The sequence below is a fragment of the Pinus tabuliformis genome, chromosome J (genome assembly GCF_031772625.1).
Source record: "Pinus tabuliformis cultivar Carrire ecotype Pingquan chromosome J, CPIR1, whole genome shotgun sequence".
In the NCBI taxonomy this organism is placed as follows: Eukaryota; Viridiplantae; Streptophyta; class Pinopsida; order Pinales; family Pinaceae; genus Pinus; species Pinus tabuliformis.
Genome location: NC_142295.1, coordinates 1066118747 through 1066190835, shown reverse-complemented (window position 1 = coordinate 1066190835; position 72089 = coordinate 1066118747). Strand labels below are relative to the sequence as shown.

Sequence of the window (72089 nt, the reverse complement as noted above, 5' to 3'; positions counted from 1 at the left end):
CCTTGCTTGGTTGTCCCTAGTACATGCCTGGTAATGAGAGCTTGCCTTAGCTCTTTCTCTACAGTGTGCACTATCCTGGGAATATTTTGATTTGTTCCCAACATTCTCTTTCCTTAATGATTTTGGCAATGGCTTGGATTCATTTCCTAAGGAACCCCTTGCTTCTACTACCTTTGATCATTCTCCTTCAATCTACCCCAATCTTAAAATGGGTACCTCAAGGCTTCCAACAGAAATAACATCATGTGAAAATGAAACTGAAAAAATACCAAAATTGTTTACCTCAGTCGTCGATTCTGAAGCAAGTGATGATGGCTTCGCAAAGCCTTCGTTGCACTTCAACTTTTCCAAGGCCTCTTTCGTGGATCATAATTGAAGCTGCAATGTTTTCTTCTCCTGTTCAACTTCTTGTAGAAGTCTCCTCAATTCAACATTATCTTCTTGAAGGATCTCATTTATCTCTTCATTTGAATGATGAGAAGAAAATGAAGAAGTATATTCACTCAAAGATGGAGATGGAGCATCATCCTCTGCTCTCCCTTTCTCTAGTTCCTCTTTTGCCATTTTCTCCTCATAATATGCATACATTATATCTATCGTACGTGCCATCTTGTAGAAATCCTCATAGAGATATATGTGATTCTCCATTTCCCTTCTTGTTGCATGCTCAATTCACAATCTCTAGGATAAATGTCAGATCGCTCTGATACCACTTGATTCGGGAAATTTTCATGAATGCTTTCAAGAAAAAATCCCTATTATACAAGACCTTTTACTGACGCATATTTTCATGTGAAATCATGAGCAATGAAAAATTCTTAAACAATACTTTAGCAATCCATCAACATGAAACAAGAAGCAATAATCATGAAGCACACATAACTCATTGATATGATACATAGTACATCGAGTGTGTACTACGTCTATGGGCCAAGTGTTAAGAGTGGTGAGGCCACTTCATTAATTGTTGCAAGATGATGATGAATATATGATGTGCTATTTGTTAGTACAAGGAATAACTCCCTTAATAGAGTGACATGTCTCTCCATGAGATGTTCTCCTATAAGAATTCTCACTCATAAAATCTCTCCTCTAGCATGACAAAGGAACAATATCTCACATAAAGTGGCATATAAAAATCCTCTCACAAAGTGGCATACATGGATTTCAAATGAAAATCATCATCTCAACAAAAATCAAATGAAGACATGGCAACAATGCATCTTATAAGACCTCAAAACCGTTCCATCGCATTCCTTGCTAAAAACCGTGAAATATGATTGTAAACTCGACCCCTTTCTGACTCGATCAAATCTGCTCTCCCCAGGAATCTCAAAGATTCCTCAAAGATTCTCTTTTGCAGGTGACTAAAATTTGGTTGCTCTTGCAAAAACTAGTTCAAATGAGTATACACTTGACATATTTCTGACACCTTCAAAATTCTACCAGAGGGAATCTTAAAGATTCGTCATAGAGAATATTCTTTGAAATATTCTCTAACGTATTCTCTAAAAATATTCCTAGAATATTCTTGTGATTCATGTCTTCATTCAAGCTTGCTTGTGCCCTCATCTCTCATGTATTCTCCATGGTCACTTTCAACCATTTGAATGACATTTTATAACAAAGTGTGAGGGTGAATAAGACAAAGTGTGTGGTTGGCATAATGGTCAACATAGTCATATTAAGTTATTGTTGGAGAGGTTTTGAGTTCAAAACCAATGGACTCCAATTGTTTCTTTAATATGGTTTTAAAGCCCAATTTTTGTTTTAATATAGTTTTCAAACCATATAATATATGGTATAAGTATGACCACATTGTAACTACTCCCCAAACCATGAGAATAAGACAAAAATAAAGGTTGCACCATGACAAGGCCACTTGGGCCTAATTTGAGGTACCATGTGGCACCATGTGATTGGGCCATATGGCAGGATCTCATTGGTCCACATGATATGCCACTTTTATCACCTACATGCCATGTCTTGACTTGTGGTGCTGCCACATCATCTGCTTGTGGGTCCACTTGGTTTGATGATTGCGATGCCACATTAGCTCTGTGGATCCCACTAGGTCTGCTGAATTTGATGACACATGTAATCTGTACGACCTGCCACATGGCAAAATGTTGACTTTGACTTTGACTTTTTCTGAGTTTCACTGAAACTTTAACTGAGCATAACGTTCGCACACAAACTCAAATTGAGGCATCGTTTACACCATTGGAATCAGGAAGACAAGCTCTATGCTCTGGTATTATTTTCAAATAAATCCAAAGGATTTTTATTTTTGAGCCTTTCTGGAGCCACCTGGATCATATGGGATGTTCAGATGGGAGCTCTACTCTGCAACAAAGGGTTATGGATGTAGTTGAAGAAGCTACTTTTAGTTGCAACTAATGAAAACTATGATCATGTATGTCTGAAGAAGGATGAAGCTCTTAGATGGATCTCTCCTTTTAACCCTACAATCCTAGGAAGCATTTTTGTGCAACCGATTTTTGTATCATAAAGGTCATAAAGAGTATTACAATGAAAACATTATGGAATTATATATTAAAAAAAATGTCTTTATCGACAATTCCCATGTTGATTTGGAATACTTAAACTACAAGTGATAAACACATGAAGTCATGTTAATTTTGCATCATGGGTTGACCTACAAATGAGTATGGTTCAAATGCTTGAGGATGAAATCATTGTAGGAGCAATACTATATGTGTCCCTCATAAAAGTTGAGCTTCAATAAGTTATCTATTTACTGCATCCCGCCTCTTGGATAAGATGGTTCTAGATATGAAGCATAATATCTAAAAAATATGTATGTCTTCTCCTGGAAAGAATTCTTATTATTTGATCTATTTCCTGTTTGCAGTGTGAAACTCTAGGTTAGGTTTTTATTTGGTTGCATTAGTAATGTTGGATGAGCAATTGAAAATATAGTAAGCAATACCCCATTATGTCATGTAGGTCTTAGATATATATATATATATATATATATATATATATATATATAGATAGATATATATATATATACACATATCAAAATGATTTTATGTAAAATGATATTAGACCTTTGATTATTGAGGTTAATAATAGGGTGTGTACAACCTACATATGTTTTCGTAATTGTTGCAACACTAGACATGCCACAACTAACCTTGTAGGCCAATGGTAGCAAAGGAATCCATGAATTGAGAGTTTTGGTAATAGCGCGGATACTCAATACTATTAAATAACATAACAAATAAAAGAATTATTTGATGGTTCAAAGTTTGCATCAGTTGGTGTCCATATTTTCATTTATTTGATGTGAATTTTGATTCTAGATATAATATTGTGAAAGAGAAAATTAAAATTGTAAGAGATCATTTATTTGGATTGTAGCAATTCCATTTGCTTGCATAGTAGAAAAGATCCAACTTTGTGAATCCAAGAAAATATGGGATATTCTCTATTTTGTCTATTATTTTCATAATATATGGACAAATATTGTTGTATTAGGTTTCAATCAATGCACAATCATCATTGGTAAATATGTTTTAGAAATCTAGATTGCACAGTGTGTTTGTTATGGCTCATTATCTTTTTGCGGAACATTTAGTTGTATGTGGCAAGGTTCTATTCACCGTTTTGGTTTAATCATAGCAATACTACAAATCTAAGAAGAAACACAATTTATTTTCATCAAAACCTAGATTTAAGAGTTGTGAGTATTTCACTCCACCTTCTAAGTCAATAATCAAGAAAAATTACGGATAAATCTTGGAATGGAATGAGGGTCAAATAACAATAAGCATGCCCAAATTTCCATCATTTGTGAGGATGTTGAAAAATGTCCACAAGGTGTTATCCCATCATTTTAAGGCTTTCATGAAGTGGTTGGCACTAAAATATAACACAAAGGATCTTGATTGTGAGTAGTGATCTTAGCATCCAACACAAGGTTATACCTCTCCCATGAAACAAAACGGTGGAACATAAGTTGTTCCATTTTAGGAATATATTTTTTTCTACTCAATGCACATAGTGGTTTGAAAACTCAATTTATCTTTAACCTAAAGATAATATCCATTATAGGCATATGTATGTTACTAGGTTAGATTTGTCTTTTCTTTCACATGATTGAGAGATACATCCTTTGAGGTAGAGTCTGAGTGTTGAGATCATATATTTAGAGGCATTGCTACACTTGTGGTAATAACTCACCCTTTAGGGATATCTTCTACATATTTATATGAAAAAATTTCATTAATAATACCTTTGGGACATTTTCACACTCGTCAAGCCAACAATTTCCTATTTGAAGCACAAAGAAGACATCACAACACATGAGCACATCCTTTTTTTGATTGGGAAACACAGATGGGATGGAGATTGTTTGTTTCTTCATGGATACCCCAACACAAATAGTGAAATCTTGATGGAAGATATTGGATAGCCAAAAGATATCAAGCCCTAAATCATGAGCTGATTTATTTTCCAATATATAAGTTTTTGATGGAGAGAAGCACAAAAAGGGCATCAAACTTATTGTAAGTTGTATAAAAATTTGTTGATAGAAGTTATGATAGGCCATTTTCATGGCAGCTAAAGAGGATAAATGTGGGAGGAAGTATATCAGACTTTGGAAGGGCATGTTGGTGTGAAGGTCATTTGAATATTGAGGATAGTCTACCCTATTCATGTGTCAAAAGTGATGACTACATCAGCCCTATCCAACACTAGATGGAGCAAGCATGTAGTGGAATACGTTTACCTTTGGATGTGTCTTCATCCTTGTTGTGCTAGAGCCCATTAGGCCCAAGTATTGAAACTAGGATATATAATACCACTTGTAACACACCCCCTTGTCTAATTGGAGGTGATCACTAGGTTACTTGACTCTTAGGTTAGAGTAATAAGAATGGGTACGCATTTTCTCTTTTTTTTCTTTTTTCTTTTAGTAGTCATAGGCTTTCCATTGATCTGAATTTGAAACTACTTGTAAATTGTTTGCAAGGTATTCAATTCAGAAATATACATGTTTAAAAGATGTCCATGTCTTGCAAAAAGAAAACAAATGAAATTTTCAGCTTTTCATGACCCATTTAAGCATAGCAGATTTATTTCCTTTTATTGTTTAACACACTAAAACGAATTTGTTCTGCAAAATAAATCAACCACAGATGCAAAAGAAGTTGATAAAGCAGTTCACCCCTCCTGGGCTACGTCTGCTGGGTCCAAAGCTCCCAAATGGGCTTGTCCTTGTTTTAATTAAATGCTCAAATTGAATATACAGCTGAATAGAAGCATCTACAGGTGAAATAGATGGTAAAAATGGATTCATAACACTTGAATCCTTCAGGATTGACTATTGGTTCACCTCCAATGGATACCTGCAACCCTATACAGTCTTCACAATACTGGGCCCTGGTGGCTCCTAGAACTTTCACAGCTCCAAAACCTCTGCAAATGACCTCAGATGGCTGTAAGACCTCCACCAATGGCTTCAGAAGGTCGAAAATACCCAAAATCAAAAAACAATTCATCCAAAACCGCCTTTCCTAGCCAAAGTTATGGCCAATTAAAGTTTTCCTCCAGTTATGCCTAGAAACACTCCAGCTAACTTTAGTTGGAGTCCAGTTAGGCCCGCCAATTTTGGAGCGGCCGCCAAATTTGGCGCTCCGCCATTAATCCCGCCAACTTGACTGCAGTTACATTAAATGCGCATGTGACCGTTTACCTCGGATTGCGCGCTGGTGGTTAGTGTGCTGGCGGTTGGGGCTTAAGCCCTAGGTTCTGGGCCCGCGGTCATATGGAATGGGGGCTGGCCGCTTAGGGGCTGGCCCCCTTCATTTCCCGCCCAACAAACAGTTTAAAATTTAAATCAACTTTTTTTTCGCCCATATGATAAGAGCTGCTCCCATGGCCTAACGGTAAGGCGTTGTATTATGGTTGATGAGGTCATGGGTTCAAAACTTTGAACTCCCAAAAATTTTGAATATGCGCCCATATAATGCTTGCTGACATCATCTGGGGCCACGTGGCGGCCTCCAGGCCTGCCATGTGGCAGATTTCTATTGGCTATGTAAATGGAATATTCCCTAGAATATCACAAGGAATATTCTACAGAATATTCCTTTTTTAATTTTTTTTTGAAAAATTAAAATTTTGAGTGTTATTGACAAATTCTTCTTTTTGCCATAACTTCCTCATACGGCGACCGTTTTTCGAAACCGTTTGCGGCGCCGGAATCAGGAAGACAAGAAATTTCCAGTCATCCAACTTTGAACTAGTTCTAAGCATTTTAAGTTTTGAGAATTTTACGACACTTAAGACATGAGCACCTGATCACGCCTCCCCATTGGGAAGCTTTTGGACCCCAAAAGCCTTTAACTACCTGTTAAATAGGTGAGGGTACATCTCCCTCACTCTGTCCACCTCCATCCACTTTGCCTTGTTCGGTTTGCTGCCTTTGAAACCAACCCGAACATAATCTACACTGCCCCTCCTTGAAGTGCATGTCCTTCTGTCAAGGATTGTATCTTCTTTCAGCTCATCTAAGAATTCTGGCGAGAAATCTTCTATAGATGGCAACTGAACAGCACTTTCATGATCAGCAATCAAAGGAGGTTCATACAAACGTAAGTTCTCCACATTGACAGCATAATACATTTGCATGTAGGAAGGCAAATTTAATTGAAAAGCATTATTTCCAACCTTCTTGAGGATTTTGAATGGACCATAACGAATAGGCTTCAGCTTTTTACCTTCTCCTTGCATCCTTTCCTTACTAATGTACAGCCATACCTCATCCCCTTCTTGAAACTTGTGATCGACTCTATGCTTGTCGTGTCTTTCCTTGTACTTGCCTTGACTCTTCTCAAGCTGTTCTTGAATTTGCTGATGTATTTGCTGAATTCTTTCAATGAATGAACGAGCTTTGTCAATATCACTATGTCCCTCAATGGCAACATCTTTCTCAAGAATGAAATCAAGAGGTGATTTTGGCAAGTAACCAAAACAAGCTTCAAACGGTGAGATGTTTGTGGAAGAGTGCTTGGCACGGTTGTAAGCATGCTGTATGTAGTGCAAATGTTCATCCCAAAGCTTGGGATGCTTGCTGCAATATCCTCTCAAGAGGTGCACAATGGTTCTGTTCACAACTTCGGTTTGTCCATCTGTTTGCGGATGGAAAGCAGTACTTTTCTTCAACTTTGTGTCCATCATCTCCCATAGGTTGGACCAAAAATTCCCCACAAATCTGGAATCCCTGTCACTAATAATGGAAGTAGGCAAACCAAAGTGAATCCATACATGATGAAAAAATAATTCAGCAGTTTGTTCAGCAGTTATAGTTTTCTTACAAGGCATAAGTATACACATTTTGCTGAAACGATCAACTACTACATATAAATAATCATGCTGCTTTCTAGATTTTGGCAAACCTCCTACAAAATCCATAGAGATGCTCTCCCATGGTCTAGAAGGTACCGGCAAAGGAGTATACAAACCAAGCTTCCTATTGCTAGGCTTGCTTGTAGCACATAATAAACATCCTCTTATGAACCTTGAAACAGAATCTACCATGCGAGGCCAATAGCAATACCTCTGTAGATGTGCAACTGTTTTGCTCACACCAAAATGGCCAGCAATAAGAGAAGAATGAGCTTCTCTTATGACATTTATCCTCTCCCCCTATGGTATACACAACTTGCCCAAATGAAACAGCAAATTGTTATGCATGTGATAGTCATTTTCCTCTACATGATTCCTTTTACTCAAGTTAGCATACACATCTTTAAAGTCATCATCAGATGCATATTGTTCTATGTAACTATCATGTACAATGGAACCATTCTTAAGTAAAGTAACAGCACCAATAATAGGCCTTGAAAGCATATCAGCAACCTTATTCAAAGTACCTTTCTTGTACCTTATTACCAAATGGAACTGTTGCAAGAAGCCCATCCATCTGAAGTGTCGTGACTGTTGTAACTTGCTTTGTGATTGCAAGTACTGTAAGGGCTGATGGTCGGTATGTATAACAGTTTCTTTGCCCATCAAATAGTGTTTCCACTTTTTGACGCTTTGTACCAATGCATACAACTCCTTATCATATGTAGGATAATTTACAACAGCACCATTAAAAGTTTCAGAATGAAAAGCAATAGGCTTACCATGCTGTAGAAGAACTGCACCCATGGCATAATCACTAGCATCGGTTTGTATCCAAATGGCTGTCTCAAATCCGGTAATGCAAGGACTGGAGCTGAACTAATCTTCTCTTTCAAAGATTCGAAAGCTTTTTGCTGCTTGCCTCCCCATTGGAAAGCATGCTTCACACTTGTCACTGCATGCATAGGAGCTGCTATAGAAGAGAAGTTAGAAATGAACTTCCTCCAATATTGAGCTGCACCCAAAAAACTTCTTACCTCTGTTATGGATTTGGGAGTAGGCCAATTCACAATAGCCTCTATTTTAGCAGGATCTATTCTCAAAGCACCTCCTCCTACTATGTGTCCCAAATAAGCCAAAGAAGTCTTTCCAAAATCACACTTTAACATTTTAAGAAATAACTGATTCTTCTTCAAAACATCAAGTACTTTCTTAACATGCATGACATGATCTTCTCTAGACTTGCTGAAAATTAAGATGTCATCTAAGTAGACAATAACGAAATCATCAAGAAAAGGACGCAACACATCATCCATTACCCGCATGAAAGTTGCAGGTGCATTGCACAAACCAAACGGCATCACAAGCCACTCAAAGAGTCCTTGTTTGGTTTTAAAGGCTGTCTTCCAAATGTCACTTTCTTCAATTCTTACTTGATGATATCCACTGCGCAAGTCTAACTTAGTGAAATATCGAGCATCTTTCAGCTAGTCTAGCAAATCATCTATCCTTGGGAGTGGGTAACGATTCTTTACTGTTATCTTGTTCAAGGCCCTGAAATCAACACACATACACCAAGTGCCATCTTTCTTTGGAATCAATACAATCGGTGACCCACATGGCGAAGTACTTGGCTTTATGAAACCCTTGTCCAACAAGTCCTTGATTTGCTTCTTTATTTCAGCATTCTCCATAATAGACATGCGGTACATGCCTATGTTTGGAAGAGGACAATCTGGATGCAAATGGATTTCATGCTGAATCTCCCTCTTAGGAGGCAAACCTGTTGGCTCATGAAACATCTCATGATATGCATCAACTACATCATACAGTTCTAACTTGAGTTTTGGATCACAATTGTCAAATGACTCATGATTCACATCAACCTTGGGCTTAATCATAAGAAGAACAAAATTCTTACTTGAATTGACCAGCCTTTTTGCCTGTCCTGCATTCACCATCGCTATATTTGTCTTCTTGCGATGAGCTCTAACAATGAACTCCTTGCCATCTTTGAAAAGATGATATTTGTTTTCATGGCGATGAAAGATAGCTTTCCTGTCAAACAAGTAAGGACTTCCCAAAACAATTCCTGCTATATCAAAAGGTACCACATCAAGTTCAACTATGTCAATAAAATGTGCAGTAATTGCAAAGCGCAATGTGCACTTTCTTGAAACTTGTAAATTTGCATCCTTGCAAATCCATCCAAGTGGATATGGCTTCGAATGTGGAACGGTCTCAAGTTTAAGCTGCTTGACCAAGTCCTCTGATATAAGGTTTGCTTGTGACCCACTATCAAAAAGTGTGTCAATTTTAGTATGTTTTGAAATCACCCTCACATGAAACAGTTCAATTCTTTCTTCCTCATTAGGAGCTTGTACATGGCAGTTTGAGGTACTAGTGCTGGCTTGAGTTTCAATTTCTTTTCCCTTCAAGTTTTTCAAACCCATGGCTGCAATTTTGGTTTCATCACCTGAATCATCCCCTAAATCTTGTGGTGTAGATGTAGTAGCAGCAGTTTTCTGTTTCCCTTTGGATTTGTTAGATTGAGGTCTTTTTTCAGGATGTAATTTCCAACAGTTTTTCTCCTCATGGCCTGGTTTAGAACAGTGTTTACAGATCACTTTCTCACTCTCTTGTTTGACAGATGCATTCTTTTTGCCCTTTCCCTTGGAGGTTTTCTCTTTGTTTTTCCCCTTGGGAGGCTTGTTTCTACCCTCTTCAAATGTGTTTTTTCCCCTTGCCTCTAAATGGGTAGCTTGGACACAAACCTCGTCCAGGCTAGTAGGGTTAAACATCAAGATGGTGTGTCTAAGGTAGCTATGCAAGCCACCAATGTATTTTAGCAAGGTTTCCTGGGTCTGTAAATCTACCCCTAACAAGAGAGCTCTTCTCCTGAATTCTTGGGTGTAGTCTTGGACACTCTGACCCTTAAGTTGTCTGAAATTTTGCCAATTCATAATGGCTTTCTGCATGTGAGCAAGAGGATAAAACTGTTTTTTAATGGCTAACAGAAATTCAGGCCATGTTAAGGTAACCTTACCAAATTTCTTGATCTCCTCTTTAGTCTTGGCCTCCCACCAGACCAATGCTGCTCCATCCATTCTCAAAGAAGCCAACTGAATCTTTGTGGCATCATCATGCATATTCTAGATCCTCAAGTAAACTTCCAACTGCCTAATCCAGTTGTCAAGCTTTTCTGCATTCACTTCACCATTAAACATAGGTAATTCGAATTTTACATCAAGCTTCAGAAAATGACTTTTTCCAGAGGATCTATGCTTATGCACAGAAGAAGAAGACGAGGATGAAGAGGAAGAAGGTGACGATGGGGGTGGTGGATCACCATTTCCTCCATGTCCTTTCTTGGAATGATCATAATCCTTCTTACCTCCTGAAGAGCCCTCTCCTTCCTGTGGATGTTTGGACCCTTCTCCAACCAATTTCTCATTTCTTTCTTGATACAATATCCTCACCATTTCAGTTAGGTCCAAGAAAGCCTTTCTGAAGACTCTTTCTTCTTCTTTTGGATCCATGTCTGCAGGAATTTCTCCTTCATGTGCAGACATTCTTGAAGCTTCTGCTGAGACTCTTGAGGGTGAAATTGAAGGTGGAGGTGATGGCTCTCTGGCCTTCCTTGACTGAGGATTCTCTCGTTCTCTAGTCAACTGTCCTTCCCCTCTTTTAAGTTTCAACCTGGTAAGCATCAATACTTGCAAGACAGTTAGAAGATCTTTGCACAAAACCCTGAGCTCTGATACCAACTTGATCTGAATTTGAAACTACTTGTAAATTGTTTGCAAGGTATTCAATTCAGAAATATACATGTTTAAAAGATGTCCATGTCTTGCAAAAAGAAAACAAATGAAATTTTCAGTTGTTCATGACCCATTTAAGCATAGCAGATTTATTTCCTTTTACTGTTTAACACACTAAAACGAATTTGTTCTGTAAAATAAATCAACCACAGATGCAAAAGAAGTTGATAAAGCAGTTCACCCCTCCTGGGCTACGTCTGCTGGGTCCAAAGCTCCCAAATGGGCTTGTCCTTGTTTTAATTAAATGCTCAAATTGAATATACAGCTGAATAGAAGCATCTAAAGGTGAAATAAATGGTAAAAATGGATTCAGAACACTTGAATCCTTCAGGATTGACTATTGGTTCATCTCCAATGGATACCTGCAACCCTATACAGTCTTCACAATACTGGGCCCTAGTGGCTCCTAGAACTTTCACGGCTCCAAAACCTCTACAAATGACCTCAGATGGCTGTAATACCTCCGCCAATGGCTTCAGAAGGTCGAAAATACCCAAAATCAAAAAAAAATCGTCCAAAACCGCCTTTCCTAGCCAAAGTTATGGCCAATTAAAGTTTTCCTCCAGTTATGCCTAGAAACACTCCAGCTAACTTTAGTTGGAGTCCAGTTAGGCCCGCCAATTTTGGAGCGGCCGCCAAATTTGGCGCTCCGCCATTAATCCCGCCAACTTGACTGCAGTTACATTAAATGCGCATGTGACCGTTTACCTCGGATTGCGCGCTGATGGTTAGTGTGCTGGCGGTTGGGGCTTAAGCCCTTGGTTCTGGGCCCGCAGTCATATGGAATGGGGGCTGGCCGCTTAGGGGCTAGCCCCCTTCATTTCCCGCCCAACAAACAGTTTAAAATTTAAATAAATTTTTTTTTCGCCCATATGATAAGCGCTGCTCCCATGGCCTAACGGTAAGGCGTTGTATTATGGTTAATGAGTTCGTGGGTTCAAAACTTTGAACTCCCAAAAATTTTGAATATGCGCCCATATAATGCTTGCTGACATCATCTGGGGCCATGTGGTGGCCTCCAGGCCTGACACGTGGCAGCTTTCTATTGGCTGTGTAAAGGGAATATTCCGGAATATTCCTTTAATTTTTTTTTTGGAAAATTAAAATTTTCAATGTTATTGACAAATTCTTCTTTTTGCCATAACTTCCTCATACGGCGACCGTTTTTCGAACCGTTTGCGGCACCGGAATCAGGAAGACGAGCACTTTCCAGTCATTCAACTTTGAACCAGTTCTGAGAATTTTAAATTTTGAGCATTTTACGACACTTAAGACATGAGCACCTGATCATCCATGCCAGCTGTATGGTTCCATATTGAACTATACAAGTTTTGAATTTATTATAGTTTGACAAGGAACCAACCATTACCATTTCAAATCCTTCAACTAGGAAGGTACAACCCAAAACTGGTTGGACCATCCAGTTTTGCTGAAATCATTCTAGTTCTAATAACATTGGATGCAACTCACAATAAGAAATAAAAACCACATATATTCACACCAAATATGAAATTTTCTAAAACGAGTAGGAACAACCAATACGAAGAACATTAGAAGTCCAACCACATCATAAGCTAACTACTTTGTACATAAAAGGCACCAATACCATCCTAAGTGATTCTAGAATCCAAACAGAAAACACAGAGGGCTACAATCTTGATGTCAACATTTATTATTATAAATATTGAAGCATGATCTTATAGGAAAACATTAGATTCTTGGGAGAAAACTATCATAGTATGGAACCTTAGTCTTATATTGGCTTGTGACATTAAATTCCCTATGGATGGATGGTGGTAAAGGAGGAAGATAATATCTTCAACATTGTCTAGTTTTGAGACACTTATAAACCTGTTTTTGTTGTAGTGTTGGGCTACACTAAAATTTTCTTATTTAATGGCCACAACTAGACTGTGTATTTCAAACATTTAATATATTGTGATTACTACATTTTGTTGAAGAATGCTATGTTGTTCAAATGAAAGACTTGTGAAAACCTCTGTTAAGCATCCAAACTCAATGGATTTGCATTGAGTTTGATAATTGGTTGAAGAATTTAGAGTAGGGTGATGATGATTATGACACTCCATGTTGTAAGACAAAGGTGAGGTATAAACTTTCTTCTATTAAGAGTCCAAGAATATGATAGATTCATATTATTCTTCCTACAATGCCAACCACCACTTCTAACATGTATTGAAAAGGGGAGGTAAAGTTCTCATTACTGACATAACTGAAAGGAAATTCAAACAATGTTAAGAAATTAGACAAAGAAGCTTCAAAATTGAAATGAGAGCCAAATATATGGGAGGAGAGTGATGCATAGATTAAAATGGAGAAGAATATCAACAACATACTTAAATGTATGCTACACATAACAATAAGCATAATGAGCATACCTATATGTATCATGCAGACACTTATATGAATATTTATCGGTTGAGACTTAACAATAGGTAAGGGGTACAGAGGGATTAGAAGACCTTAGACCATACACATGCCTACACATCTGAGGCTTACGCTGGTTGATAATCAACCAAAGCCTAGTTGTCAAAGCTAGACTTCATAAACCAAGGATATCAATGATATGTGATGTGTACATTATTTGCAAGGATAAAATAATCAAACACGTGTTTGTGAAGAATCAAAATGGATTCATCAATATGAAACCCCCTTGATCAAGGCTTTAATCTATAAGTGATAAATATTTGGAAAATTATCGATGGTTAGACAATAGGGTCTACGTTTCCTTGGAGGAAACTGTGCAATCTAACCCTGATGAATCAGTAGTTGCAAAACACTCTAGATCATCAAGCTTAATTCAATCAATATGTGTCGAATAGAAGCTTCGGCAAGATAAACTCATTTGTTTGGAATTTCCTTACAAGTCTATTGGATTTTCATGTATCCAAACAACTGACTTTCCTACCAAACACAACTCAGTTTGAAATTTCACCTTAAGCTTTTGCACAAGCAAGATGCAACTTGCACATTCCAGTGATCACAAACAACATGCATCTCTACAAAACCTGAGTCCAAATATTATGATTGGCACAACCAAGATGCAACTTTCACATTCCATTGAACCCAAACAACATGCATATTTACAAGATCTGAAAGAATATTATTATTATTGTCATGTGCCAATTTAATGTTAGATAATTGAGAAATTTCAGTTTTGGAAGTTATTAATAGCACCAAAAAACCAATGTGTCAAATTTCGAGGGAATTCTCTGTCCATATTTATAACACCCAAGTGATACATGAGATTTATGTGGAAAGTCCATATTTGTTGTGGCCAATTTCCACTGTGATTCAAATCATACCTCTAGATCTAATTTTTCCTCAGATGGTCTCGGGTTCGAGACTTGTGGAGGAGAATGAGGGGATGAAATTCTAGTGAATTGGCTATGGACTATACATCTAGAAATATTTTAAAGGGTAGATCAAATTATGAATAATTAGCAGTGAGGTATGTATTCTGGGAAGTGGAAGACGTGCCTATGTGGATGTCCGAAAGGGTGGTTGGGGTCAACTAAAGGAATCTAAGTGAATGAGAGTGGAGAAATCCATGGAGTAGAATGGGAGGCAAGAAAAACAAGCAAAGGTTACCCTACTAACATCATGAAAAATAGAATCATATCATGATCTGAGGGTTATTACCTCTGATTCAAGTTCTAGTAAAAGGCAAGGTTCCATATAATGCAAATTGGGTTCAATATCTAAGAGAGTTTGTAGATAAGATAGCTTGCCCATGATGCTTACTCTAGGATTACATACACACCAATATGCATTCATGCACAGTATACACAACCCTACAACCACAACACATCATACATATGCAACCACAATTAATAATATGACCAACCATCTCAGTTAAACCAGAATAGGCAAGAAGGTCACAATATAAATTATTGTTCTAGGTACTTATCTCAAATGAGAAAGGGAAACTAAGTCAAAGACAAAATATCTCCACCCAACCTTAGGCAGACTATCAATAAACCTCTCATGCAGCTTCCACCCCTGATCTAGACTTTAAAGCGTAAGGGGACCGTTTTTAGAAGAAAGTCCAAGCTATACAATGTTGCAAGATGGCTACCAGAAAATACTCTGTGTGTGCACTCATACAATTTTTTTGACGACATAACCTTCACAACTGTGTTTGGCTATCTTCCCTACCAATGAACATTTCATTCCAAAATTTTTTATCTAGACCAGTCTTCCCTCCCCAATCTATTTCTCGGTGGTTGTTTTCCAATTTGGCCTTATTTCCATTGACTAATCAACATAACTCCAGTTGTCCTTCTTCCTTTGATTTTTGTGGTGGTTGGCTTAGTCATCATTGTTCAGTCTTGTAGGCCAATGATCCCCATGCCATTTGGCATTTTTCCCCTTACTTTCCATCTGTCTAAGGCAACATGTCCATGTTAGCCCTGGAATCAATTATCTCTTTTACTTGACCCAAATTTAATTTATTTAATTTATAATAAACAAAAAATATAATTTTGGTTGTCACAACTATTACTATGAGAGAAGATAAGAAATGTGGCTTTGGCCCTATAAAGCTAAAAAATAATTTGAATTTATAACAAAAAATATTGTTTATTTTTTAAATTTCTGGTATTGTTATTATTTAAGTATATTTTAATGTTTATAAATTTTAGATTAACTACAGAAATTAAGAATTTTTCATTTTTCATGATATACTTTACTTGGCATGAGTGTTCATTTACCCATAATATAGACAATGTGTTTATCAACCTCCATTTCAAGGACAAAAAAAATAAAATAACACTTAATTATATAAAAATGTCGTTTTATTTTTTTTAAATAATTATATTATATTAATATGTTTATCAACATTCATTTTCGAGGATAAATAAAAAATTAAAATAAATAATTTAATTATATAAATAATTTTTTGCTATGGTTTCCTCCAACAAACCCTGAAAATCTTCTAATCATTCTCTGAGCACGGCAGAATGGATTTTGTCCTTGCAGGCTCTGGCAGCAGGGATGGGCATTGACATGGGGGCAGGGGGGGGTGGGTATCCCCTCCTACAAAAAACTACAGCAGGAGAATCTTGTGCACAAGGAGAAACTACAGCACACAATGGCACAAGTGGTGGAGCCAACGGAACCCTGGTGTTGGGGGCTCAATGGCAGAACCGATTCAGGGGACAATGTATGCCTAGAGCTGTTAAGAAACCCAAATTTGTAATCCCAAACAACAAACTGGAAACATACCAGAAGTTTATGAAAGATCACGCCTTGATCTACAAGTTCATTGGGATATGACCTTTTGAACGGGATCTGGTGAAATGGATACAATTAAAATGGCAGCCGAAAGGACACATAGATCTGAAGTTGGGTGCTCAAGGGTTCTTTACAGTGATCTTCACCAGTCTAGAAGACAATAGTGGATCTTTGAGAATGGCCCATATTTCTACTACAATGTCGGACTCTTCATGTGACATTGGGAGGAATGTTATAATCCAGACCAAGAGAAACTGATGGTTGCCCAGGTCTAGGTTAGATTGTTTGGACTCCTGGTAGATTTTTGGGATCTAGAGATACTGGAAGGTATAGGAAATTCTATTGGGAGCTTTGTGAAAGTGGCGGATTCAACCAGGAGAGGAAGGTATACCTCCTACACACGAATATGCATATACATGAACATTACAGAACCCCTGCCGGAGTTCATAGAGCTGGAGTATCATGATGAGGTATGGCAGCAAGCCCTGGACTATGAATATATTCCCCTTCATTATAGATGGTGTCATGAATATGGACACCTGTATAAGTTATTCCCTCTAAATCAAAGTGATGTGGTGGACTCCCTAGAAGCCAAAGATAATGTGAAAGGGAAGGAGGACAACGACGAATTTCAAGAGGTCCAAAAGAAGAAACAGAGCGCGAAAACCCCAGTAACAACGATGCATCAGCATCTAAAGAAAGGATCGAATCAAAGCAACCACTTTGAAGTCCTGACAGAGGAGGAGGAGAGAATTAATGAATCTAGGAGCCTGATCCATTTGGATAACTCTCAGAAACAACCAAAGGGCTGACAAAAACCTAAAATAAAAGTGGAAGAGGAACCCCAAGAGAAAGAAATCCAAGCAATGCAAGCAGACTATGAAAATATGGAAATAGATGGCTCAAAAGAAGAACTTAGCATAGAGGAACAAGTGATGATAATACTATTGAATAAATGGAAGCACCTAGATGAGAGATTCATTCCCGAAGAGCAGAAACAACTATATCGTGAAACATTTTAGCGATTCAAAGCCAACAGGACCCCTAACACAAAATCCACTAAATCATCTGGTATCCCAGCAAGGACAGGGGATGGAACTAATTACAGTAGGGAAAGGAGGAAAGAAATGAGGTCGCAATAATTTATAAGAATCCATACAGATGGTGGGGGATATGTTAGTTAACTCAGGAAGGGTGGTACCGCTATCAATAGTTTTCCACCATCTTAACAAACCTTCTCAATGATCATTACATCCTGGAATGTTCGAGGCCTCAACAATCGAGGCAAGCAAAGGTATTTGAAATATAGGATCCACAAAGATCATCCGAGTATAATGATTATTCAAGAAACAAAAATCTCTAAAAGTAGACTGAAAGAGATTGTAAAAAGTTTGAAACTTCAATACGAAGTGGTGGCTCAGGATTCCATTGGGAGTGTGTACAGGCTTGCTATCCTATGGAACCCGATGGAGGTGATATTTGATGAGTGGGTCACCTTGCCTAGGATTTGTTAAGTTATGGTATGTTCTATGCTTATAACAGTTTACTTCTTTTTCTTATTATATTCCACAGATTAGCAATCACATGTACATAAAGTAAAGTGCAGATAGAACATTAAACGATCGATAGAAAACAAGCCAAGACAAGAGACACAAGATGTGGCGGCTAGCCAGGGACAAACCCCACAATGTGTGGGGAAACCCTTTGATCAAATCTTCTTTTATCTTCAATAATTCAGCAGAGAGAAATAGTACAATAAATCTGATTCATATCAGCAGTAGCAAACCCTAGATCAGCAGCATTAGCATTAGTGGCTTCATTATCAAACTAGGGCAGACCATATCTCACAAACCGACTGTCGGATTGACTTCATTCCACCACCAAAAGTTTTGGCTTCCAGAGGAGGTTCAGATGAACCTACAGTGTAGTTCAGATGAGGAGATCTTCTAGGCCACGCAAGTCAATCTTTACTTCTGCAGTTGCAGCTTTAGTTTCAGCAGTTTCCGGCTTCAAACTAGGGCAGTCGATATCTTGCAAACCGTTCGTCGGATTGACTTCATTCCACCACCAAAAGTTGCGGCTTTTAGAGGAGGTTTAGATGAACCTACAGCGCAGTTCAGATGAGGAGATCTTCTAGGCCACGCAAGTCAATCTTTACTTCTGCAGTTACAGCTTCAAATTCAACAGCTTCCGGCTTCACATGTGTGAGAGAGAGACCCATTTCAGCGCAGTAGAGAAGAGACTCATTTCTGTGCAGTAGAGAGAGAGAGAGAGATGTGATGAGATGAGTGAATCCAAATGAGGAAATGTCCTCTTATATTTATACACAACGTTGGTGGGTGAATAGATGTGACTGTTGGGCTTTTGAGCCTACATGAGTTGTAGGTCGGCTTGATAATAATTCCATAATCAAAATAAATTCATATCTCCATGAATACATATCGGAATCGGATGATCTTTATATCAATCCTACACCTCTCGACGAGAGGAATCTAATAAAAATATTATCATCCATGAATAAGATGAACCACATGAAGTTTTGCCCTGGTTTCCAATTTTAACACTCCCTCTCAACCATGGAGAACTTCATCTGCAATCTGCCTATCGGTCATTACTATTCATCCATCAAATGCACTGCCCTATATAGCCTGACCCTTGCCCTACTCTGCTCTATTCTGCCTATTCTGCTTTGTCTTGTTCTGCCCTGCACTGATCTGTACTGTTTTGCTCTGTTCTGCTCTGCTCTTGCATTGTTCTGTTCTGCTCTGCTTTTGTCTGAATTATGAAGAAGAAGAAATGATCGAGGATGTATCATACTAACTCAAAGTCAGTCTCAGAGTATGTACCACTGGTCCCAGACCAGTCTCAACCAACCCGAAGTCAGCATCATAGTGAGTACAACTCCATTGGTCCTAGACCAGTATCATCCTCCACTGACTCAAAGTCAGTCTCAGAGTGCGTACCACTAGTCCCAGACCAGTCTCAGCCGACCCGAAGTCAGCTTCATAGTAAGTACCACTCCTACCACTGGTCCCAGACTAGTATCGCAGTCTCAAAGAGTGTACCACTGGTCCCAAACCAGTCTCAACCGACCCGAAGTCAGCGTCATAGTATGTACCACTCTCACTGGTCCTAGACCAGTGTTGCACTGACACGAAGTGAGTCTCGGAGTATGTACCACTGGTCCCAGACTAGTCTCAACCGACCCGAAGTCAGCATCATAGTATGGTACAACTCCTACCACTGGTCCCAGACCAGTATCATTGATCCCAGATCAATGGAGGTCATCCTAGCGTAGGGAGTACGGTAGATACAACGATGCGTCCATCGGTACTACTATGGTCCCTAACTTCATTTCCCTGTTCATTGATCATATGAGAGGTACTTCCCATGAGTCCCAGACTGCATGGGTAGGATGCCTCGACAGGAGAACTAATCAATCATGTCCTCACAAGAGAACACATCAATCCTGCTACAATCGCCATGGAGAACACATCAATCCAGGCTGCCATGGAGAACACATCAATCCAGGCCTCACAGGAGAACTAATCATCCTGCTACATAGGAGAGCGAGTCATCCTATTCCACAAGAGAGCGAATCATCTTGTCCCACAAGAGAGCGAATCATCTTGTTCCAGTGCGCACCCCCAGGGGAGGGTGAGTCACCCTGTGGTCGTATGTTGCTCCAGTAATAACTGCAAGCCCTCATAGCTCCCAGAGCTCAATGTATGAAACATGCAGGACCCTTGTACAAGGGTTTCTTGCCGACTCCAAGTCGTTTGGGAAAATCACAGATTAGATCTTTCCTCGGGGCTTTGACAAGGTGTATCAACCTGTACATCATCTTAATGTGATGGAGCTTCCTTGCTCATCGAATTACCATATCCCAGATGATGTCTATCTGCTAGAGCAATTGACGAATACGGGATTCCTCAATAATCGAATCCCACCTCTGGTTGTTATAGAGAATCACAGTGGTATCCAATGTAAATCCAAACAGCTCACTGAAGAGCTTTCGCAACCAGACTACCTCACACGAGGTTATGCTAGCAACAATATATCCTGCTTCGGTGGTGCTCAAAGCCACCGAATTCTTCTTCCTGCTCATCCAGGATATCGAAGCAGATCCCAAGGTGAAACAGTACCCGGAAGTGCTCTTACGGTCCACCACACTGCCTGCCCAATCAACATCAGTATATCCAAGTAGTCTCACATCTCCGGCAATGTATCTTAATCCATGAGAGATTGTGTCCTGAAGACATCTCAGAAGATTCCTGGCATCAATCCAGTGAGGCTCAACCAAATATGAGCTCACAATGCTAACTGCAAAACATATGTTCGGACGGAGGTTCACCAAGAACATCAATGTGAATGAGTTTTTGAAACTCAGAGGCATTTCCCAAGTTTGGTCCGACATCACTACCATACAACTTCTAAAAGTTAAGATCCTCGAGGTAGTCACAGGCTTGCAATCCATCATACCGAATCTTTCCAATATATTTACCACATATTTTCCTTGAGATAGGAAAATTTCCCTTGGCTTCTACCACACTTCAAGTCCTTGGTCCTTCATTTCAAATTCAGAAGCCATCTCCCTCTTACATTTGTGAATGAGAGGGTTTGCACCTATTAGAAAGAGGTCATCCACATACAACACCAGTATTAGAGGCTTGTCATCTTCAACCTTAAAGTATAGGTTAGGATCAGCTTCACTCCTAGTGAATCCTAGCTTCATCAAGTAGCTATCGATCCTCTCATGCCATGCTTGGGGTGCTTGCTTCATCCCATAGAGAGCCTTCTTCAACCTACATACATGAGATTTTCAATCATAAATCTCAAATCCTTCAGGTTGCTCCACATAGACCTCTTCTTTGATAGAACCATGCAAGAACGCGATCTTAACATCCATCTGATGTAGGTTCCATCCTTGTGAAGCCACAAGGGCTATGATCAAGCGGATGGTCGTATATCTGGCAACAGGTGCAAATATCGTAGTCTATACCTCCCTTTTGGGATAAACCACGAGCTACAAAATGAACCTTATACTTTTCCATACTTCCATTTGCTGCATGCTTTATCTTGTAAAGCCATTTTGAAGTAACAATTGTCTTGTCCAAGGTCTGGGAACTACTTCCCAGACATCATTCTCCATAATAGACTCATATTCTATGGTCATAGCATCCTTCCATAGTTAATGCTTGATGACATCTGAGAATGATGAAGGTTCATTTTGTATGATCGTGCTCATGATGGTCAGGTATCCCTGATACCTATTAAGTTTCTTACTTTGATGGAAGGTTCCTCAGGGTGCAGCATGTCCTTCAGCATCATCAAGTATCCCCCTAAGCCATGAAGGCCTCTTCCTAGAAGAGGAAGGCTCATGTGGATGAGGATTAATCGGATCCATGGGTTCTTCTACATCAGGCATTGATTCATCATCCTTTTCTTTCGGTTCCCTGGTGTCGGCTTCTTGAGAGCTACTCAAAGTCAGCAGATTGTCCACCTTGCTGAGAGCCATATCTTTGTCAAAGGTGACATCATGACTAATCACGACCTCCCTTTGACCGGTGGTGAACATTTCTTCAGGAGTTTAGGAACCCAATGCTTGATGAGGGCATCAATTTTGTACATATACGACGGTGATTGTAGTTTCAGCCCATAGAAACTTTGGAAGTCTTTGATCATGTAGCATGGCCGGACAGCTTCCATCATCGTGTGGTTCTTCCTTCCCACCACACCATTCTGCTCAGGAGTATGAGGTGTAGTAGTCTCCCTCTTAATGCCAACCTCAGGTATGCCTGAGTAAACCAATTGTAATATATCGGAGGTCTTGCTTTGGCTTGAGGGGAATGGTCCCCTTTTGAGCTTTCCTTTGGCACATCCCGGACATACACCTTCTTTCTCTACTTGGAATTCGGGCATCCCTGTTACCATCTATCTTACATCGGGTAGAGCTTTGTAATGAAGGTGGGCAAACCTCCGATGCAAAAGTTCGGACTAAAGAGTTGTGTCACAAGACATGACACCTAGCGGACTTCCATCGACCTGATATAATGAATCAACACTAAACCCAAGAGTAAAGGCATCTTTAACATTATTTTTCCATATACATACCTTGCCATTGCTGAAGGTTACCTTGTAGCCTTTATCTTCCATTGCCGAGATGGACACTAGGTTCTTTTTGAGGTCAGGTGCATTTAATACATCCTAGAATTTCTAGCCTTCTTAAATGCTTGTCCTCTTCCTTGATTCCCAGCTCTCCTCTTACCTTTGCTGTTGAATTTGTCATTCCTTTGATTGCCATCAGAGGGATTTCTAGTTGCACCACTGCATACTGTACCATGCTGCTCTAATCATGATTATCATCATGCTGCCCATGTCCATGATTTTATCCATCATAATGCTGCTCAAACTAGTGTGCATCATCATCATGTTGTCCTATATGTCCATGATCTCATGTTGCCCTTTATGTCCATGATCTCATTCATCATGATGCTCATGATCTCATACATAGTGACTTGCTTATCGCAAATGTAACATCATCATTTTCTTCTAGCCTTAGGTCCAGCCTTTCCTTTTGATTGAATCCCAGAATTATTTCTTTTCTTAGCATGAGAAGAAAAGGCAACAGGAGGACCTTTAGGCATGGGCATTTCTTGCACTTCTTCCCTTGTTTCTTCTTGAATGCATCTAGCCATTAATTCCTCGAAACCAGGAATTACATTATAGTTCAAAATAGTAGTCCTGAACACATACCATTCAAATGGCAATCCTCCAAGAGTTGTGAGTGCCATTTCTCTGTCAGTAATAGTTTCCCCAATAGATAGGAGATCGTTCTTGATCTCGGTGATTCTTAAGAAGTATGCTTGCATACTTTCATCTTTACCCTTCTTGATTTCCCTCAGCGTATTTCTAAGAAACAAAACTTGATTTGCATCATTAACTTTAAATAAACTCACCAGTCTATCGTAGATTTCCTTGGAGGTGTCCAGTTCAGAGATGTAGGCCACCAAGTGCTTGTCGATAGAGTCCCGAATGATCTTCTATTGTTTTGACTTCTCCATTTTCTCATTTGTTCCAGGCAGCAACAGATGCATTTGATGGAGGCTCAACAATATTGCCTCTCACATGATCCAACACTCCTTGATTCTCAAGGGTTAGATCGATAGACATCTTCCATCTGTGATAGTCAGCTTTCTCACGGAGCTTGTCTTCAGCAGGAAAGAGTGTTGAGGACCCCATAGTTCTTTTAGGATAGCCTTGCCAATATTCTCTTCGATGATTGCTCTTGCTCTTGCTCGGGCTTTGTCTTCACCTCAGCTCTGATACCATGTTAAGTTATGGTATGTTCTATGCTTATAACAGTTTACTTCTTTTTCTTATTATATTCCACAGATTAGCAATCACATGTACATAAAGTAAAGTGCAGATAGAACATTAAACGATCGATAGAAAACAAGCCAAGACAAGAGACATAAGATGTGGCAGATAGCCAGGGACAAACCCCACAATGTGTGGGGAAACCCTTTGATCAAATCTTCTTTTATCTTCAATAATTCAGCAGAGAGAAATAGTACAATAAATCTGATTCATATCAGCAGTAGCAAACCCTAGATCAGTAGCATCAGCATTAGTGGCTTCATTATCAAACTAGGGCAGACCATATCTCACAAACCGATCGTCGGATTGACTTCATTCCACCACCAAAAGTTTTGGCTTCCAGAGGAGGTTTAGATGAACCTACAGCGTAGTTCAGATGAGGAGATCTTCTAGGCCACGCAAGTCAATCTTTACTTCTGCAGTTGCAGCTTTAGTTTCAGTAGTTTCCGGCTTCAAACTAGGGCAGTCGATATCTTGCAAACCGTTCGTCGGATTGACTTCATTCCACCACCAAAAGTTGCGGCTTTTAGAGGAGGTTCAGATGAACCTATAGCGTAGTTCAGATGAGGAGATCTTCTAGGCCACGCAAGTCAATCTTTACTTCTGCAGTTACAGCTTCAAATTCAACAGCTTCCGGCTTCACATGTGTGAGAGAGAGACCCATTTCAGCGCAATAGAGAAGAGACTCATTTCTGTGCAGTAGAGAGAGAGAGAGAGATGTGATGAGATGAGTGAGTCCAAATGAGGAAAATTCCTCTTATATTTATACACAACGTTGGTGGGTGAATAAATGCGACTGTTGGGCTTTTGAGCCTACATGAGTTGTAGGTCGGCTTGATAATAATTCCATAATCAAAATAAATTCATATCTCCATGAATACTTATTGGAATCGGATGATCTTTATATCAATCCTACACCTCTCAATGAGAGGAATCTAATAAAAATATTATCAGCCATGAATAAGATGACCCACATGAAGTTTTGCCCTGGTTGCCAATTTTAACAGGATTCTATCAGGAAAGTTTCAACACATTGGATCCAGAGACTGGGCTCTGTTGACTGGGGTTTATGGGCCTCACATTCCAGGAGAAAGAGGGGTTTACCTCCAAAATCTAGGAAAACTAAAAATGTTATATGAGGAATTATGGATTCTGGGCAGCAATTTTAATATTATTGCATTTCTCGAGGAAAAAAATGGAAGACTTTGGAGGATGGATGCCAATATGGACGCATTTTGAGACACAATAGAGGGACTGCATCTAGTGGATATCCCTACAACCAATGAAGTTTTTAGTTGCAACAATAGAAGGGGTGGCGCTCACCATGTAGCATCAAGATTGGATCGATTCCTAGTGTTTGAACAGGTAATAAGCAAAGACATCTTTTTAGAAGCCTCTATCCTACCAAGCATGGGGACGGATCAATGGCTGTTCAAGATGGAGTTGGACCTAAAATTAGGACCAAAAAATTGACCTTTATGCTTTGAAACTTTCTGGTAACATGATCTGTTATTTATGCAAAAAGTATAAGGCTGGTGGAATGGAAGCACTATGCAGGGTCACAATCATATGCATACATTTCAACTCAAGCTAAAAGACCTCAAGCTCCAAATTAAGAAATGGAACCAAGAAGAGTTTGGGAACATCTAGAAAGAGCAAAAAAAGCTCCAATATTGCATGCAAGAAGTTCAACAAAGAATCATTCTAGAAGGCAGATCAGAAAGTTTGGTTGAGACTAAAGGTCATCTGTTGAATCAACTAGAAGAAAGAAGGAAACAAGAAGAAATCTTATGGAAACAAAAATATCGAATCTAATGACTTTGCGAGGGAGAACACAATAAAAGGTTTTTCCATAAGGCAATGATCCATCATAGACAACATAACTACATCTTCTCCCTCAAGGATGGGGCAGGGAATCAACTGGTTCAACATGAAGAGATGGAAGATCTAGTGGTCAATCATTTCCAAAACCTTCTCTTGGAACCAGACCAGGATAGATTGAATGCCATTGCATGAGTCATACGAAACATCCCTCGGCTAATCTCCCAGGATCAGAACACGACCCTGATGCGGGTGGTGACTCTGGAGGAAATAGAGGTTGTCAAAGGAATGACCAAGAATAAAGCTCCTAGACTAGATGGGTTCACGGCAGAATTCTATCAAGCAACATGAAACTTTATTGGAAAGAATATACTTGAAGTGTTGGAGGAATTAAGGAGGAATCAGAACTTATGTTTGAGTCTTAATTCCAATTTTATTGCTTTAATCCCTAAAACTGCCAAATCAGAGGACCCCCAGGGTTTTAGACCATTTATTTATGTAATGTTATCTATAAAATTATTTCTACGGTCATTTTCAAATGCCTGAAGCCCCTTCTTCTGGCCTTGATCTCACTGGAGAAATTGGGTTTTGTGGAAGGCTGCCAAATCCTGGATGGCATCATTACCTCTCAAGAAATTGTTCATTCTCTAAAGAAACTCAAATATCCTAGTATGATGATTAAGCTGGACCTATCCAAAGCTTATGACCGCCTTAGTTGGTCCTTCCTAACAAGTGTTTTGAAGTCGTTTGGTTTCGATCAGTGATGGGTGAATTGGGTCTTCTCTCTAGTGTCAACCCCAGTGTGTTCTATCATGCTTAATGGATCCCCATCCCAAACCTTTAACCCTACTCGAGGCCTTAGACAAGATAACCCATATTATATGTTCCTCTTTATCCTAGTTGCTGAGGGATTGGGAAGATTCTTGAAATCGACGGTTTGTTCCTCCCAACTTAAGGGTCTTCGACCTTGGGGCTCTAATTTACCCATCACTCATCAACAATTTGTGGATGACATCATGCTATTTTTCCAAGTATCCTTGAGGGAAGCTCAGAAAATCAAAGAAATTCTTTAGGAGTTTATGACGGCCTCGGGTACTTTGATTAACAATGAGAAATCAAATATATTATTTTTTAATACCCCTAGAACGATCCAAACTTTCCTAGCCCGCCTATTGGGGTTTGGTATAGGGACATTACCTATGAAGTATCTAGGTATGCCTTTAGCTTATAACTCTTTAAAGACCTCCTGCTGGCAAGACCTCCTTGTTAAAATTCAATCAAAACTTAGTGGATGGGCATTCCGAGCTCTCAATTTGGCCGATAGAACTGTTCTTCTCAAAGTTGTCCTTCAATCCATCCTGATTTACCAGCTATCAGAAATAGTTGCCCAAAAAACCTCTTGTTCAGCCATGGTAGATATTTTTAGGAAATTTCTATGGCAAGGGGCTCAAAAATTAAAGAAATGGGCCCTAGTATCTTGGAACACTCTTACCCTTCCTAAGATGGCTGGAGGATTAAGTCTCAGAGACCCTTACACCTTAAACCAAGTTATGGGAGCTAAGTTATGGTGGAGATGGTTAAAAGGAGGCCCTGATTTATGGAAGAAAATATGGACCCGAAAATATGGTATGTCGATCCAACCTGAAGATATCCTTAGATATAGGGATCCCCCTCAAGGATCTACAATCTGGAACTTGGAAGCAAAGAACAGGGATCTAATAAATCAACATTTTTTCTGGGAAATATGAAATGGCCGCACAACTCTATTCTAGCAGGACTCTTGGCAACAAAGAGAAAAATTGTTCAGTCGACCAGATCTTGGAGACATTTTCCTTTATACAACTAGTAGGAATTTCTATATGGTGGACCACTTTTGGAAAACCTCTCCACAAAGCTCTGGATGGCAAAAATGGAAAGAGGTTGGGGATTGGCCAAATCCCCCTCCCTCAGAACAATGGAAAATCATGGATCAAGAGCTCCAATCAAGGAAAATAACTTACCAAGAGGGTGAAGACATTCTACGATGGGGATATTCGACTAGGGGCACATTTAGCATTAAGGAAGCATACAAGCTTAGAGTGGAAGAACCCCAAAACCACTAGTGTCCTTTATGGAGAAGAACTAGATGAGTAAATTTTGTCCAAATTTTTTTCAATTTCTATGGTTGGTATGCCATGGGAGAATCCTTACTTGGGACCAGCTTCAAAAGTGAGGTTTTCAGGTCCCTTCCTATTGCGTTCTATGCAGTCAGCACAATGAACACCTATAACATTTGTTAAACACTTGTCCTTTTACAATCCAAAAATGGAACCAACTTGGGAACTTGTTCGGACACTTGGATAGAGACCCCCAGAGCATCAAAGAATCCATAATCCAATGGATTATAAAAATAAAACTAGACTTGTCTTCGCTGCAGACTGTGGTTATGCTAGTAACAACGAGGCAGAGTTCACTTCAATTAAACAGGGCCTGCTCATTGCTCAAAGAATAGGGTTTAAAAGGCTAGTGATTGAAGGTGATTCACGGTTGGTGGTGGACATAATCAAGAAGCTAATTCAGGGATTTCGCGGGGAAACATTGAGTCAGAGTTCGCACATAGATCATCTGGTGCAGGAGGTTGGAGAGATCCTTCCCTCATTCAACTATCTCCTAACCTCTCATGTCAGACGAGAAGGAAATAAAGTTGTCGACTTCTTGGAAAATTGGAGTTGTGCACATCCAAGGAAATCTTTAGAAATGGTATGGCCACCAAACTCTATGGAGGATGATCTAGTTCCCCTCCAAGGTATTCTTGAGAAACATAAAAAAACATATTCACAACAAGAGGTGAGCAAGAATCACCTTCCTCGATCGAGGTGCGAGCTGGCCCCATTAGGCTTGTCCTGGCCCAACGATTAATGTGACTCCTACAGATTGCTTCGGCCACCCTCTGCGTGCATGTAGCACTTGGAGAGGTGGTGGTGCACATGCGGTGTTTAATGCCCCAGCTCGAAGGTGGCAGAGGTATAAGGACAGTTGGAACAATGAGAATTATCTTTGGCTTGTTGAGCAAGGTAGTTTGTGAACTTATGTTCCTGTGGATTTGGTTTGAGAGGGTGATTCTGGGCAGTTAGTGGTCGTCGTCTTCTCCAAGTTCTGGCAATGTTTACTAGTATGTTTCTGGCCTTAATTTAGCACCTTTTGTTTGTATGGAGCAGTCTATTCGACCTTTGACCGATGAGATGCATGGGTCTGTGTTTTGGGGGGATGGGAATTGGAATTGTTTTAGGCATGGCCTCACTGGGTTTTTGGTTGGGGTTGAGTCCATCGTCATGTTCATCTCGGTGTCTGTTGAGTATAGAATTTGGTTGTCTCAGATCGGTGCTTGCATGGTTTGGGTGGTAAATGGTTTTGTATAGAGAGGTTCCCCATGCTCGAGCCAGAAAGAGTCAGAACGGGTTTGGTTCTGTGAAGAATTTTGTTTGGTTCTAGGGTATTTAGGATTTGAGCGAGCTCGAATTCAAGTCGTGGATGCATGTAACTACAACTATGTCCTCTGTTGGTAGAGGGGTGAAGGTAGAAGAACCCTGGTGGTCTGTTTCCGGGTCAGTCCAGTCTTGTGGAATCAAGTCTCTCGGGTTGGGAATCCTTGTTTAGCTAAGGGTCAATTCTGATTTTGGAGTTGTTTGTGGCTTCATGTCTGTCGCCATAAGCTGGCTTCTGAGCATGGGGTTTGATTTCTATGGCCCAGGTTCTCTGTATGAAGTCTTGTCAGACGGGGTTTGGTGGGTTGTGGGCTCCGTGTAGCTACTAGCTCAAATTTCTTTTTAATTCCTTGTACAATGTTCGGTTGGTGAAGTTGATAAGCTATGGGATGTGCCAGTATAATTCTGAGATCCCGAACATGAATGGCATGGCCAATCCATTCAGGCCCTGCAATGGGCAAAGGAAGATGAATGAAAATAGTGGCACCCTTATCCTGTGTTGGTAGTCAGTCGATAGAAAAATTTGGAGCAGGTTCCTTACTTGGCTGGTTTTGTTTGAATTTGATTTAACAGGTCTACAGAGTGGGTGTGACCCTTAGCAGTGCCGAGCACCCGAGCTACTCTGTTCCAGTTGGTACCCATAGTTTCGAAAAGAGAAGCATTTTTCAGGCAACAAGAAAAGCATGGCCTGGGAAACTAGTACAAGAAAGAATGGTCGTGGGGGCCGAGGCCAGGGAAAATAGAGGAAGGCCCCTTCATCACCGAAAATTCAACCCAGCTCTTCTGGTGGTGCTGCTCAGGCGAGTTGTGGGCGCAAGTTGGCCTCTCTCATAATTCAAGAAGCGCCTCAAGCATACCATGCTAGCAACTCCAACCCGGTCAAGCAATTGATTGCAGATTGGGAGACTGAGATCCAATAGACCGGGGAGGATTTCAAATTGGATATGGATGAGTGGAAAGTAGTGATCTCGGACCCAGGCCACACTCATGATAGATCATCTCAATAGAAGCAGACAATCCATTTGTTCTGGATGATGAAGAGAATTCTGGTGAAATCTCTAGAGCATTTTCTTCCTGACATGCATGTGGCCCCCCGAGGTCATTTGGATTACACTAAAGGATTTCAAAAAAATCAATTTCAATTACAGCAGCTGAGCGTTCGACTTAGCCGAATTGAGCAGCATATCCCTTACATGCCCCACACGAAGTTGTTGGGTTCCACTGTGAAGGATCCCGCTTTGGTGGATTTAGCTGATGATGAGTAGCAATATTGCATCCTTGTTTTTCATTTTGCATGATCGAGTCCCAAAGTTTCAGGCTTACTAGCAGTTATGTTTATATTTATTTAGAAAATAGGAAGCACAAAGACTATCACATTTATATAGCGTGGCTGGTTGGACTTATCATTTTTTGTTTATAGATGGTATATTTTGTGGATAGGTGGCCAACAGATTTGGTTTCCCTCTTAGCAGGTTGAGGCCACCTAAGTCTTAGACATATGGATTTAACCTACTTTATTTATGAAAATTAATGGAAAGGTACCACCAAGCTTACAAAAAAAAATTATATAAAAAACGTTGATTTTGTTTTAATAATTAATTCTATACACATAAACATAAGGTTATATAACTAAGTAAAAATATTTGCAAATGAGTTGTTAAGGCATTCCTAGATGTTAAGTCATTGGTTCAATTCCCTGACCTATTTAGGCATTATTCTTGGACATGACCATAATATAAGTCTCACCAATGCCCAACTTAACTCTTCAAATTTAAATATCCTCTTAAATTCTAACTTTTCAAAAATTTTAGATTTTTTTTTTTTATTTTGCAAAAATTTACAATAACCATAACAAAATATCTCATATAAGTTTTAAATAATTACTTAAAAATAAAACAAATATTCAAACTTGTAATTATGTAAAACAAACCTAAAATACAATAATTTATTTTGATAAGTAAATGAATTTAATCAATTTAAATATGTGATGATTTTTCTGGCACGAGGAATCTGGTAGATTCTTTTGGAAACCCATGTTACACTTGTCAAGTTTCATAATTTTAAGTGCTTTGTGGGTTTTTGGTGGTGGTGAATCCATTTCTTTTTTTTCACAAGGAAAAAAACACTAGCACTTCTATTAAAAAACGCAGTTCAAGTACATATATTATACCTAGAATGTCCATATGTCAAAAAGAAGAAGCAAAATATCTACAGAAGAATAGCAAAAATTAGATGAGTCTGTAGTCTAAAAACAAGCCATGTATATACAGATTTAGTCCAAGGAATCTCTGACCACAATCCATTTTTACCATTAAAAAATATTCTAAAATCCTCAATTTCAAATTATTTGAAAAAATAGTCTTTCCAACAAAATTTTCACCTACTTAAACAAATTCCAATAAAAAATTATAATTCATAATGTGATTAATAAGAAAAACAATCTCATTATCAATTTATAATTCAATTAATCACCCTCCTTTTTTATTATATCTTTTTCTGGCAAATGTTGAGATTTAACTTTCCACGTAGATAAACGCTCACGTGCTTTTTCCACCTAGCATCACCAATTTAATTTTTAATAATAAACAAGAAAGAAATTTAATAAAATATTAACATATTAATGAAAAAAATACTGATTACTCACCTCTGTCCTCCAATTTGTTCTATAAGTGATGACCATTAAAATTATTGTTTGCAAACATGTTCCGCCTAACATCCCAAACCATATTCCCTGTTATTAAAATGACAAACATCGAAAAAGTCGTAACGATGAAACAAATTTTGATTGTATATTTAATATAATAATAATAATAATAATAATAATAATTTTTAAAATTACGATTAAATTATATATCAGATGAGTATGTAGAATATATAATAATTTTTTATGTAAATTAATTTATGTTTATTTTAATTTTGTATTTATAGAATATAAAAATAATTAAATTTTTTTAATTAATTTTTTTGTTTATTTAAAATAGATTTATATTAAATATGTATATAATAGAAGTGTTTTAAGTTTGATATTTGAACTTTTTTGTAGTGCTTTGTTTTTTGTTCAGTGGTTACAATTTCAAGATGACTTATGTCTCCATTTTCTCTCAATATTGAAGCTTTTAACAATTTGGTGGTTAATGGGCCAAAATATCAAAAGGAAAAGCTCTCTCGCTTTGTCAAGGAGCTCGCTAAAATTCCCAAAGTCAAGATCTTCTCCTCCTAGTTGCAATCTCGGGTCCTACAATTGGTTGAACGCGGCCTAGTAGGCCAGTTCATAGGGATCTGGCCATCTCTGCGCTCTGTGAAATTATAGGCAGAAAAAAGATGGAAACCCATTATCATGGGTTCAATGACATCTTCCTTCTATGGGAAGGGTTTTTTTCACCTTCTTTTTTGAAAATAAGGCAGACCGAGGAAGCAAAACTTTCTTTTATGGGATCCCAAGGGTTGTACTTGGATCAATGGATCCTTGATTTCAATCTTAAAAGAGATGTGCCTTTGGTTGTCCCGATGTGGGTGAAGCTTCCATTCCTCCCTCTCCACTCTTGGAATGAAGTAGTTTTCAAAAGTATTGGAAATTCCCTGGGTAAATACATTAATCATGCCTAGCCACAAGAGGGTCTGTTTGCCTATTCAAGAATTTGTGTGGAAGTAGATCTAGATAAGGGGCTTCCGACGACCATCAATATGAATCTGGATAACTATTCTCGAATCTGGGAAGTGGACTATGATCATCTTCCCTTGAAGTGAAAAAATTTCCATGAGTATGACCACTTTGCTAAAAGTTGTGAGAATAAATAAGAGGAACAACAAAAATAAGTGAAAGAGGAAGGTCAATGGTAACAACTAAAGAGAAGAAGAGGTTTTCCAAGACAAGCTAATAATTAGCCTAGACAGCCTAATCCAAATGGGAATAAAGGGAAAGGCCCAACTTCCCTAAAAAAATTAGGACCGGCATAGGGAGAAGGATCTAGCAAGACCAATGGGAAGAGAGACATCCATAATAGCTATGAAGCTTTGAATCTGATTAATGAGGGAGGAGAAATCCAGTTGAATAATCCTCTTATTTCCTAAAAAATGAGTCTAATCCCACTTCAAATTTTAGGGTTGTCTCGAATACTCAGAATGTGTTGCCTCTAGAGGATGCCCCAGGCCCTATATATAGGAAATTGAAGACACTTCTTCAGAGGAGGAAGAATATTACTCGCCCCGGATCATCAAAATTGGCCCTTCCTTTGCCAAGAAGGAAAAGGAGAAAGAGTGGCTCCATCGCAAGGTAGCTAGGAAGACTGATTAGGAGGGAAGAACAAAAAAAGTAGAGAAACATAAAGAATTGGGAATTTAGTCAACATTGGATCCAAGGTTCATCTAAGGAGGCATAAATACAAGAAAAACAAGAAACTCAACCCTTCAAAGGGGGAAACTAAAACACATAGTAAATTAAGAAGATTATCTACTAGAATTGTAAGGGTTAGGGTCTAAGAAAAGGATGTCATAAGTAAAATTGCTATTAAAAGAGAAAATCCCCCAATTCTCTTGCTTCGGGAGACTAAGATGGGGGAACAAGAAATCCTTCAGCATCAATACAAATTATGGAATGGTAGTGGTATTTGATCAATGAAATCAAGAAGAATGTCCAACCAAATTTATACCCTTTGGGCTTTGTCTTCAATCAAACTATTGGACCAACATGCCTCTCCACATTGGCTAGTAGGGAAATTTGTACATTTACCCTCTCAAAAGCAATGAATTGTTGTTTATATATATATATATTGTGTTAGCCAAAAACCAGTCTCCCAAATCCACAAGGGATGACCAACACACAATATTTTCCGTGAAATGAATATGCATATTCATTTCACGGAAAATATTGTGTGTTGGTCATCCCTTGTGGATTTGGGAGACTGGTTTTTGGCTAACACAATATATTTGGGAGCGACTTTAATATGACCCTTTTATTCTTGGAAAAAAAGGGAGATAAGCCCATGGGGCATAGAATAGATAGTGATGGGGTGCACTATTAAGGATCTTTGTGATGTGAAGGTCATTGGTTTTGAAACACAATGGGAAAAAATCCAATCATGTTAAGGGTTGGTGTAACCCACGCTGGGTGTGATCCTTGATTGATTTTGATGGATTAGATGCCCCTAGATCGTGGTTTCTCAAGCCAAAGGTTAAGCATACAGTCATCTTAGGACTCACACAACTTAGCAAACAAAAATAGGGAAGAGATAAAGTCAGAGATTAGATCCAAGAAAATATGGAAGATTTAAATAGGAAGCTAAATCTCCTTGATATAAATTCTTTAAATAAGTTCACTTTGAGCAATAAGCAATCAATCCTTGGTCACATTGTTGATTGTCTTGATCATTTTTTTTATTGTTGATTCCTTCTTGGAGAAAGACTTATTGTTCTCTTTCAAAATTCTCCCATGTTGCAACTTACCTATCTTGTTAGAAATATAGGACAAAGGTAATTATGGTCCTCTCCCCTTCAAGTTATTCCTTATTTGGATTGGATCAAATGGTTTCTATGATTTGAACAAACAAGTTTGGAGGCAATGTATTATAAGAATCCCAATTCACATTTGTGAGAAAAAAAGTTAAAATTTCAAAGAGGCCATAAAGACATGGGCTAAAAGACAAAAGGAAATTAGGCAAGCTTTGATTACCTAACTACAAATTAATCTAGAATCTCTTCAAAGATTTATGGAGCATGGATTAATTACTCAAGAAATTCTTATGAAAGAAAATAGAAAATTTGAAGCCTCTCACTCTACTTTGAAAGAAGATGAGGAATTTTGGAGGCTCAAATATCGTGACCTCTCGCTTCAGGAAGGAAATATAAATTCTAAATTATTTCATAATTAAGCTCAAAATTGAACTTTGAAGAACAAAATCAAAGAGATCACAATGAGAGGGAATAAAATCAATGATTTTGGACTAATCCAAGTTGAGGAAATTTAGCATTTTCACGAGTTCTATAGCGTGATGGACCTCACAAGTGCAGAATTAAAGGAGATTATGTTGGATAATGTTTTAGAAATAATTTCGTAAGAAGATAACAATTCCTTACAGAAGGATATTACAAAGGAGGAGATCAAGAGTATACCTTTTTCTTTCAATCAAAATAAATCTCCGAGACTTAATGGCCTCTCAACCTATTTTTAGTGAAAGAGACTAATCCATCATCATTTGTATAGTTCGGGCCTATTTTACTCTACAGTGTATCTTACAAAGTCATTTCCAAGATCTTGGTTGTAAGGCTCAAACTTCTCCTTCCAAAAATTATTTCAGAAAACAAAGGATTTGTCTTTTAAAGAAAAAACTTTGACAATATTATTTTGGTTCAAGAATCAATACAATCCATCCATAAAAGGGGTGATAAATGAAAGTATCAAGTTAGATATTGTAAATTCCTTTGATAAAATGCACCATAGATTTCTCTTTAAGGTATTCTCAAAATTTGGTTTTGATATCAAATTTATTCACTGGATATCTCTGTGCATTTAAGCTTCCTTGGATCTTGCCATTGGTTAATGGAAAATCTTCTAGATTTTTCAAACTTTCAAGGGGCCTCCACCAAGGCCACCCTATCTCCCATTTTTTATATATCATAGTTGCAGATTATCTAATTCTGAGATTGGATTTTGAGAGAAGAAGTGAAAGGCTTCTAGGAATTCAATTTGCAAGGGAAATTAAGATTATAAATTCCTCACAATTTGTAGATGACACCTTATGTATGGGATGAGATTTTACCATTATGACCAGAAGGTTTAAGTCAGTCTTAGACCATTTTTTGGAGGCCTCAAGGGGCATGATAAACTCTAGGAAATCACATATCTATTCTTTGAATATTAGTGCTAGAAAATAAATGCATATTGCAAGGTTCTAGGATTTCAACATATGGAAACTCAGAAAGTGTTTAAATATCTTGGCATCCTTATATGCCTAAAATGACACTATGTGTAGACTTTGGCGAGTATAGTTTCAAAATTCAAATCAAATTTTTCTCAATGGGGAGCATGTTGGTTAAATTTTATTAATCGTATAGTCTTGGTTAAGGTTGTTCTTTCAACACTACCCCTCTATCAGTGTGTTGCGCTCTTGGATCCTCAAAATATCATCTCTTCAGTGGCTGATTTTTTTTGAAATCCCTATGGGAAGGAGGTATAACCAATAGTAAAATGTTTCATCTAGTAAAACGGGCCACTGTTCGACACCCTAAGCACACAAGGGGCTCAATATTAGAGATCTAGTGCTCATGAATAAAGAAATTGGAGCTAAAATTGTCATGTTTTCTCTCCCTGAAATATGAATGGTGGAAGGTGGTGTTATGCTCAAAATACCTCCCATTATAAAATTAGGATTTTTTTGGAATCTTGATAATGGAGAAAGTATTAATATATGGGAAGAAAGGATTATGAACAATTCTCCTTTAGAAAAGGATAGAGACTTGATGTCACTCAAGAATGTATTTGTTCCAAATTGTAAATTCTCCTTCGTCGATATCTCTTCTTGGGATGGTAGAGGAAAGTGGTGCGGAAGAAAATTTGATTTTATACCCCCCAACCTGGTCCATGTTGCCCATAAACTTTGTAATGCTCTCGCTAGATGTTCCCATTGGAGTCATGATGTTCCTAACAAACAAGGATGGGATAATTTGGTGTATACAGTTTGGGATTTTCTTTTTTCACATGGTTCTCCTCCAAAATCATGTTGTTGTGAAAAAAATTGGCATCCTAATAGCCTTCCCAAGATTAATTTCTTTTGTTGGTTATTGGTGCATAAGTAGATTTTGACCACAGAAAATCTTCAGAAAAGGGGAATCCATGGCCCTTCTCGATAACAATTATGCAAGAATAGTGAAGAATATATCCAACACATTTTTTTGGAGTGCTCCTATATAAAAATTGTATGGATTACAATTATCACCCATTTGAAAAACTAACTGATATGGCCATGTTCGCTCTAATATCTCTTTTCTTCCTGGCAATTTCAATACTCAGGTCGATTCATTCAAAATCAATTTTTTTTAACAAGTTTAGGAAGCCTAACACAAGTTCATTTGTTGGAAATTTTGATTAGCAAGGAACGAAATTATTTTTAACAATACTCAAGTGCTTCCTCAATTGACAACAATTAAAGCTTTGCATTTGTGCTCCTAATTCTGGTTCCAAAGCCCTTGTAAAGTAGCCTCTCCTCAACTTTTGGATCCCTTGGAATTTGTTTGGCTTTCAAAGCTCTCCCTTCCAAAGGAAATCAATTTTGCCCCAAGGTTGCTACAAAATGTATCACAAACAAATGGAAACTTTGCCTCTCTTAGGAAGCCTTCAAGGATTGGAAGGCACATCTCTCAAGCTTTGTCCTTAGCTTTGACGATGCCTCCAAAATGAATCCAAGAGTGGCAAGAGGGGGAGGGGTACTCTATGGCCCCAATGGAACTAAAGTATTGAAGTAGTTATGGGGATTAGGAAAGATGACAAATAATCATGAAGAAGCCTATGGTCTTCTACAAGGCCTCCTTATAGCTAAAGAAAATAATGACCCCTCTCTTCTAATTGTTCAACACATGGTAAAAGGATCCTTTCCAAGGGATAAGATATTGGAAAATCTATTAAATCACATTATAAAGGTAAAAAAAATCCCTTCAATTAATTATTTCCATGTTTACATGAGAAAAATAAAGAAGAAAATGAATGTGCCAATGAAGGTTGCATCCTAAAGTTTGGAGAATTAAACTTAGATGACCAATTAACGTCGTCCTTTGTTCCTTAAGTTTCAATTCCATTGAATACCTTATTAAGAATTATTAAAAAAGGAGGATGAAATATGACATTAGGTTGAGGAACTGAGCTTGTTGGTAACATATTGGTTATGAACATGAATGATTCTACTAGCTCAAGTGGTGTGACTATAAATAATTCCCTAGATCTAAATAAACTTATGGATTTGGGAAATAAACCTATGGATCTGCGAAAGTACAACGTAATGAAAGATTTTATTCTCAAATAAGTTGGATGTTTTTGAATTTTTTCTTTATTTTGGGATCCTTTTGGATTGTTTTCACATCCAAATACATGTTCTTTGTCTCTCAATTTAGCGTCCCTCAACAAAGAATAATTTTTGATACAAATTATACTAGGTATCCCTGAAATATATGACAAAATTGAATTATAACCCTCATGTAAAGTTATGAAATTAGCAAAGAATTTAAAATCAATTCAATTATCATCATTATTGTTAAAAACATAATAATAAATTTTAATATTATATAGATATATTTAAATTAATTATAATATTATTTAACTTAACAAAATTCAAAAATTAAAATTTATAGAAATTGCTATTAGCATTTTCAAAAATATAAATATAAAATAGTGAAAATATAAATATAAAATATAAATATAAAATATAAATATTCTATTATTACTTAAAAAAGAAAAGAAAAGAAAAGTATGATACTTAATAAAATTTAAAATTATATTATTATTTTTCAGAAATATAAATCTAAAACAAAAAATTGTGTTTGGTAAATTAAAAAATAAATCTAAACTAAGAGGTAAATTAAAAAATAGGGGACAAGGCAGAGAATTCTCATTAGGGCATTGAAAGTGAGCGTTTTATTGAGGAAGAATGGCTCACCCATTTCACTAACTCCTGTCTTGGTTCCAATGGCTAATTGAATTAGCCCTGACTTGCTATGCTTACACTTCTTTAAAGCACAAACCAATGGCTAATTGAACTAGCCATGACTTGCTATGCTTACACGTCTTTAAAGAACATTTTGAAACCACTTTAAGAACCTAAACTAATTATTTTTAAAAATATAAAAGAATAAATGAGAAAAAAATTTCATTTTTAATTTTATAATATTTATTTTTTAAATGAATAATAACATATTTATTATATCAAAGAATAAATATGTAAAAATAAATAAATAAATATATGTTAAATTAATTTGAAATATGATTAACAGTTTGAGTGGGCCTAATGATTAAGAGTATGTGTTTCCTCCTAAGAGATCGCAGGTTCAAAATCATAGGGGGTAGAGTATGTATGCCTTCGTAACCAGAGGGGGTAGAGTATGTATGCCTTCCTAGACTTTAAGCAAGGGGGTCTCATACACCAATTTGGTGTTCGCTGTGACCTTAAAAATGGATATTATTATTATTATTATTATTATTAACAAAAGATATTTTAAATTAAAAAAATTATTATTATTATTAAATTTTTATTTATAATTTTAATATTTTATTTTTTTAAATTAATTTATTTAATATTATAAATATAAATGTTCACTAGCTATGATTAGGTGCTAAGATATTCTTTGATGTGAAGTCACTTGTTCAATTTCCTGCCTAGATCAAAATGTGATATATTCAACATGAAAATGTAGCTCTACCAAGTTTAAAAAATAATATATATTATAAATATAAATATTTAAAATCTATTTAATTATTTAACTTACCTTCACTCCAAATCCAAATTTAAAACCCAATAAAAGACCTGTAGGAATCCCAACAATATAGTAGCAACCCACATTAATGTAAGCCACAAGAGCTTGCCATCCGCAACCAACAGCTACACCTGCAAGATAAGCCAAGAAACATACATCATAAAGCTCAAATATTTTGAAATTTAATTGACAGAAGTGATATTAATGGTATAATGGTATGTTTATTGATTTTAAAATATTTTCAAAATTTATAATTCAAATAAAATGATCAATATTTTATCAAGATGTTGTTTTTTTCCTTTTTTATTATACAAAGGAACACTTATCATAAACTAGTTGTCAAATAAGTAAGGAACACTTATCATAAATTAGTTGTCAAATGAATAGTGAAAACAATAATTATTATCCTCAAACACTGATTAATCCATCATACAATCAAAATCAAACCACTTATAATTATCAGTAAAAACAACAAAATTTATATTAATAAAAATAAACTTTTAAAACATACTCCAAGCCCTTATATTGTTTTATAATAAAACAAGCCTTTTATATATAAATAATTCCAATTATAAATTAAATTATGTGGAGTAATTTTCAAACATAAAAGCATCCAAAACTGCCCAACCTCGTAATTTTCTCAAAATTTAATAAAAAATATATATATTTGAATAAAATTTAATTGACCTGAAAGCACGGGTTGTATGCCATTGAGAATAACTGAGACAGCCAGAAAAGGGCAAAGTTCTGCCACAGCATCCGAGACTTCCTCCCCTTCTGTAAATGCATAGCTAATGATGTTCCGTAGCAAGAGAATGGCAATGGCGAAAATAGTCGAGATGATGAAAGAGATTGTCGTCACCACTATCACTGAAAATGCCGCTGCTCTGGGATTTCCTGCGCCGAGCTCATTGCTTACTCTAACACTGGACAAAACAAAATGGCAAGTATATTCGCCCAAAAAATCTTTAACAGATGCAAAAAGACTGTATTCAGCATAAAATTTATGTGAAGAGGAGAAGATTGAATCTTGGATCACTGACCTTGCTGCTGCGTTGAAGCCGACTGAGATCATGAACAACAATCCCAATACTGTCATACTGTACACAAAAATTTAAAGCTTCAAACAGTGAGAGGAAATTTAAAGCTTTAAACAGTAAAAAGAAAGAAAATGATGTAATGATAAAGTTCTTAAGGATCGGTAAAGAGAATCGTGTCTGTAGATTGATCTGCACCAATTTGGTAAAGGCAATTTTGTTTTAAGATATAGAAAGAAATTTAACTAAAAAGGACGAATACCAGATAGATAGTGAGTCCAATGCAATTTCTGGATTGTCAAGAAGACCGGCCAAGAGAACCAATATCTGGAGATACCAGACCTCCAAACTAATGTCATAGAAAACGAGTCGGTCAGTGAAATGTGAACTCAAAATAGGAATCAAGAGAATCTTTAAAATGCTAGCAATGGCGTAATTCATAAACCTAAATCAATAAAACCAGTAAATTTTAACCGTGAATTCAAAAGCTGAAATCAAGAAATGTTGAAAATAGCATAATTCACAAAACCTAATCAAGAAAATCAAGAAATGTTGAAAATAACATAATTCACAATCCTGTTCAAGAAAATCAAGAAATGTGATCAATGAATGGAATCATGCTAACATAAGAAGGAAGGTGGAGTGTAAATCTTACCATAACATGATGGCCGAAGCGATAGAAAGCTTCAAGAACGACGGCAGGCCGGAGAAAGCCTGAAGGGAGAAGCCTGTCCATGTGTGCTTGCATTTTGGGGTTTTTAGGATATATACAAACTGAGCAATGACGACGATCCACCACGACAGACTCAGCACAAACGCCGCCCCGAAGATTCCCCAGCCGAGTTTGTAAATGGCGAGCCAGCTGAGCAACAGGTGGACGAATATCGTGCAGAATGATATGAAGGCGCTGGGCATGACGATGCTCTGAGCCTGCAGGAACTTCTGGATCGGAAAATTGGCGGCATATGCGTATATCTGGGGAATTAGGCCGTAGACGAATATAGCGGCCGCGGTGGCTATTTCCTCCGACTCCCGCAAGAGCAATAGTAGGGACTTGGAGAAGACGTAGATGAGTGTGAGAGGTATGGCCGTCGCCATGAGAAGGACGGTGGATCGTTGCAGGTAAATGCCGAGCATGTCGTAGTTCTCCGCTCCGTAGGCCTGCCCGCACAGGGTTTCCACCGCGCTTCCCATTCCCAACTGTAGATCGCAATTTCGTTTAAAATTTATCACAAATCGTGTTTAATTGCAGTGGGAGTGATTGTTTTAGATAGCAATTTCATTTAAAATTTATCACAAATCGTTTTTAATTGCAGTGGGAGTGATTGTTTGAGTTTGAATTGTGAAATTGGTATAATTAAAGAGTTTAATTTTATTTTTTTTAAATATTATGTTACCCATGAATTTGTAATTGTTTGGATTAATTTAAGGGAGATTTAGGTTAACTCTCACGGATAAAGGTAGTCTATATATCGAGCCCCGATATCATAGCACGACACTATACTCAATGAGATTTGAACTCGGAACCGATATCATAGCAGGACACTATACTCAATGAGATTTGAACCAGATGATCCTCGATATCATTGCAGGACACCTCAATGAGATTTGAACCCGATGATCCTCGATATCATAGCGGGACACTATACTCAATGATATTTGAACTCGATATCATACCAGACACTATACTCAATGAGATTTGAACAGCCGTCTCCTAAGTTTTACCGAGCTTTTTTTGTTTTTTTTCCTCAATGAGATTTGAACCCGATGATCCTCGATATCATAGCGGGACACTATACTCAATGATATTTGAACTCGATATCATAGCAGACACTATACTCAATGAGATTTGAACAGCTGTCTCCTAGGTTTTACCGAGCTTTTTTTGTTTTTTTTAATCATAGGATCTCCTGAGTTTCACCCAACTTTTTTTGTTTTTTAAATCAAATCCGTAATTGTTTGGACTAATCTAAGGGAGACCCAGGATACTCAATGAGTTTTGAACCCGATAAGGACACTATACTCAATGAGATTTGAACCACGGTCACCCAGTGTTTTTTGTTTTTTTTTAATCACACGATCTCTTGGGTTTCACCCAGGTTTTTTTTTTTTTTTAATCACAGGGTGAATCCGTAATTGTTTGGACTAATCTAAGGGAGACCCAAGATCAACCCACACTGATTTTGTTTTTGTTTTTTTTAATCAGGGGTGAATCCATAATTGTTTGGACTAATCTTAGGGAGACCCAAGATCAACCCTCATTTTTTTAATCACAGGATTTTTTTTTGTTTTTTTAATCAGAGGAATCGGTAATTGTTTGGACTAATCTAAGGGAGACCCAAGATCAACCCTCGCCCTCAGAGATAAAGGGAGTCTACTCTTGGACTAATCTAAGGGAGACCCAAGATCAACCCTCATTTTTTTAATCACGGGATCTTCTTTTTGTTTTCTTAATCAGAGGGTGAATAGTAACCCTCATTTTTTTAATCACAGGATCTTCTTTTTGTTTTTTTTAATTAGAAGGTGAATCGGTAACTGTTATCTAATCTAAGGGAGACCCGTGATCAACCCTCATGGATAAAGGGAGTCTACTCCTGTCTACTCCTCGATATCATAGTAGGACACTATACTCAATGAGATTTGAACCTCGGTCTAGTGGGTTTCACCCAGCAAGACTTATGATTAAACCACAATCCGTACAAAAAGGTCAGAACTCTATTTTTTTTAGGTATTGTCTAATTATTTTAAATTTTATAATTTTTAGAGAAATTTAATAAAATATTTTTTAGTTAAAATATTTTTTTAATGTTTAAATAAATTTAGTTAAAACCATCTGAAAACTCAAATTATGTAGATTTTATTGTTCAAATTTGTAATTCCAAACCATTTTTATCAAATTTTAACAAAATTCAACCGAAAACTATTCTAAAACAACTTTAAAACATATAAAAAAATAAAGAAAAAAAATCAATACATAAACTATAATATTGAAATCAAAACTTCACAAAAATCAATATATAAAACTACTAATATTACAAATTATCTTCATTAATTTATTTATTAACTATTTTAATTTATAATATATCTTATAAATTATAGAGCATTAATTATATTTTCCGAGCATTTCTCCAAAATTTCAGTTATATTCAAATTCGTAAAGTGTAGCCAACATTATAATGCTCATGAATCCAATCGGTTATTTGTAATGGGGGTCAAATAAACTCTAACTAGCATTTGCACCAAATGTTGCAAAGGAAACGCCGTAAGGCATAAATTGAAGAACACAAATACAACAAAAGGATACTTTGATAAAGAATAAAAATATCTTGAACGCTCAAATCAATGCCCCATTAACTGAAACCAATTAGTAGACATATCTATCAACATTAGGATTATACACAATGACCAAGAAATTTCCCATATACAAACAGCACCTTCCACAACAACCTTTTGTCACATCCACATTTTAAAAAATGCCTTGGAACGTGATTGGAATCTCCCATATTGTCTTTTTAATTATGCAGATAAATCTTCCATATTGCTATTTTCATCATGAATATTGTTAGTTCATTGTTGTAAAGTGTTAGTTTGCTAAATTCAATACTGTAAGTTTGACAAGTGAAAAAAATTCCTCAATTAGCATAATATGCATTTTTCTCTCACCGTGTATTTTTCAGTCATGCATTACAAAACTTCCATCAAAGAGCACAAGTAACAGATTAACATGTATTTTCCCTTCATTATTTTCATCACAGAGCCAAGAAATCTATAAAGTAACAAAAACATTTTGAAATAAGTTTAATATTTCAAGCCAGTGTCTAACCTATAAAGTAACAAAAACTTTTTGAAATAAATTTAATAGTTTAAGCAATTGACTAACCTAATTTAATAATTGAAAATTTCTCAAAGATGAATTATACTCCATAATAAGAGAGCCAACATTGGAGCCCATACTTTCACTAAAAGGAAAAGAAACACAACCACTTGTTAAGAAGAAATTCAAGTAATAATAATAAACATTAAAGTATAAAATGGTATTTCCAACGCACAGGTATAAATATACATGCTCTATGTCCATTGTTAGATTAAATGGGTGTGGAGAAAGGGCAAGAAGCATGTTCAATTTGTTTCTAAATGAGTGGTTATCTAAGCTCGTAAACATAATAAAAAAGATATTTATTACAACAACTTCTATATGATTATTCTTTTTGAAACATAGTTAAAACTGTAAATTAACAATTTCAGAAACCTACACATGTTAGAAACAATCAAATAAGCCATGATGATTGAGTTTCCCGTTACTTAAAGTCTTTGTTGATTGAGTCCACTGAATGAGCCAAGTTCATGTTAGCTTTGGTTGAGTTGATGTAAAAATGTGTAGTGGAGTTGATATCAACTAAGGTCTAGCTGTAGAATCACCAAACTGAGTTGAAGTTGGCTTAGCTAGACATACAAGGTTAAACCAGCTGACCGATAAAGTTTGTCATAACTATAAACAGAGATTTATTCAAGCTTAGCAACAATTACTATCATCATCGGTTAATGTTTAAATACTAAATTGCAAAATGCAGTTAATGCCAAATAATGTATACATTTTTTAGGGCATTGGGCAGTAGCAACACCAGAGCTATCTTGTGGGTTTTGTATTGGGAAAATTCGTATTGTGGAATTTGGGTTTTGCATGAGTATTGTTGTTTCCAGAGAAAACGATGTTGTACATAATGGTGGAGAGATGTTGTGCAATTGTTTCAAGTTCCGTAATTTGATGATATGCACAGAATGGGTAATGCCATGAGGCCCTAAATGTTTTTGGTCAAATGAGGAGAGTGTTTCTAAGCCAAACAACTTCAGCTTTGGCACCATTGTCAAGGCCTGAGTTGGGTAATGCCATGAGGTCCTAAATGTTTTTGGTAAAATGAGGAGAGTGTTTTTAAGCCAAATAACTTCACCTTTGGCACCATTCTGGAACATCTAAAAGCTATGAACATCTTACCCGCCTGGTACTTAGTATGTTGTACAGGCCTAGAACTTATATTTGTGTCAACAAATGAGTATGTGGTTGAACCCACAGGTGTCTTCATCGACAAAAAGAAAGCAACTGCTCACTTGAAGGTTTGAATATTACCATTCCACAATTCAATTATAATTGATTTTTTCCTTCAAAGGTTATCCGACATGCTACTAATTAAAAATGCAATGTAGGTAAAAGTTGAGAAATGATATTTGAGGTAACTAAGGAGTTGTCACATGTAATGCCACTCCCTTTCTACATGAGCAAGGAGATTTGGCAATAGCATGTCCGCTTTGGCTCTTTCTCAATTTATAAAATTGACACTGTTGACTAATATCGGCATAACCAACCCTATTCTAAGTTGAAACTTCTTTCAAATTGAGCATTCACCTCATGAAAGGTTACCTTAAAATTGCTCCATAGTTGCGACTATTCGAAATTGACAAGGTGATTAAAAAATAACATGTTTGTTTTAAGTTAATGGTTTCAATCATGAATCCATTGTGAAATTTCTCGCATTTTAGCTTCTAATTATTCAATAATGAACCCATTGTGCATTGTTCCAATTGTAGAAAATTCTAGCCCTAAGTGATTCTTTCCCTTATGATCTCAATCAAACAAATCAATTATTGAATTTAATTAATGTAGAAATTAATTTCGGACCATAGCAACAATCATACAATAGCTGGAAAAGTAAATAGGATGCATAAAACAATTTTTTTTTCTAAGTAAGACTAATTCAATTAAAAAAGGAAAAAATATAATTACACCGAGGCCCCGCCTCAAACTCTATTTCTAGCTTTCATCGAAACAGTTGATACTGCCCCAGATTGGGGAAACCAGCATGAAATTGCAAAACGATTACCATATAACCCTGAACTGACATCAACAGACACCATAATATGACCTTGTGACACAGAAAAAAGGTGCAACTCAGCAACACTGGACATGACAGCAAACCAACAAAACTACTGAACTGCTAAACATACGCAAAAATATCAAGCGACTGGACCAAACCGTGATCTGCCTGAGGCCGATTTGGTTCATGGGTGGCTGCATTTGCCAGAGGGCATCACTTGTTTTGCTACTCCTTTGGAGTTTCCTCGACCACGGGACACACATACTGTTCCCAATCGTCTTCCTTTTCCTCCACATCGCTCTTCTCAGCATCGCCTGTAGGCCCCGCCATCTGCTGGGTGCCTCTTGATCGGCCAGCACACCCCACCGTTAAAGCCACGACTGCAGAGCAGCCACCCGCCCGTTGAAAGTCGTCTACATGCTCATTGCATTCTGCTATGCCTGATTCCCTGGCTATCATCCTTTGAATTTTCCTCCTGACTCCTCTCTTATCCTGGGCTCTCATCCCCTGAGAATGCTCCTTAGAGCTTGTCACTTGATCACTGTCCAGCATTTCTTCTTCAGTGAAGACAACGATCACCTTGGCAGTGATAGTAGGTTTATTTAGACGGCTATGGAGCCTGAAATGGGTAGTGTGAGAGGCAGAGCCAGGACTCTGCTGGGAAATAACATAATGGAGCCCAAAATCTCTGAGCGGATCCCTTGACTCCATCCCACGCCCCCGCCTACTGCGCGTGTAGGAATAGTGTCTGAGCTGAGGTCTGGGTTGAGGCTCATCTTCCTGGTCCTGAGGAGGGGAAGGGGGAGCCGAGCTCTGCGCAGTATGAGGTCTCGCTCTGCCTCCCCGAGAACCTCCATATCGACTCCTCATTCGATGCCTTACCATCCTGGTGAGGACTGAGAGCAGATCAACGGGATATTCAGTTGGGGAGGGGGATTGATTATAGAAACAGGGTCTCTGAGCAGGATTTACAGGGCAAAGCATGGAGTGGGAGAAATGGTGGCCATTTCCAAAATCGATGCAACTAAGGTGCCAACAACGTTTCCATGTAGTTGTTTTGCTACCTGCGAGCTTTGCCTGCAGCGGACAATAGCTACGAATCGGGGGACGAACAATGGGAACAGGAGGCGCCATTCTGATATCTACTGTATCCATATCTCGGCCTAATGGGCCATTTATTTCCATCTGCATGCTGGTCAGATTTCGACTGCAGTGAGCCTGGATCCGGGCCCAATTCATCACCTGGCTGGTCCTTGCGCCGGTGTTTCTAAGTGAGCCCATTAATGCTCTTTGAAAACACCCGCATCCGGGTCATAAAACAGTGTTTGCATAAAATGGTTTTTGGAAACGTTTGAGACCACTCAGAGCAATGATGGCACTACACAAAGGAAGTTTAATGCTTACCCAGGTGGATGGGATTAAAAAAAAATTGAAAATGCCAACTTGCAGTTCGAAAAGGGTCAAGCCCTAAAAGAGACTTGAACCTCATATCAGAATATGGTGGAGGGACGAAAGGCCTAAGAAGGTTTGCTAGATTTTTGTAAAGGCAAAGCCTTTATAAACCAATTGTATAAAATGGTTTTTGGAAATGTTTGAGACCACTCAAAGCAATGATGGGACTGCACAAAGGAATTTTGTGCAAGGAGGCTATCACATCAACCCAGGAACTTGCGTGAAAAGCAATTATATTCCTCCTCCCTTACAGTGACTATTGAGAAAGTTCCAAGAAAGTTACTATCACTATTCAAAGGAATAAGAAACTTTACTCTGTTCTTTCTTGGGTTCAAAGAAAACTGAAGAGTAACCATGACTGTCAAAAAGCAAAGAATTAGATGTCACAAGATTAAAGCTAAAGATAAGACAGAAGAATACTAATATGGAATGAAATTTCAACAAAGGGACATGCCATTTTGGAAACATACCCTATAACATGACATAGGTCACAATCAAAAGCTGAAGATGGTCCATGAACCAAAATAGATTTTATATTTTTTATGCCATAACAAGGCCAAAGAACATTGATAAGCTAGATACTCTCACTATTCAAAGGAAAGGGCTTAATCTCCTCCATATTTAGGTTGAAAGGACAGTTGCCACGATGGGAGGTCAGTATGAAATTGCAATGTATGGAATGTACTCCAGTACTATTTTTACCAGAAAAAATTGAATAGTACAAACAATAATACTTTATTATAATAATAGAACGAATTGAAGTATAGTAAGGTTTGAAGGTGTCAAAGCCAGTGTGAATGTTGACATGTCTAACAATGACTATTGAGACTATGACATTAGCCAGGGACTTGCACACCAAAACCCAAAACCAGTTTCTAGCCCGATAAATCTTTTGTTCATGGATGATATGTTATAAATCATATACATTTCACAACTTGCTTGACCACGGTAAGATAAGCACCGTACCTACCTAATGTATAAAAGAAGACTGATAAGCAGGAGGAGGGGCAGGCAGTCCACTGCCAAAGCGATGGTTGCTGTAATTAGTAGAGGAATTGTAAGAACCGTGCTCTAATATGTCTGATTTTGAGTCTGAGTCAGTAAAGAAAAATACTCAAATATAATTGATTTTTTCCTTCAAAGGTTATCCGACATGCTACTAATTAAAAATGCAATGTAGGTAAAAGTTGAGAAATGATATTTGAGGTAACTAAGGAGTTGTCACATGTAATGCCACTCCCTTTCTACATGAGCAAGGAGATTTGGCAATAGCATGTCCGCTTTGGCTCTTTCTCAATTTATAAAATTGACACTGTTGACTAATATCGGCATAACCAACCCTATTCTAAGTTGAAACTTCTTTCAAATTGAGCATTCACCTCATGAAAGGTTACCTTAAAATTGCTCCATAGTTGCGACTATTCGAAATTGACAAGGTGATTAAAAAATAACATGTTTGTTTTAAGTTAATGGTTTCAATCATGAATCCATTGTGAAATTTCTCGCATTTTAGCTTCTAATTATTCAATAATGAACCCATTGTGCATTGTTCCAATTGTAGAAAATTCTAGCCCTAAGTGATTCTTTCCCTTATGATCTCAATCAAACAAATCAATTATTGAATTTAATTAATGTAGAAATTAATTTCGGACCATAGCAACAATCATACAATAGCTGGAAAAGTAAATAGGATGCATAAAACAATTTTTTTTTCTAAGTAAGACTAATTCAATTAAAAAAGGAAAAAATATAATTACACCGAGGCCCCGCCTCAAACTCTATTTCTAGCTTTCATCGAAACAGTTGATACTGCCCCAGATTGGGGAAACCAGCATGAAATTGCAAAACGATTACCATATAACCCTGAACTGACATCAACAGACACCATAATATGACCTTGTGACACAGAAAAAAGGTGCAACTCAGCAACACTGGACATGACAGCAAACCAACAAAACTACTGAACTGCTAAACATACGCAAAAATATCAAGCGACTGGACCAAACCGTGATCTGCCTGAGGCCGATTTGGTTCATGGGTGGCTGCATTTGCCAGAGGGCATCACTTGTTTTGCTACTCCTTTGGAGTTTCCTCGACCACGGGACACACATACTGTTCCCAATCGTCTTCCTTTTCCTCCACATCGCTCTTCTCAGCATCGCCTGTAGGCCCCGCCATCTGCTGGGTGCCTCTTGATCGGCCAGCACACCCCACCGTTAAAGCCACGACTGCAGAGCAGCCACCCGCCCGTTGAAAGTCGTCTACATGCTCATTGCATTCTGCTATGCCTGATTCCCTGGCTATCATCCTTTGAATTTTCCTCCTGACTCCTCTCTTATCCTGGGTTCTCATCCCCTAAGAATGCTCCTTAGAGCTTGTCACTTGATCACTGTCCAACATTTCTTCTTCAGTGAAGACAACGATCACCTTGGTAGTGATAGTAGGTTTATTTAGACGGCTATGGAGCCTGAAATGGGTAGTGTGAGAGGCAGAGCCAGGACTCTGCTGGGAAATAACATAATGGAGCCCAAATTCTCTGAGCGGATCCCTTGACTCCATCCCACGCCCCCGCCTACTGCGCGTGTAGGAATAGTGTCTGAGCTGAGGTCTGGGTTGAGGCTCATCTTCCTGGTCCTGAGGAGGGGAAGGGGGAGCCGAGCTCTGCGCAGTATGAGGTCTCGCTCTGCCTCCCCGAGAACCTCCATATCGACTCCTCATTCGATGCCTTACCATCCTGGTGAGGACTGAGAGCAGATCAACGGGATATTCAGTTGGGGAGGGGGATTGATTATAGAAACAGGGTCTCTGAGCAGGATTTACAGGGCAAAGCATGGAGTGGGAGAAATGGTGGCCATTTCCAAAATCGATGCAACTAAGGTGCCAACAACGTTTCCATGTAGTTGTTTTGCTACCTACGAGCTTTGCCTACAGCGGACAATAGCTACGAATCGGGGGACGAACAATGGGAACAGGAGGCGCCATTCTGATATCTACTGTATCCATATCTCGGCCTAATGGGCCATTTATTTCCATCTGCATGCTGGTCAGATTTCGACTGCAGTGAGCCTGGATCCGGGCCCAATTCATCACCTGGCTGGTCCTTGCGCCGGCGTTTCTAAGTGAGCCCATTAATGCTCTTTGAAAACACCCGCATCCGGGTCATAAAACAGTGTTTGCATAAAATGGTTTTTGGAAACGTTTGAGACCACTCAGAGCAATGATGGCACTACACAAAGGAAGTTTAATGCTTAGCCAGGTGGATGGGATTAAAAAAAAATTGAAAAGGCCAACTTGCAGTCCGAAAAGGGTCAAGCCCTAAAAGAGACTTGAACCTCATATCAGAATATGGTGGAGGGACGAAAGGCCTAAGAAGGTTTGCTAGATTTTTGTAAAGGCAAAGCCTTTATAAACCAATTGTATAAAATGGTTTTTGGAAATGTTTGAGACCACTCAAAGCAATGATGGGACTGCACAAAGGAATTTTGTGCAAGGAGGCTATCACATCAACCCAGGAACTTGCGTGAAAAGCAATTATATTCCTCCTCCCTTACAGTGACTATTGAGAAAGTTCCAAGAAAGTTACTATCACTATTCAAAGGAATAAGAAACTTTACTCTGTTCTTTCTTGGGTTCAAAGAAAACTGAAGAGTAACCATGACTGTCAAAAAGCAATAAATTAGATGTCACAAGATTAAAGCTAAAGATAAGACAGAAGAATACTAATATGGAATGAAATTTCAACAAAGGGACATGCCATTTTGGAAACATACCCTATAACATGACATAGGTCACAATCAAAAGCTGAAGATGGTCCATGAACCAAAATAGATTTTATATTTTTTATGCCATAACAAGGCCAAAGAACATTGATAAGCTAGATACTCTCACTATTCAAAGGAAAGGGCTTAATCTCCTCCATATTTAGGTTGAAAGGACAGTTGCCACGATGGGAGGTCAGTATGAAATTGCAATGTATGGAATGTACTCCAGTACTATTTTTACCAGAAAAAATTGAATAGTACAAACAATAATACTTTATTATAATAATAGAACGAATTGAAGTATAGTAAGGTTTGAAGGTGTCAAAGCCAGTGTGAATGCTGACATGTCTAACAATGACTATTGAGACTATGACATTAGCCAGGGACTTGCACACCAAAACCCAAAACCAGTTTCTAGCCCGATAAATCTTTTGTTCATGGATGATATGTTATAAATCATATACATTTCACAACTTGCTTGACCACGGTAAGATAAGCACCGTACCTACCTAATGTATAAAAGAAGACTGATAAGCAGGAGGAGGGGCAGGCAGTCCACTGCCAAAGCAATGGTTGCTGTAATTAGTAGAGGAATTGTAAGAACCGTGCTCTAATATGTCTGATTTTGAGTCTGAGTCAGTAAAGAAAAATGCTCAAATGTAACTATGTGCTCCTTCAGCAACCATGATGTCATGGTGACTTGGGAGCTCCCCAGGCAATTTGTGAATTTCTAAATGCACAATTAATTGTTAGCAACTTGCTATCATAAATGAAATTTTATTTAATCCATGACAATAGACTATTCTTAATCTACAACATGTTGTAGGCATGTTCAACAATTTCATATGCTCTAGTGCATATCTATATGGACCAAATATGCATTTTTAGTATGCATTCTTATTCCATCTCCTGTGCTACATATGGCTGTCCAGTAATCCCCTTGGATCTTTACAGCCTTTGTACTATACCTTTAATCCTTCTACTATCATATGCATCGAACGCCAACCAATATGTCTTACTTGTATTGCCACCTTACACCTTTATGTACTTGTAGATAACCTTGTCTTTATTCTTATTTTTGCACAATTGTTCTCCTTTTAAGCATTTGTTAATCAAATCACTCTTGGCCACCATACATGCCCAACATATACTATGTTATGTCAATTCTTTGATATCCACTTCCTTGACCAATCGGGCCTCAAGCTTAATTTCTTTAGTCAATATTCCAACATTTTGTGATTTATCAGGTATATCTTCTTTTCTTGGCTTCATAGAGACTATTTTAGAGAGTTTGACTCTTTTTGACGTTCCTTTTACAAACTTAGCATGTATATCTTCTTTTCTTGTACCCTCAATTGGTACTTCCAACATTTTAGAGCATCTCAATTGATTCCCTTCCCATTTTAGATGGTTTGCTTTCAGATTCCATCCGGTTACAACCAGTACAAAGCATCGTAATACTTTCTTCCTCATGTACCCTCATAATTACCCTTTCAGAAATGAGTACCCTGCTTGTGTCCCCCTTAATTTGACATCCCATTCTATATTGAGACTGCACTCAACACCCTTGGAATGTTCTCAATATTCTTTACATGCATCAAGAATTCCCATTTATTTTTGTCATCCTTCTTTGAGTGCGGCAACCTACTCTAACTTGGTATCCCTATTATGGTTCCTCTTTCCACCATCTCGAATTGTCTTAGACTTTAATTAGTCCTGGAGTCCACATCTATTTATGTAATAATTCTATTTGAACTTTGTTTGTATCCTCTTGGAAGCATTATGCACATAATGCCCTGATTCATGTCACTAGTAGCACCTTTTTGAGTGAATGGACATTCATCATTCCACCCACTAAATTTCGTGTACTTGCCCCTACTCTCACCATGCACTCTAATACACAAGTGAATCTCTTGTTTTAAATTCTTTAAGCACAACCTGTTAGCCCCTGACTTGCAACTCCCTTCAGCTCTCACCTACTTGCCCATAGAGATGATGCACTCCTACATGAAGAATGCATCCCTTCCTTTATTGTAATCATACTTGCAACCATCATTGTTAATTTTACCTCCTTTGGATTTAAGATCACTGGCCATGCATATTGATGAAATTTAATCCCCTTGCCAATTTGCTCCTTGCTTCTTGTCTCTGACATGGTTGGTTGGTTACACATAGTAACCACCTGTAAAGGTAAGGATACTCACAAGTCCTTGCTTTCTGCAATCATCTTCCACACCTTTGCTGCGCATTCTCTTTAAGAGTATCAAACCTAGAAACCAAGAGCTCATAAGGGTCCTCATAACTGTCATCCTTTCATTGCTCATGAAGTGGCTGTGATACTTGGGTTTGTCTCTGTTTTTTCTATTGAAACCCAATTTATACTAACCATTGACAATGATTGTTTAGATGCATTCTATCCTTTTAATCAATACACTAACTTAAATCACCTTACCCTTGTGCCATTGAATATGGAATCAAGTCCACATCTAACTTGACCAGTTCCATCAATGGCATTTGAGAACTTGAGAGTGGACCTTCGATAAAACCCTACTTGAGTGCCCTTATAATATCTTTCTTTATTGTATCTGCACTTCAATTTTGTATTGTGCTTTTAACAATTTCTGGTAGTCATTATGCTAAATTAGACATCAAAAACTCTGCATTTTATGAAACCATGGACATTTTTACTCTTGTTGGCCAACATAAGCTTTCTTTTGATTTCCTGACAAGTTATGTTGATCAATTTCAAATTGTGGATGGACCACTAGATTTTGCAATTCATGAGATTTCTGCTGACTATTCATATGCCCAATTATTAGATGTGACCTGAAAGTTATGTTCTGTTATCCTCTTGCCCTCAAGTGGTTTGAACACCACAGAGCATCCACTGTAAGCAGGAACAACATAATACTCGAAACTCCAGTATGAGGTAAATTTCTTCTAACATTGGTGTTCCAAGGAGGGTTTTGTCCATTGTAATGATCATATAACACATGTGGACTCAGACTGCCCGACCCCTAAAAGGCAACAGGGAATGAGAGCTATTATCTCTGGCTGACTAGAGGGAAATGCAATTGGAAGGAGATCGATCTACAACAAAACTGACATGAGTTACCAAATCAAACAAAGCAACTCTAAGTTATCAAGATATCAAACCCACTGACAGAGGTGACATATCAAGATTCGGAAGTACTAACAGATATGCACATCAGGGGCAGGATTGAGAATCACATTGTTTCACAAAGATATACCCATTTAAAAATATAGTCACAAGGCATTATAATACGCAAGCAGAGGTATGAAGCAGTTCTCAATTTATTGTCGCCCATAAAAGGCCTGCCAGACATCGAATTCAAGAATCCAAATGCTCGTTTCTTTTTAAAAATGCAGAGAATGTTACCTCATTTTCAAGAATGACTCAGTTTTTGTAAATGCCAAACCTGGTATCGGTAGCACTCCAGAGAGCTCTATTGGAAGCAATCAAGGAAATCTTCCACAGAATCCTGCTGCATGCACCTCAGCAAAGTTTTGCAACCTCTCTTCAAACCAATAAATACGCCTTGTCCTTAAGAATCTGTGCTTCACATCCAAGCTGCATTGTCTTTTGATTTGGAAACATTTTCCATCTCATCACATTCTCACAATGCATACCATACACAGGATTACTACACATTCAAGGAAAAGATTCAAACTTGTTATAGCCATCCACTCATCCTCCACAGCCTGTATCTTTACAACGTTAATTTCTATGGGGAGAAGAAAAGACAATAGATCTGAAAAACGGAATGTGTTTAGAATGATGGAATCAAGTGTTGTTCTAGCCTTGTACATTAAGAGCAGCTACAGGATGTTCAACATTGTTGCCAAATACTATAGAATTATTACACTGACGACCATGGACAACAACTTCATGACTTCCCAGAACCACATGCATGATTTGGACATTTAATCTGAAGAAACAGAGTTAAATCCATGGTCCACATAAACTCTCAAAAGGGAGTACATAATACATATATGCAATACCTCAAACAGATGCTTTAAATCATCAAAGTGGGTATAAAAAAATGTTTCAGTATGGCATAAATTGTGTAATTTGTAGGGATTCAAGACTAATTTCCAATTGGCAGGAGGGCATATTATGAATGTAAGATGAGCAATTTTTAAGTATAAATTTATTCGGGGTACAAATAAATCTGTTGGGAACCTTACCAAGAAATCACTATTAGAGCATTGCACGCATGAGTGTTGTGCATAAGAAAACTCGTAAGTATCTTCACAGCACCACCACTGATAGCATAGGCAGGTAAGGAAATATATCAGCTGAATCACATCATTCCCTTAATATCATGAAAAAAACATTTCCACGTTCTGCCATTACAGATACGTGTTCAATTTTTCTTCTTTTTAAAAATGCAGAGAATGTTACCTCATTTTCAAGAATGACTCAGTTTTTGTAAAAGCCAAACCTGGTATCGGTAGCACTCCAGAGAGCTCTATTGGAAGCAATCAAGGAAATCTTCCACAGAATCCTGCTGCATGCACCTCAGCAAAGTTTTGCAGCCTCTCTTCAAACCAATAAATACTTACGTTTGATATCGAGTTGTTCAGAGGCCTGCAAAGATGAGCAGCCCAATCACACCTGTGTGAGTGCTGTTCATTTTTTCTTAAACTGGAAGAAGCTGAAACTCGCAATATGTTCTGTTATCCTCTTGCCCTCAAGTGGTTTGAACACCACAGAGAATGGAATGAATAAGTAGCGGTCTGCGAACTGTTCATCGATACGTTTAAGAGCAAGTGCTATGCGAACTCGCGCACAATGAAGCGACTCAGAGTCATACCGAACCGCTTTACCTGCCCTTTTCTCCCGTTTTCTTATTTCAGTTTTCGATCAACGATCAAAATTCGTTCAATCGTCTAACATCACAGATCCAGGGTCGACAATAGAACAGCAAGGCGGCTGGGGCAATTCCTCTCAAAGGGAAACGCCTTACGGCGTAATTACGAAAATTCGTAAATGAAATTCTAATCGTTACAAATTCAATTTCAAAAATATATATCAGTTTTTGCAATTCTGTCGATTGAAAGTGTTACTAATCTTTTCCTTAATTATCTTTTGTTTAATGTTAGTATTTTTATAAGGATGGTGATTCGTATTTATTGTGATTGATATGGTTTATTAAATTTTAAAAATAAGAATTAAGAAGAGTCGAGTTTTTTCAGTAGAAATTATATAAGAGAAAATAATTTAAAAAATAAGAAATTTCTTAATTTTTATACTTTAAAATTATTAAGAGAAACATTTCATGATCAGTGTTAGTATGATTTTGCAAATTAAAAAAAATCAAGTTGATAACTTGATAAATATTTTAAAATTTAGATGGAATGTGAATATAAGATGGACAATTTAAGAGAAAGTGACACTTTCATCCCATGGCATTTTGGGAATTGACCAAATCCCACTTTCACTATGAAACTCATGAGAATTTGTTTTTATTTTAGCAATGTTTGTTTTCTTCTTAAACTTAATTAAGATAAGATGATATTTTTTATTTTGTAAATTAAGATTGATCACTTATTTATAATATCTTAGTTTCCTCTTTCTCTCTAATTCTTATGATCCCACAATTTCTCCTTTAATTTGGATGTAATTTAATATATTTAATATTATCCTTATTTTACAAAATGGTCTCGTCTTTATCCTCTAATGCTATCCTTATAAGCAATTTTAGAAAACCTCTTGAATTTTATATTATTGAACATTTCCATAAGATATCTATGTATAACTATGTTTGAAATGCGGACAAGTTTGCTTCAATAAAGACTAAAGGATAGGAAGTATTGCATTTAATCTTAATATTTTAGTTTATAAATTGTTTTTGGATCTATTACATATTCCTCCATGACTCTATGGAGATACTGGAACCCAAACCTCACATCCATATAAAATAACACTAGTTACTAGAGTCTGAAAGAAGAGTTCTTTTGTTTTCTTAATCTCATATCCAAAGCTCTGTTGACTTACAATTGTTCTCAGACACATAATAAACTTTCCATTCTCTATTTATCATTTTTTCAATGCTATTATTCCAATTGAGTTTGTCATGGATATTATTTCTAAAATATTTGTATCAACTTTTTCCAAATAGTTATTGTCATATATCAAAATATCATATGTGATCTTTGTATATTTAATTTTCATGGATTTAGTCTTGTAAATATTAATAGTCATACCTATGTTAAAGCAGAAATTTTAGAGGATTATTTTTTCTTTCCAGAGAATATAAAATCTCCTTGTTATGACTATACAAATGAGAGTGAGCCAATACAACCTGCATTTTCTAAACATTCTTATAACTTATCCATGTTTATAATATAAAAAATAAAAAAATAAAAAATGAAATTCAAATAATGCAATATTTATATAAATCCATAGATAACATTTTTTATTATTTACATTTCAATAATCTAAATAAATTTTAAAATTTCATTTTACCATTATATATAAATGTTGAAATTGTAAATTGACATTTATCCCATTTTCTCACTAGAATGAAGAACATTCTGAGAATCCCCCTGATGGAGGTGATTGGACGGTGGTGAAAGTGGCACTAGAGCGGCCCTCATGACCTGCTTCAACTCCACGTGCTTCATAACTTCACACTCATGTAAACTCAGTGCATTCAATACACAGGTACGTGGGAGGCTCCTACCGTGTTTATAATTGCACGCTGGTTGAGGAGGAAGTTTAGTGTGGAAGCTTGGGAGATGAGTTTTGGTAAGCAGGGAGTGTGGGTTTGTATCCATGGTGGCTCCCCAGGGTTTCGAACTTGGCTGAGAGTCGTTGTGGGGGATCAAGGCCCTGTGATTTGGTCTGGTGTTCATTGCTTGCTTTGCCCTTGGGACCCAGGGACACGAACAGTCAAAGAGCTGAGCTGCTACCAAGCTCGGGCATGTCGCTAGTTCGAGCAGAAGGAATTTGTCTCGTTGGGCCTTCTTGCCTACGTGTGGGATAAGGAGTGTGAGTCTCTTCGTCTCTCTGTATGGTGGTTAGTCCATAACTTTTCCCATTTGGTGGTGCTCGGGCGACAATTAGTGGGTTCTGAGTGGCCGCTCTTTGGAATTGCTTGGTGTAAGGCTGCCCTTGGGGTGATTGGTGCATCTACTGTGTGCAACTATGGATTGAATTGTGCCTGGGGTGTCTGCAGCGGAATGGATGAAGGCCATCCTTGGACCGCGAATTTTTTGTCTTGTTCCTATCAAAGGGTGGTGAGCGGTGTGTGGGTTAAGGAATTTGAGCCTCCCAGTTCTATAGTGTGGTTTGCTAAGAACCTTGCCCATTTGGTGGTGCTCGGGTGTGAATTTGTGGGATTTGTGTGGTTTTCCTTTGGAATTATGTGGTGTAAATTCAACCTCGGTGTGACTGGGGCACATACTTTGTGCCTTTATGGGTTGAAGTGTGCTAGTGGTGGTTGCTGTAGAGGAGATGCAAGCTACCCGGAGTGGTTAGTGGCTTCTTTATCCCGACCTTGTAGGAGGGTGGTGACCGTCCGGTGCAACAGTCTCCTCGGGGGTGGTTCAACAACCCAGGTATCAATTATTGTTATTACAAGTGTCCTTCTTTTCGGGGAGCCTTCCCCTTCTCTCTGGTTAATTTTCCTCTTCTCTCAATGCCTCGTCAATAGGGTCGGCCCCACCGTGAGGGTGGGTAGCAGCAGCTGGAGAGGTCTCCTGAGCCTAGACATAGTGCATCCTCGACCAATTTTGGTAGCCGGGACACTGAGGAAACAAAGATTGTATCTCTAGTTCATTCACATGGCCAAGTGGTAGCTTCAATCACTCTGGAATCTCTTACAGTGTAGCTTCGTCAAATCCAAATCAATATAGATACCCTCCGAGATCACAGATATGAAGACAGGAATGAGACTATGGCCTATTTCCAGGTCATCTAGTATAGCCAGAATGAGATATTGGAGCAGCTTGACAGTCTCCGACATCAGCATCGTCGTACAAACGACCACCTTCGCAGTCTGGGAGCGAGGGTGGAGCATATTGACTTCCATATCCATGATCGTGTCGGTTTTTTCACTGCTCCTCATGTACTTCCTCCTCACCCACCACCATAATATATAACTGTGAATTATGGTTTTCTTTTTTTTTATGTCAGTTATGTCTAGACTTGAATGCCCTTCGTAAATAATGTATATTAGTTATCTTTTTAGTATATCTCAATCCCACTCTCAAAAAATTTAATCAAAATGAAAAAGCAAAAACTGTCATAATAATCTTTATAAGTTGTATTTTATTAAAAATCTAATGAAAACATTCTTAACCAATAAAAAAATAGAAAAACATTCTAAGAATCATTTATGCCATGCCCTAAATCCCATAGTCCAAATTAACGGGGATTAAATGTATCCATTAACATATACCTGTAAGGATGCCGATAAATTAAATTGAATGTAATTGGTTGAATATATGAGCAATATATGACGAATATCAAGGATAATTTTAGGGGCGAATGTTCGCCCTTTGGCGAAATTAAGGGGTTTTAAATTTTTAGTGGGCGAATATTTTGTATCATAGTACATTTTTACAAATCACCTCAAATAGCCCACCTTATTTTAAGGGAGAGGGTAAAAAAGGTAAATTTAGCCCTTGAAATTAGGATTTGCAACCTTCCATTAGCCCATTTTCAAGAATAGGTTTTATTTAAGTGAATCCATTCGCCCATTTTCAATAATAGGTTTTATTTAAGTGAATCTTATGGGCCAAATACCATATTTATAAAAGAGGTATGGTAAATTAATAAAAATATAAATAAATGAGAGGTATGGTAAATAAATAAAACATTTTTTATATTTACTCCATAAGTCACCTTATATACATGTAAGGGTGTAGACAAATAAAAATATAAGTAAAGTGGAGGTATGGTAAATAAATAAAACGTCTTTTTATACTTACTCAAAAGGTATGATAAATAAATAAAAATATAAATAAACTAGACGTATCGTAAATAAATAAAACCTCTTTTTATATTTAGTCCATAACCCTCGTTCTATTTATGAAGGCTCAAGAAAGAGGTTTTATTTAAGTGAATCCTATGGGCCAAATACCATATTTGTAAAAGAGGTATGGTAAATTAATAAAAATATAAATAAACGATAGGTATGGTAAACAAATAAAACATTTTTTTATATTTACTTCATAAGTCACCTTATATTTAAGAACACTAAAAAAATGGGTTATATTTAGGTGAAACCTATGGCCAAAATACTATGGGACAAATACCATGGACTAGATTGTTATTAATACCATGCAAAAAACCATTATTAACCCTAATATTAGAATTAATAAAAATAAAAATGGCACATGGTATTGACCCATGGTATTCATCAAAATGGCACATGGTATTGACCCATGGTATTCACCGGGAATGTAGCCTATTTAAATGGGGAAATTAAACCAGCATGTAGCCTATGCTAAGATTCACTAGGACTTTACAAAGTTTTATTATTTAGTGAAAGACTCGCCAAGATCTTACAAGATTTATAATTGAGTAAAATATTCGCCATGCCTGGTGAGAGATTCGCCAAAGAATTATATATACATATTATATTATTGATAAAATCGCCTTCCATTTTTCCTATATACCATGGAGATTCGCCCATTTATTATATTTATAAATTTAGGGGGGGTTCTTAAAATTTTCCCTAACGAATATATACCAAATTTTAGCTTGCTAACCATTGATAAGTCTTTATGTGTTTGGGAAATCCCGTTAAAAGTATTAAATAGATTTGTTCTAAACTATTTAATGTTTTGAGTAGAGAACCTGTCAGTTTGAAAAGTTTAATGTTTCAAGTACATCTAACCCCTGGCCAAGGTTTTTGAAAAGGTCGATTACTCTTTCTTACCTGTAAGAGTTTAATCAATTGTTGTAATAAATAATATATATATATATATATATATATAAAATTTATATTTGACAAAGTATTTATTTGTTTATTAATAAGATATTATTATTAAAATTATAAAAAAATGAATATAATTGGTTAAAATTTTAATAAAACTATTAAACTTAAACATTTTTTAAAATAAATTAATTTTTTAAAAATAACTTTCATTTTCATACCTTCTCCATGAAATTTGAACTAATTAAAAACACATTTAAAAAAATTTCTAACCTCAATAATACCTAACACATATCTTAAAAATCAATTGAAATTTAAGTTAACTCACTCCTATGAAATTGGATACATCAATGTGATGAATATCAAAGTAATATTACCCATTCGGTTTAATATACTATATTAATTTAAAAGAATTATAAATTTAAATGTATTACATTAAATTTAATATTTAAATATAATCTTTTTATATAAATATAAATATAGATAAGATATTATTATAAATTAAATAAAATAAATAATTCATATTTTTATATCAATATTTTATATTAAATATTTTTAAATTTGATACTCTTACAAAAATGTAAATTAAATATAAATATAAAAGATCTATTTTCAAATTTATAAAATAATTCTTTTTCACTAGAGTACGAGGAAGGTTGAGTAACCTATTCTCCCTTTATTAAAAAAATAAAAATAAATTTTAAATTATATATATTTAAAAATAATAATATTTATTGACTAATGCATAAAATATATAATAAATCTTCCCAAAATAGAATTACAATTAAATTGAAAGTAAGTATAATATAATAAGAGAATCATTTAAAATAAATATTATATTAATATAGCATATGATATAATGAGAGGAAAATTCAAAATAAAAATTTAATATAATAAAAAAATCATCCCCAATGTATGTTTCTAAAAGAAAAACTCTTATAAAAAGCTCATTATAAGTTATGTGAAGATTTTAAGAATAATGTTGAGATAGTTAAAATTAATATAAATGATAATTTAATTAAGTCAAAATTATAATAAAGAAAATAAATTTTAAATTTTTATTGAAAATTTTAAAATTTATTTTTATATTTAAAATTAGTTAAATTGAATTAAATTAACATGTTTAATTTAAAAAATATGATTATATTAAACTTATTAAATAGTAATAATATTAAATATAGTTTAACATAAAAAATTTATTACATGGTTATTGAAGATGAAAAATATTTTTACTGGTATGTTTATGTTAAATTTAAATTTCAAAATATATGTTAATATACTTATTCTCCTAACTTTAACTCATTAAAATTATGTTGATGTAAACTCTTCTTTTAAATCTTTTTAAGTATAGACAAAAAAAAATGTTTATTTTCTTAAAATTGGATAAATCAATTTTTTGTTGTCTATAAATTTTCATCATCATCATCACTAATCACCAATCTTATTTGATGAATATTAATATTTAAAAAGAATAATACAGTAGATATAAGTATTTCGAATTAATCACATTATTAGGATTTGGTCCACGTTTTCAACCAACTAATGTGGTTCATCCTCCAAATCCTAAGAATGTGATTAATCCGAAAGACTTATATCTACATTATGGATCACAAAAGTCTTAGATCTAACATATTATAATATTGTTAATGAGTTGTCTCTAGTGCGACTTTTTGGAAGCTTTTCCACTGGATTTTTCTGGTCTAATGTCTCTAAAATCCAGCAGGAATTAATTGAAATCACAAGCTTGATGGGTAACCCCTACACAATAGAAAGGTCTTAGAGGTTTTTGAGGGTGCTGAATCCATATATACAATCAAAAAACTAGTTTAAATAACATAAATCAAGATTTCACCTCAAATTTTTCTGCCTCACCAAACACTCAAAAAAATCACACTAAAAACAACTCATATTTTTAATACATAATACTTAAACAATTTTATATTATAAAATTTTTATTATATATTCATGTTTTTTTTAAATAATTATCATCAATTTTATATTATTTTTATAAATAAAATTATAGGTTTCAATTTTTTTATATTTTTATATATCTACCAATATTTTTTAAAGGGACATGAGATCTGTCTGGATTGAAAGATATAACCTCTTTATAACCTCTTACAGAGAAACAACATTTATAGAACTTCACCCAAATAATGAAATGTAGACTGAACTACAAAAACCATTGCTCAAAAAATGCAAACCTCTTACAAAGAAACAACATTTATAGAACTTCACCCAAATAATGAAATGTAGACTCAACTACAAAAACCATTGCTCAAAGAATGCAAGACAATAATAGGGTGATCAGGATATACCATAAGCCCATAAGCAAACATCTGGATGCCCCTGTTCCCAAGAGATGCAGCAGCCAGCTCCAGGTTTCCCAGATGACCAGAGAAGATCTGTGTAGCCATGCTCATTATATAGTTCACCATGTACACTACCACGGCCGGCAGGGCAAGGCGGCACAGCACCTTCAATTCCAGCAACACAGCGTCTCTCATCATCTTCATCCATGGCTGCTGCTCTGCATTGCACAGGATCACTTCCAGACGATTTATATCATCAATAACATGGGTGCTACTGCTCCCCCCATGATGATCCAGCAGATGCTCCTCCACTTCACGCGCCATTCACAAAGCCCTTTTCGCTGGGATAATTGCTCGCCGATTCCTCACTAACTGATATCCAATATAGCAGGCCAAATTCTGTGCGGAGAGAACAAATTCAGATTATTAAATTGAAGGGAGGACCATGCAGAGAGAATAAATCAAAGTTTAAAGCGAAGTGCAGAGGGTCGAAGCGAATAATATATGAAGAGGGTAAGGCCGAATTCTTAATGGGCCTATTGATGGACGCAAGCTGTCGTGGAAATGACATTAATGGAGGTCGCTCGCTGCCCCTGTCATTTTTTTTAGTTGTCGTCTACCGCGCCACAAAATGACATTAATGGAGGTCGCTCCCTGCCCCTGTCAATTTTTTTTGGTTGTCGTCAAATTTGGGCATTTTTTTTTGGTTGTCGTCTACCGCGCCACAAATTTGGGCATACGGTAGGATTCTTGTAGGAATTCCGTAAAAGAAATTTCAAAAATGGATGGAAGGTTTGATTAGTTTCTTTTAGGGTAGAAATGGATTATACCATCAAGAACTTATTCAAAATTTTGAAGTGTGACGGGGTAATTTAAAATTTCAAAAAAAAAATTATTTTCGTCATAATTTTGTTGGATTTTCTATTATTTTTTAAAGTAATTTATAAGCTTTTTAAATATATTTTTTTCCAATATTTTTTTTTTTCAGTATACGGCTCATTCCTCTCACTGACATCTGTAATCAGGCTCACCTTCAGGCTAACAAATATACAGCTTGTCAATGGGCATTAAATGAGTAGGGTTGTATATGCCCATTGTTAGATAACTGCCCTGCCAAATTGCCAAATCCAACAATAAGCATATACATGCTACTTATTTTCAGCACACCCTCACCACTTAACCTTGTCATTAAATGAGCCGGGTTCTATATACCCACCGTTAAATAATTGACCTGCCAAAATCCAACAATAAACATATACAAACTACTTATTTTCAACCCATTTTCACCGCTTAAACAAAATTCAGTACACCACTTACTAACACATGTAATAATAAAACACGTAAAAAGAGTGAACTGGCCACACCCAGTTACGCTTGTGCAAGTCGCTCATCAATAATTATAAAAAGTCAAAACATTTTTATCAAAAATATCAGTGGTGTTTGGATATACATGTGAGTTGTTAAGGTATTTTTAAATATTAAATTATTATTTTTAATTTGGATGTTATTTTTGGACGATTATGATGTAGATGTAGATTCGCTTTTGTTATACTGTAACAAAATTCAGTACACCACTTACTAACACATGTAATAATAAAACACGTGAAAAGAGTGAACTGGCCACACCCAGTTACGCTTGTGCATGTCGCTCATCAATAATTATAAAAAGTCAAAACATTTTTATCAAAAATATCAGTGGTGTTTGGATATACATGTGAGTTGTTAAGGTATTTTTAAATATTAAATTATTATTTTTAATTTGGATGTTATTTTTGGACGGTTATGATGTAGATGTAGATTCGCTTTTGTTATACTGTTTGGATATACATGTGAGTTGTTAAGGTATTTTTAAATATTAAATTATTATTTTTAATTTGGATGTTATTTTTGGACGATTATGATGTAGATGTAGATTCCTTTTTGTTATACTTTAAAAGCAATAGACAAATATACCTGCAACATTAAGAATGATAAATTTTTATAATTTAAATATTTATTTTATGTTTACTATTTTATATCCATCTTAAGCACTGATTTTAAGTATGGATTAAACATAAGTTAAGAGATCAAATTTTTTCAAGTGCAAACTTCTTTAGAGTATAAAATACACTATGTAATTTTTCATTGTTTAAATTGTATTTTTGATGCTATATAAAATATATATAAGCTCACATAAATGTTCTTATGATATATATAAAAAAATTTAAATGATATATAATATATACATAATTAACATTAAAATATTTAAATATATGTCAATATTAATTCATATTAACATATTTTATTATAACACTTTTATCTATATATAGATATATATGAAATTGATATAGACAAAAATTAGTTAACATAGGATTTTAAATGGTTTATTTAAATCACCAAAACATTTTAGTCACACATTTTTTTTTAACTTCTAATTACTTTATAACATATTCATTTTTATTATTATTATAGCTAATATTATTTTTCTATTTAGAGCATTTTGTTTTAAAGAGACACCTATGATGGACGGATGGATGGACAAAATTACATAAGATCTATCTTAAACACTGATAAATTTCTTTAGAGTCCAAATACAATGTGTAACTTTTCATTGTTTAAATTGTATTTTTGAATGATATATAGAATATATATAATATGAAATAAACATTTTAACCATTAAAAAAAATCACAAAAAACATCATGATATATACATAATTTCTTTATTATAATGAATATTATTTTTCTATTTAAAATATAATTTATTTTTATTTTTATTTTTATTTTAAAGAGATATGTGTTAACTGAATGAAAGAACAGATAGACAGACTTATACATCCACTCATACTGAACTGTAAAATGAATTTTTTAACTCTATAAACCTTTACCCTCAATAAACCGCTGAACTCAATAAAAATCTGTATAAAATAAAATAAAATTTATTTTTTGGTTATTTCACCAGAGTTTTTGTTACTTAAAAACTTAAAAGTGTCAGGAATATCAAAGTCCGAGAATCTTTTAGTTCAAATATTGCTTTTTATATTTATAAACATCTGGACAAAAGGGAGTTTAATTTTTCTGAAGTTTTTGGTTTTTTCACTAGAGTTTTGTTATTTAAAAGCACAAGGGTGTTAGGAATATCAATTCCGAGAATTATTTAGTTTCGAATATTTTTTTATTTTATTTTTATAAAGATCTGGACAAACGGGAGTTTAATTTGTCTCAAGTTTTGGGATTTTTCACTACAGTTTTGTGACATTAAAACATAAGGGTGTCAGGAATATCAAAGTCCGAGAATTTTTTAGTTCGAATATTTTTTTATTATTATATTTATAAAGATCTCGACAAAAGGGAATTTATTTTTTATTGAGTTTTTTGGTTTTTTGATTGGAGTTTTGTTACGTAAAAACATAAAGCTCTCAGGAATATCAAAGTCCCAGAATTTTTTAGTCGAATATCTTTTTATATTTATAAAGATCCGGACAAAGCTAAATTTAACTTTTCTAAATTCTGGGTTTTGTTAGGGTGGATTTCCGTTATATAATTTTTGGGAGACCGTCGTTTTTATTATTTTAGATTTATAAAGAGATTCAAAATTTTAAAATATTTTAATAAAAGTTTTAAAATAAGTAGAAAAATATAAAATTCTTTCATGCAAATTGTGTTTATTTATTAAAATTACTTATGGATATATATATGAGGGAGAGACTTTTGGGTTTTTGGGTGTCTTTTCATTTTTCATTATTTACAAGTATTTATCTAATTTCAATGATTAGGTGTCAACATTTCCCTCTTAAAGGATGTTAGTGAGTCCAAGCATCGTTCTGAATCTTTCGAACTTTTCTCTTCTAAGCGCTTTGGTGAAGATGTCTGCAATCTGCTCATTAGTGGAACAATGGCGTAGATGGATTGTCTTGGCCTCAACATGATGTCAAATCAGATGGTATTTTGTATTGATGTGCTTCGTTCAATCATGGAACTTTGGGTTCTTGGCCAATTTTATTGCAGAGTAGTTATCAATCATGAGTGGAGTTGAATGTACTTGTTTTACCTGCAAATCTTCCAGAATTTTCTTGAGCCACACAATTTCTTTTGTTGCCTCAACTGCTACCACATATTCTGCCTTTGTTATGGAATATGTTGGAACTAATTGTTTGTGTGATCTACAAGAGACATCTCCTGATCCAAGGCTCATAGCATAACCTGAAGTAGATACCACAGTTTCTTTGTCTCCATCGAAGCCTGAATTAGAGTATCCAATCAAGCTGAAGTCGCCCACCAGTGTGTACTTGAATCCAATGTCTTGGGTTCCCTTCAAGTACTTTAGAACTCTTTTTGCAGCAAACCAATGTCCTCACAAGGCTTTTGCATAAACCTAGAGAGGATTCCAACAACAAATGAAATATCCGGTCTGGTAGTAGTCAAGTAGTTGATGCTTCCTACAAGTTGTCTATACCTTGTTGCATCCTCAAATTCTTTTTCTTCAATGGATGTGAGCTTTAAGTTCTATTCCATTGGAGTAGTCAAATGATTGCACTCAGCCATGCCAAACCTGTTTAACAGATCTCCAATGTATTTCTTTTGAGAGAGGAGTATATACTTTGGATGTTGAGTTACTTCAATACTGAGATAGTAGTGAACATAGCCCAAGTCAGTCATTTCAAAACCTTTCTTCAATTCCTTCTTTATGGATGCAATGTAGCTCTCATTGTTCCCTGTCATCAAAAGATCATCTACATATACCACAAGATATACAATTGTTATGCTAAATTTCTTGACAAACAGAGTTGCATCATCAAGATCATAATGTTTGAAGTTGAGTTTCAGAAGATGCTCAGTTAACTTTTAATACCAGGCTCGCGGTGCTTGCTTGAGGCCATACAAGGATTTCACAAGTTTGCATACTTTATGTTCATGTCCCTTCACAACAAATCCTTCTAGATGAGACATAAAAACGTTTTCTTTCAGACCTCCATTCAAGAAAGCAGTTTTTACATCCATTTGATGGACTTTCCAAGCATTTTGAGCTACCAAGGCAAAGAGTGTACAGATGGTAGCCCATTTTGTTGTGGGGACAAAAGTCTCTTCATAATCAACCCCTTCCTTCTGTGCAAAACCTTTTGCCACGAGCCTAGCTTTATGCTTGTCAAGTGAGTTATCAACTTTATACTTGTTCTTGTAGACCCACTTGCAGCCAATTGGTTTGGTTCTCAATGGAGGTTCAACCAGCTTCTAAGTGTCATTCTCTATCAAGGCATCATACTCCTTTTGCATCGCTTCTTTCCATTCATCATGAGAAGAGACTTCTTTAAAGGAATTTGGTTCAAAATATATAAACAAATTCAGTTCACAATCATAAGAAACGTCCATATCAACAGGTGAATCAAAATCATCTACATCACCTCCATTTTTCCTAGTTGAATTTCTTGTTCCTGATTTTCCAACCGAGTCATTAGGATGAACACTTTCAAGTATCTTTGTCAGCCATTTTGGGGGACCTTTCTGAGATGGTCCAAGATGCTAAGTTGAATGAGTTGGGACTGAATCAAAATTGAGTCTCCCAATTATGTCAAACACATCACTCAAAGTATCATCAGTGGCTGGAACTTCATGTGGGGGAGAGAGTGCTTCAGAAGAAGGTTTCACAGATTGATCCAGTATAGGAATCCTCCCTTCAAGATGTGGAATCTGATCATCAAATTCTTGGAACGATTTTGCATGTCTGAATCTATGCAAGTGATCAAGCTACCGCTCAACAACATTGTTAGCTTTGGAAGATTCAAGAAATATTACATCTTTAGATACAACAAATTTCTTATTAACTTCATCATAGAAATGGTATGTTTTGGAGGTATTTGAATACCCTAAGAAGATACACTTACAACTCCTTGCACCAAGTTTGTTTCTTTGTACCTTTGGTATCAAGGCATAACAGGTGGAACCAAAGACCCTGAGATGCTTTACCGAAGGAATGTGGTCATACCACATTTCATAAGGAGTCTTGTTTCTAATAGCATTAGATGGACATCTATTCTTTACATATACAACACATAGAACTGCATCAACCCAAAACATCAGTTTTACATTCTTGAAAAACATCATGGAACATACCATATTTAATATTGTCCTATTACTTCTTTCAGCTACTCCGTTCTGTTGGGGATTATAAGGCACAATTGTTTGATGTTTGATCCCATGCTGGTGAAGATAGTTTTCAAATTCATTTGAAGTGTATTATTTTCCATTACCAGTGCGAATAAAGCTAATATGAGATTGTGCATCATTTTCAATCCATGTATGAAAGTTCTTGAATGTTTGAAAATCATCAGATTTGTTCTTCAATAAATAAACCCAACACATTCTGGTATAGTCATCAATAAATTCATCATATATTTATTTCCATTTACAGAAGGAACATGCATTGGACCACATAAATCTGAATGAATGAGTTCAAGTTTTCTATGTCCTCTAGAATGTGAATTATGAAAAGATTGTTTGCTATGCTTTCCTAGAATACAAGCATCACATTGCTTAAGTTTCCTAAGAATTGTAGGCAAACTAGTAACACCATTTTTCCTCAACAAGTGAAGGTTGTCATAGTTCAAGTGTCCAAATCTAGCATGCCATAAAAGACTTGATGGGAATGTACCTTTATCATAATGAGAATTGTATGAGAAATTTTGTGCATGAGTAGAGGTACCTTGCAACTTCAGAAGTCTTTCTTCTTTTATTCCCATCATGACAAGTGAGTGATCTAATGCTTTTCTGACCTCAACCTTGCCATCAAACATATGAATGGAGTGCCCTTGCTCGCGGATGTGTACCAAGGACAACAAGTTTCTCCTCAGCCGTGGGAAATATAAAACATCATGCATAAGAAAGTATGGAAGACCAGGCAATTTGAGCCTAATTGTGCCAAGCCTTGTTGGATTGAGTTTTGATTTGTCTGCAAAGTATACTGCTCCATCAACATTATCAGTAAATTCGTCAAAAAAATCTCTTCTAAAGGTCATGTGGCAAGTTGCTCCTGAATCAAGCAACCAATCATTTTTCCAAGAAGCAAGTGAAGCATTAAACAAGTCTTCATTTACTCCAATATTACAATGTTCCACAACATAGTGAGCAAATTCAGGTGCTTTACTTTTCTCTTTGTCATTAGTTTTACCTTTGGCTTGATTTCTTTCCTACTCAATTTTGTCCCAAGGCAACTTGCATGTGGATGCATCATGTGATCCATCTCTATTGCAACGTATGCAATGAAGATCAGAATTTTCTCCTTGAAAGTGTTTGCCCCCCTTGCCTCTGAAATTTCTCCTTTCTCTTCCTCTTCGACCACCTCTTCCTCTAAAATAATCTTGAGCATGATCCTCCTCTCTGTGCAAGACATACAAATTCTTCAGACAACTGAGGAGCTGTATTTTTTCCAAAAGCGTTCAATCTCTCAGCAAAATTTTTCACAAGGGAGTCGAAGGTAATCTCTTTGAGGTTTCCATTTTCTTGCAATGACTCAAGATAATTTGAGTAAGTGGGATAAAATGCCTTGAAAAAATCTATAAGAGGAATGTCTAGTTTAACATTGGTGACTTCGATATCATGCATAATCAATCTTGCTTCTGATGCCAAAGAAAGAGGATCATCAATTTTTAATTTAAGATTGAACAATTTAATCATCAATTAGACAACTTCAAGTTCAGAGTGTGAGTCATAGAGTGCCTTCAACTTCTCTAAGGCTTCAAAAGCTTTTGAAAATGGTGAAATATGGCGAGTCACCTCTTCATTTAAAGATGTTACAATCAATGCATAGGCCTTGCTGTTATTGTTTTCACAAATGGTGAATTTCTTGTCTGAGGTAGGCTTTGCAGGTTCATTATCTCCTTCTCCTACACAATCTCCTTTCCACATCTCATTGAAAATGAGAGTGTGCTTTATCTTCCGCGACCATTCTAGATAGTTCTCTTTTATAGAGAGAGCTACTCCAACTATAGAGATCAATGAATGCATTTAAAAATTACTTTTCTGCTAAAAATTGTACTTTTGGTGGAAAAGAATGCACTTCTGGTGTAAAAAAATGCAATCTGATATTTATGGGACAGAGGTAATATTTGGGGTACTTGTTATAAAGGGGAGGTTATATGTGGTAGAGGGAGTATTAGGGGGGAGTATTAACTGGGGAAGTATTAACGTGGGAGGTAT

General features: G+C 36.5%; 1 protein-coding gene across 2 annotated transcripts; it reads right to left on the bottom strand.

The window, feature by feature from the left end:
- Window positions 1-31472: 31472 nt before the first annotated feature.
- On the bottom strand, window positions 31473-64380 carry LOC149230641 (protein DETOXIFICATION 40-like). 2 transcript variants are annotated; one of them, XM_089379027.1, is made up of 8 exons: window positions 63927-64380; window positions 41270-41814; window positions 40877-40963; window positions 40621-40677; window positions 40265-40503; window positions 39590-39708; window positions 31767-31853; window positions 31473-31676 (listed from the first exon to the last, which is right to left on the bottom strand). In XM_089379027.1, exons 1-8 carry the CDS (start codon window positions 64242-64244, stop codon window positions 31587-31589), a joined length of 1542 nt encoding a protein of 513 aa, XP_089235153.1. In that variant the 5' UTR covers window positions 64245-64380; the 3' UTR covers window positions 31473-31586. The 2 variants fall into 2 exon arrangements, with proteins under 2 accessions (XP_089235153.1, XP_089235154.1); XM_089379028.1 differs by having other exon boundaries at window positions 31540-31676; window positions 31767-31831; window positions 63927-64379.
- Between the last annotated feature and the right edge of the window lie 7709 nt (window positions 64381-72089).

What these genes read in the sequence shown, in the direction of transcription:
- LOC149230641 (XM_089379027.1), bottom strand. Translation starts at nt 64,244, where the DNA reads ATGGCGCGTGAAGTGGAGGAGCATCTGCTGGATCATCATGGGGGGAGC. An exon ending in TTGGACTCACTATCTATCTG is followed by an intron (nt 40,678 to 40,876) that starts GTATTCGTCCTT and finishes TTTTGTGTACAG; the next exon opens with TATGACAGTATTGGGATTGT. An exon ending in GAACAAATTGGAGGACAGAG is followed by an intron (nt 31,677 to 31,766) that starts GTGAGTAATCAG and finishes TGGTGATGCTAG; the next exon opens with GTGGAAAAAGCACGTGAGCG.